The sequence below is a fragment of the Sciurus carolinensis genome, chromosome 2 (assembly GCF_902686445.1).
Source record: "Sciurus carolinensis chromosome 2, mSciCar1.2, whole genome shotgun sequence".
In the NCBI taxonomy this organism is placed as follows: Eukaryota; Metazoa; Chordata; class Mammalia; order Rodentia; family Sciuridae; genus Sciurus; species Sciurus carolinensis.
Genome location: NC_062214.1, coordinates 121529319 through 121601407, shown reverse-complemented (window position 1 = coordinate 121601407; position 72089 = coordinate 121529319). Strand labels below are relative to the sequence as shown.

At 35.8% G+C, this 72089-nt stretch overlaps 1 protein-coding gene and 2 pseudogenes across 1 annotated transcript; all 3 read left to right on the top strand.

Moving 5' to 3' along the window:
* The first annotated feature begins 6387 nt into the window (after positions 1–6387).
* LOC124976468 (olfactory receptor 4K17-like) lies at positions 6388–7334 on the top strand (annotated as a pseudogene).
* Positions 7335–24136: 16802 nt separating this feature from the next.
* LOC124977496 (olfactory receptor 4K3-like) lies at positions 24137–25084 on the top strand. Its single transcript, XM_047541072.1, has one exon. It carries the CDS (start codon positions 24137–24139, stop codon positions 25082–25084), a length of 948 nt encoding a protein of 315 aa, XP_047397028.1.
* A 19681-nt stretch (positions 25085–44765) lies between these two features.
* On the top strand, positions 44766–45697 carry LOC124977537 (olfactory receptor 4K3-like; annotated as a pseudogene).
* The last annotated feature ends 26392 nt before the right edge of the window (positions 45698–72089 follow it).

Sequence of the window (72089 nt, the reverse complement as noted above, 5' to 3'; positions counted from 1 at the left end):
ATAATAGCAGTAATGATAATTACATGAGTAAATATATTCATATTCATTCTATATGAGGACTAACAGAGAGAATTATAATAAAAGATGGATCCCACACCTACAGTACAGGAAGCTCTTTGTCAACCAGCTATTTTCACTAGACTATCAGCTCCTGAAGGGCTGGAGACCTGTTTCTGCATTTGTATACTCTTTGTTAGCCTACTGACCGGCATAGAGTGGGCACTCAACAAACATTTGCTTTAAGTATTATCAGATTAATTGGAATTAATTAAAAGGAATTTGAACTAACAAAAGTTTGAAGCATCTGAGAAATGGTGGTTTATAGTTGCAGTGTGAAGATTAAACTCCAAATCCGTACGTGTTTTCTGCAGAAGATCCATTCTTTGCTGCCTTATATCCTTCTAAATGTCCTCTCTTCCTATCACAACCCCTGCTCCTACTACTATGTATTCCTTTCTGCTTACTACCGCCTACCAGCATAACTGCCTTTGTGGAAACTTGTACTAACATTGACATTTATCACACCTGAGGATAGTCCTAAGGTTCCACTTCAGCATGCTTTCATCTTTGTATACACCCTCATTTAGCTTAAAATTATTATTTAATAATGACGAATGAAAAAGTAGTGGTTCTACAGATAGCTTGGACAAGAGAAAGATGAAAAGATGTCATCAGCTCAAAAATTCCTCTTCAGCCTCCGTATTACGACCAACTTCATCTGCCATATTCAAACTATCATTAATGCTAAAGACTGGACAATTACTTTGCAGCCCTGAAGTATTATTCCCTCAACAAACCAAATTCCCATAAGAGTCACCTATGAGAGTTCCCAGAGTTTTCCAGCACTTACTGGCCACTACATAATTCTAACAGATTATATTAGGAGGTGGGAAGGTTAGAGTATATATGATTTAGTGAGCTGTACTTTATTATGAAACTGAATTCAGAAGGTTCATACCCATGGAAATATTTCTCCACCAGAATTCATTGTGTTTATTGTATCTGAATTGGTAAGATGGCATAGTTAGCATTAAAGTTAATGCATTTGCCTATTGGAGCTCACACAAAATAGCAATTGTTCAATAAATGTGTTGTGACTGAACATGTAAAGGCAGTCTTGGGTTTCAGAAAATACTGCAGAGATTCTGAAAAGTTCTCCAAAAGAAGAATTAAACATAGATTTATAAACAGCATTTGTGGGGAAGGGGTGTGTGTGTGTGTGTGTGTGTGTGTGTGTGTTAGTTACTGGGGATTGAAATCAGTAGCAGTAAAAGTTAATGAGATAAGAGTTACATGAAGCAGAGTAAAGGGGTTGCCACATAACAATCTTAATGTATAAATGAATTTATTATCATTGAGGAAAAATCGTTGAGCCTCTATTATATGTCAGGCATTGTGCTAGGTGCTAATATGGCAATTATAATAAGTTTTAAGATTACAAACATGGAAGGAAGAAAGATATATATAAAATAACTGCATCACAGATTGTAATGGCAGTGCTCTGGGGACATAGAAGACAGAATCGTCAATTCTGATAGTGTTAGGAAAGGTGCCACTGAGAATGTCTCAATTTTAGAATTTGGGGATTAGTTGCATGAGTAAGAAAAACGAAGAGTTAGTTCATTTATTCATATGTGCGCATTTCTTCATACTAGGGACTCACATTTCCTGAACCCACCCTTCTAGCGGCTTTATGGGGAGAGCTGGCTGCTCCTAATAAGTCCTCAAAATAGCCAACCCTCAAGGATTCTTGCTAATTTTAAGAGATGCTGAGCATTGTCATGTCCCATACAGCAGTTCTATTTGGAATTTTATTTTGTTATTATCATTGTTGATTAGGTTCCATCCAGTCCAGGAAAGAAACTGCTTCAATTAAAGGTGATGATCTTAGAACTTCTGCTGAGAAGCTGGGAAGAATAAAGAGCTTAGAAAACCACAGGTATGTGCTAAATTAGAAGTGCAGACCCATCCTGCACACCTCTCACAGTCTGTAGGAAGCACGGAAGTTAGATCACTAGAATTCAGCTTTACTTCCATGACCCCACCAAGAATCCCTCCCCTTCTCTGAGCCTTGGCTCCCTTCAGTTGTGTGAGCTGCTCAGTGGCATTGCCAATTCCTCTCCCCAGTGGGAAGAGCAAGGATTCCATACCCAATTCCTCTTCATAATAAATCAGCCTGGAGAGAAAAATGACAAAAATGAAGACTTGGAAGGGCTGAGTAGGTCAAAGTCAGGAAAAGTTTGGACTTCGTTCATTCACCCAGAGGAGTGAGGAGAGCAGAGGGAGGTAAAGAGACAGATAAAGAGAAGCAGTGTTTGCAGTGGGGGTTCTGGTGAGAAGAGAGTTGATGAGATCTGAAATCTGCTATTGAACTTCACAAATAAAATATTTGTTCCTGACTTAATCCACTATACAACACATTCTCTTGGGAGTTAAGGAGACCCAGGGTCACCTGAATTGGCCAGAAAAGATAGCACAGTGTGAGTTCAAGCTTCCAAATGCGATCAGGAAACATTTGATCAGGGAAGCAGACTCCTCCTTAACAAGGTAAAGTATGTATTCTGTGCCTGTGTGCTCTGGAAATCTTTAGTTTCTGTCCCATTGCAGGATTAACAGAAGCCTGAGATCCACTGGGCTACACGGGTGTTTGTGACCAGCAGAAATCTTTGTGAGCAGAGTCCTGCATCAGTGATGTAGTCAGACACCAGGAAAACAGCAGTGTCCTGAGGTAAGACACACTGTTCAGGCGAAGCACTTGCATCCAAATCAGGAGTTGAAGTAAATGTACTGTTGACAATTTAAATTTAGAGAGTACCAGATCACCAATTCAAGTCCTTGAACCTGAAATAAATATTTTCCCCAGAGAAGGTTTATACGAGCCATCTGCTGTGGTACATCAGGCAGGAATAAATGCATTTGTTGGTCTGACATGAGAACTATGTGAAAGACAAGAGGCAACATCCAAACTCTGTTAGATTTTTCTCTGAATTTCAAGTTAATTGCTAATACAATATGCATGTACAAATTTTCCAAGTTCATGGCTGAAAAAATGAATCTTGTGAAATAATGGCAAAATTAAGAAGTTTCTATTATGTACAAAGTGCTTTGCACATGGCCAGTGTTCTCCTGTTGCCTAATGTTAATTGGATGAATAATGAAATTAAAATCAGTGTTGAAAGATTGTTTGTTGATTCTGCTAATGATACACTTTGTCATAGTGGTGATCAAGGCATTATTCTTTAGAGTTCAATTTCACTTATTGTGAACAAAGAGAAAAGAAGTACCACAGAACATCAACCCCATGTCAAAGAGAGTTCATGTGTTAATTACATCATGTCAGAATTTTCTTCAGAACAGCAGAGAGTTCAACTCAAATAACAATGCAGTATGGAAAATCAACTCAGCGTATGAATACAATAATGATGCTATTTATTCAATTACTCAATGTTTTCTTTTTTATTTTTTTTAATTTTTATTTTTTAATTCAGATTCATTATACACAAATGGCATACAACTTTCATTTCTCTGGTTGTACATAGAGTCACACCGTTTGTGTAATGTTTGTATCAGTGTTTTCTTTTTACTAAGTAATTATCTATTAATTCTAATAATTGTATCATCAAAACTTATAGTGTTTAAATGCCTGCAATAGTATGCAAACTATTCTAGTGGTAAGCCTTCATAACTCCAGGTTTATGAACATTTAAATTTGATGTCAGGAAACCCAGAGTTTGAATTCCTGCACTTTACCCTAGTGAACTTTAGCAAGTAAGCAATAAGAATAGTGGCAACTGTGTGCCAGCTGTGTGTTGGATGCTGTGCTAAGGACTTCTATACCATTTAGATTGAAATATTCCACCTCTGAATCATATTCCTTATTGTTAATTTTGTGATGTAGCATAGTACTTAGAAGTTTGTCTAATATGAAAAGTACTGATGGGCATATTATAGTGAGAAAAAAACCCTGAGAATGTTTTTCCCTTCATTATCTAACACTAAATCTTCCAGAAAACTCAACCTTCAGTGACAAGTTAGTCACTGAATCCCTGTGTTTCCTTTATTCTTTCTGCTTCTCCACAAATAACCCATGAATAGAGATTTCAGTTACAGATCATGTGAACTTGAATAAAAAGAGAAACATCTCATAAGAGTATTTTTCAAAGCTGATAGAGATTTTTCTCTATTTCCAAAGAAGTTACACCTCTGGATCTAAATCCTTAAGCCCGTCTGGCATATTGTACTTGTTCATAAGTGCAAGGAAGCACTGTACCAGTGAGTGCTAAATCCTAGAGCTAAAAATTTATGATGGATTCAGTTTGGATCTAACACATAGCTCTGCATGTGTTTCTATGAGTAACAGTTAATTTAATGTCTATTCCACAAGTGACACTTTCTTTTTGAAATTTTTCAAAATATTAGTAGTCCAAGTTTAAAACTAATTGAAATGTATGTCTCCCTTGCACAGGGATGGATGGTAGAAAAGAAAGAACACTGTCCTACTCTGTAAGACCTTTGTCATTTTTTTCATCAATCATACTTTTGAAGTTGTGTCTGAAAGTATTTGCCTCACCAAAATTTTGGCATGTTTTCTCTTTTTTAAGTTTCTTTAGAAATTTTAGGTTTACTTGTGACATTTAGGTTTATGATCCATTTTGGAGTCAATTTTCACAGAAGTTATGAGATTGAGGTTGAGCTCTCTTTTGTTTGTTCTGTTTTTTTCCTTTACTTTTTTGTGTATCCAGTTTTTCCATGATGATTTACTTCAAAGACCTTTGTTGAATTTTAGGTAGAATCTCATGTTTTGCTTATTTTATACAAATATGTTAATCTATTTAAATCTTCATCACCCTAAGATCACTTTTTTTTTTTTTTTTTTTTTTTTTTGGTACCAGGGATTGAACTCAGTGGCACTCAACCACTAAGCCACTTCCCCAGTCATATTTTGTATTTTATTTAGAAACAGGGTCTCACTGAGTTGCTTAGTGCCTCATAGTTGCTGAGGCTGACTTTGAACTCTTGATCCTCCTGAGTTAGCCTCCGGAGTCACTGGGATTACAGGCATGTGCCACCACACTCAACTAAAATCACTCTTAATTGTGTTTTTACTCTATCCATCATGTCATCTGTCCTCTCCTTGCATCCCAAAACTTCTTAAGCTGAGTTTCTCACTTACTGTCTCAGTTTCCTGATTCCATGTTGATTTGGTTTCCCCAGTTTTCAATCAATGAACTTATTTGGTGAAGGATAGAATATGAGTTGATGGTCAAGTCTAAGGGATCACACAGCATTCATAGCTCATTCAGAGCACAACTATCTTTAAGTATTATCTTGTCCACTAATCTTTCATTTATAAAACATTACACCTAATTGTAATTTAGTGTATACATTTGCAAATAAAAAAATGTCTGACTTCAGAGGTAGAGTAGAATCTCTTTTTCCTTTTAATTTGAATTAAACTTATTTTTAACTAATAACATAAAATCAACAAATTTAGGGGTATCATGTCATGTTTTGAATCATGAACTTTTATCATTTCTTTTTTTTATTTTTATTTTTTTTGGTTGTCAATGGACCTTTATTTTACTTATTCATTTATGTGCAGTACTGAAAATCAAACCTAGTATCTCACACATGATAGGAAAGCACTCTACCACTGAGCCACAAATCTAGTCCCTTATCATTTTTATAGTGAATATATTAAAGTTCTTTCTTAAAGTTTTTAAAAATATGCAGTACAGTATCATATGTAGGCACCCTGCTATGTAAGACACCTATTTCAGTATAACCTAGTACCCAGGGATCAACCTTGACCAATCTCCCTCATCCTCCTACTCTTCCCAGACTCTTGTAACTACCATCCTCCTCACAAATTCTAGGAAATTAATTTTTATATTCTACAAATGAGTGGGATCATGTACTGCTTGTTTGTCTGTGCCTGGCTTATTTCACTTAATGATCCTTATGTCCATTCATCTTGTTGCATATGACATCTTTTTAGCTGATTGTTATTTCATTGCGTATATGTAACACCTTTGCTTTGTGCATTCATTAATCAGTGGAAATGTAGGTTGTTTCTATCTCTTAGCTATTGTGGATAGTGCTGTAATAAACATGGGAGCACAGGTGTGTCTTTGACATACTGATTTCATTTCCTTCCATTTCCTTTGGATATATACCCAGTAGTGGAATAGCTGGATCCTATGGTGGAGCTGTTTTTAGTTTCTTGAAGAATCTCTGTATTGCTTATCATACTGGCTGTACTAATTTATATTCCAGCAACAATGGGCAGGTGTTCACATTTTTCTCCCCATTCTTGCCAGAACTTTGCAAACTCTGTGGTGTACGTGATCTTGTTTTCTCTATGCAGGTCATCTGTGAGCAAGCAATATGATCAAGTCTGTGGAACTATCAAATCAAACTCAAGTATCAGAATTCATTTTGGTGGGACTGACCAGCTTCAAGGATATAGAATTTCTTCTCTTTGCACTCTTCTCAATTATCTATTTGTTAACAGTTTTAGGTAACCTTCTCATTATAGTTACAGTATTTTTTACCCCACACCTGCACACCCCCATGTACTTTCTCCTTGGAAATCTCTCCTTTGTGGATATGACCCTTGCTTCCTTTGCCACCCCTAAAATGATCATGAACATGGTAAAAAACAAGAAGACCATTTCTTTTGTTGGTTGCTTCACTCAGATATTTCTTCTTCATTTACTGGGTGGAAATGAAATGGTACTATTGGTTTCCATGGCCTTTGACAGATATGTGGCCATTTGTAAACCCCTACACTACATGACCATCATGAACAAGAAAGTGTGTACCTTGCTTGCAGTTATTCCATGGTTAATAGGTCTCCTTCATGCAGGACTTCAGTTACCCTTTGTTGTGAATTTGTCTTTCTGTGGTCCCAATGTGGTGGACAGCATTTTCTGTGATCTCCCTCTGGTTAGCAAACTTGCATGCACGAACACGTATTTTGTACAGATAGTCGTGCCAACAGTGGCATGCTCTCCATGAGTTGTTTCCTTATTTTGCTTATCTCCTACAGCGTGATCCTCATGACCATCAGGAGGCGCTCTTCCACTGGGCAGTCCAAAGCCCGGTACACTTTGACAGCTCACATCACAGAGGTGATGATCTTCTTTGGTCCATGCATCTTCATCTATGTGTGGCCCTTCAACAACCACTCCGTGGATAAGTTCCTTGCTGTATTCTATACCATTGTCACTCCTATCTTAAATCCACTTATTTACACCCTACGAAACAAAGAAATGAAGACAGCTATGAGGAAACTCTGGAGAGCTCTTGTGCATTCTAAAGAAGATATTTAGGTTAAGAGTATGATTACAGAGAAATGGGGTATTGTTCAGATCTCTAAAATTTCTTTTAAAATAGACATATCCAAGTCATATACAGAAAGGCAAATAAAACAGCAAGATTGTACAAGCAAGATATCCTATAGTATCTCGAATGTAAATTTAATAGATAAATTGTATTGGTGTTTAAAATAATGTTGGGAGAGTTGTAACAATTGTCAAGTACACTCATCCTTCAGAGCAGTTCATAGATATGCATTTTAACTAGGTAGTCATAAAACTTTGAATGAAAAGTAAATAAAGTCAATCTCCAGAAAGTTTGTCATAATTTTCTGTATATTTTGAGTGATTTAGCACTCAATGTGGGCCTAACATTGTTTTGTTTTGTTTTGTTTTTTATCAATTATATTAGTGTCTGAGTCACAAATTGTATGTGGTGCCTTCTAAAAAACCAGAAATGGGAATTGCACCATCTACCTCCACCATACAAGTCACCTATTTTTCCAACCACTGAAAAGAGAGTTTGCCTAGTTGTCTTTCAGGGTCATTGATATAATGAAATCTTACTACCATCTTCCTGACTTTAGTGTTTCAATTCCATAAAACTACATTCTGACTCCAAATATCAGGTTATATATTGCAAAGAAGACAAACCCTGTATTTTAGAAGCAATATTTTTTGTATATGTCCCTGTGGCCCAGACATCAGCTCAGCCATCATATTGAGAAAGTCCCTGACTTGTATCTAGAACTGTTATAACTCCTCTCTCTGGCTTCTGGGTTGCTTCAAAAGCCTCTGTGTCTCATATACCACTACCAATGGGCAATGGGAGTGCCTGGTCCCAAATATCACTGTTATTACTTCCTGAGAATGCAGATCTGTAGTAGCCCTCACCTGCTTGTGCTTCTCACCTCCATTCCATGGCTTCTCAAGAATACCAACTATCAGAGTTGTACCACCATCAACTCAAGTGGTCCAGGAAGCCAGATGCTGTGCCAGCAGCACTTCTTTCTGTCATAACATCCTTAATAGGAGACAAGGAATCTGGAAAGATGTTAACAGCCATCTCCATAAAGACCCTGATAACCACCACTGAAGAGTTCCACGTTGTCAATCACTGAAGGTCTCTCTAAACTTCCTCAACACCAACTTCAGCTGACAGAGGGAAGTAGAGTCTATACCACAGTGCACCCGTGGTATCCTCAACAGTTCCTTCCTACCTGACGGTGTCCTAGCACCCCACATAGGAAAGGTCTTTCCCCACTGAAAGCAGCATGTGAAGTCTGGGAGAAGTGAGTGCTTCAGCAAATACAGAGATTGCACTTAAGACAACAATGTGTGGAAAACCAAGAAGGCACACCTCCACAAAAGAACTCACAGAAGTCAGTAATTTCACAGTAGCTAACTCCAAGGAAATGGAAGACCTATGACCTATCAGGCACACAAGCCACAAAAATTGCTTTAAGGGAGCTCACGAAATTTCAGCATGTCTTTGTGTATATAATATAATTTTACCAAAAAAATCAGAAAAACAATAATTGTTAAAAACAAATTTACAGAGTGGTTGAAATCATTTTTAAAAACCCAGAAAGTTCTTAAGGTATTGATAACATTTAAAAAGATTTAAATTATGACATCAAAAACTAAAAAATATAGGAAGGGGTAGAGTGAAATTGTATTGTTTAATGCAGATCAAGGTAAAGTATCCACTTAAAATACATAATTATAAACAGAATGTAGGATCATAACAATAAGAGTCTGTAGAACAAATTGACATAACACATAACAAATATGTACACAACAATCCATCAGCAGAATACATGTTCTTCTCAAGCAAACAAAGAACATTCTTCATGATAAATCACATATTAGGCCACAAGACAAGTCCTATCAAATTTAAGATAAAAATCATATTGGTTATTCAATCTAACCACAGTGGTGTGTGTGAGCACAAAAGAAGAGACCAGGACAAGTGCAAACTCTACAAATCAGCTCAGTTCCTTTATTCAGGAATGAAGTATCACACAGGAACAGAGGGTACAGTGATGAAATGGCATTGGACTCAGTTTCCTGGTAGAAACAAAGAAAGGGACTAGGTTTATATAGGTTATTTTGAGGGGTGGTCTAATGAACATATCAGTTTTCTTGGGCACTCAGAAACTTGAGGGTATTTTTTGGTCAAAGGTCTGTGGGCAGTGCCTGGAGAGGATTTACCCTGGAGAAGATTAATGCCTCCTAAAAACTGTTTCTTTTAAGGGTGATAAAACACCTCCCTGTCTGCAGCTGGCACCTGGAAGACACTTGTCTTGGGAGAAGAAGGCCATCAGTGCATGGTCTTCATTTTTATTTGTTTTTCTCAGGCCTCATTTTCTTGGAAATTTCCCATTCTCCATACCTATTAGCGTGAAGCTAGAAATAAATAAGAGAGAAATTTTATGTAACTGAAAAATGCTTGGAAAATAACTAATGTGAGCCTAACAACTAATGGGTCAAGGAAGAAACAAAAAAGAAATTTTGAAAATACTTTAAAAATAACAAAATGGACATACAATATTATAACTAAAGGGACGCAGCAAATAGAATTTAAGAAGTAATTTTTTTTAACAATAAAGATCAACATAAAAAAATAAGAATGATCTTAGACACCCTACTGCAACACCTAAAAGGAATTAGAAAACAACAAGAACAACCACAACAAAAAACCTCAGTTTGTGGAAGGAATGAAAGATCAAAGAGGAAATTCAAATCCAGACTAGATAAACAATGGAAACATCAGCAAACTCAGGTAATTTTTGAAAGGAAAAACAAAACAGGAATCTTGAGTTACCCTTAGAAAAAGTTGGAAAAGTCAAATAAATAAAAGCAGAAAGAGGAGACATTACAAATTATAGCATAGAAATATAAAAGATAATAAAAGAAGGTCACTATGCAGAACTGTTACCCAACGAAGTGTATGATCTAGAGAAATGGATACTTCCTACAAATCACTGTAAGGTTGGATGCGGGCGGCCAAAAAGGAGTCAGACCAAAAGCGGCTGAAGGAAGATTTATTGGATTGGCTCTTGGGCAAGATTCACCAGTCCTCCAGGGCGAAGGCCAGGGTAGAGGGTCAGGGAATCTGTACGTGGCTCTGACTGGCCTAGGTCTTTATGGTCCTGAATTGACTGGGGGTCCCGCTGAGTGACAAGTGGGTGCCAGGGGCCATTAGGGTTCATCTGCCAGCATCTGATTGGTTGTGCTTTGGCTCGAGCAGGCTGCCTGTTGTTCTGCCGTGCATGCGTGGGTTGCCAGCTTACCGCTACTTCTCGTTCATGCACCTGAATCCAACCTAACATCCAGACTTTTTGGTGATACAGGGCGCAGGAGTCCATCTGGCTACTTCCTGCTTATTAGGGGGTGTGGTGGGGAAGGTAAGGTTCAGGTGCCAGTTCGGTGGGGAGGCAGCTATAAGTGTGCAAGAGCATTTGGTTGTATGTTATCCTGGTGACCTCATTTTTGAGGCTCTGGAAAAACCTGAGGAGATAGGGAGCAATCATTAATAGTTCTATCACTAATATGGGAGTGAGGATGGAGGTCAGCCAGGTGAGAAGAGTGGAGTTCAGCCATCCTGGCCAACAGTCATTTGACTGTTATTTCTTCAGTCTTTCACTCCGATGCCTGAGAGTTTTGATGTTTTTCTCGACTAATCCAGTTTCATTGACGTAGTAGCAGCATTCTTCTTTTAAGAACAGACATGTTCCCCCTTTGTCCGCTGTCAGAAGATGCTTCTACTGCTTCTTAGAGTTGGTATTATAGCCTTTGGGTGGCAGTGACTGCACAACTGAGTCCTCCTGCCCCCCAACCCGAAGGCAGTGAGTGAGGAGGCTAGGGAAAGTCCAACCACCACTGGTAGGAAAATGACCCATTTTACTGTAGGGATGGGATTTTGAGCAAGCCAGATTAATTCACTTTACTATATAGTGTCAACTGAAGAACTAAGGTGGAGGGTGCACAGAAAGCAAAGGGCATATTGGAACCTAACTTTTTGTCAGAGTGACATTACAACAGAAAAAGAATCCTGGAGGACCAAACATTGGAGAAGAGACCCATATGGTTTGGTTGCAAGGTACCAAGGTAGAGGAAGTATATCAGTAAGCAAAATTCTCTGAGGAGTTGTGATAAGGAAGAACTCCCTCCAAAGGTGAAGAGGGGTTCTTTGAGGTGTTGAGGAAGTGTTAAGGGGGGTACTCATGGGAACGGCTGTTACAGGTAGTCCGGTCCAAAACTGCACAGAGAAAGCAATCTGAGGTGATGTTATTGACTCTGGAGAGATTGAGAAGTTGAAGACCTTGACGTATCAGAGTAAACCATGATAAAGGATTAACATGAGGCTGAGTAGCTGTGTATCCCGGAAGGGTGCTCTTTTAAGGCAGGAGACATGGCACCAAGGGGAGTGGCCCAGAAGTTTGGCCACTATTGGGGTGGTGAGTATAATTGTGTGGGATCCAGTCCAGTGAGGTGGTAGTGATTAAGGATGAAATTCTTGAAGCAAAACTGCATTGCCTGGTTGAAGAGGAATGATGGCTGATTTGATTTGCAGTTCGACTGGAGATGAGGCTGTGGAAGGCGCTAGAAGGTAGCAGTCTGCATGTTCCCTTAGGAGTTTGTGCAAGAGTGTGAGGTAAGGTAGATAAGATGCCAGAGGAGGAGGGGCGATTGGGAAGTTTAGGTTGATTAGGAAAGGGTACCCGTAGAGTAGCTCAAAGGGGTTGAGGCCTGAGGCCAAAGGGGGCTATAAGGGCTGCCCAGATTCTGGTAAGGGCCAATGGAAAGAGATTGGGCCAAGAAAGTCTAAGTTCAACAGCAAGTTTAGTGAGATGATCCTTGAGAATGCCGTTAGCCCTTTCAACCTTATCCGAGGATTGGGGTTGGTAGGGAATGTGGAGTAGATGTTGAGATTTTTGGAGACTAGTTGAACAACCTGAGAGGTGAAGGCTAGACTGTTGTCTGGATGGATGGATGCAGGAAGTCTGAATCTGGGAATAATCTGCTCAATGATGATGGAGGCAATGATGTCTGCAGTTTCCTTGGGGGTAGGGAAGGCTTCTATCCAGTCTGAAAAAGTATCAACCAAGGTAAGTAATAACAGAGCTTCTTGTGTCTGGGCATGTGGGTGAAATTGATCTGCCAGTCTTCACCTGGCTGATGGCCTCTCAATCTGATGTGTTGGGAGCTTGGGTTTGATGTCCCCTTGTGAGGACACTGTGGAGCAGACCGGGCAAGCAGAGTGGATCTGCTCAAGAATGTATCTCATTCCTGGAAAGTAAAAGACGGATTAGAGTAACCACAGAAGAGACTTAGGGCCAATATGAAGAGAGTTATGAATGTCCATCAATAAGCTGTAAGCTTGCTGCTTGGGAAGGGCAATCTGGTCTCTCCAGTTATCATCCCCAAAATGGCTTCCCTGGGTTATTAGGTCCTCCTGTTCCTGCGGAGAATATTTAGGCATAATTATAGTGGCTAGGAATAGGATGGGGGCTGTTGAGGACTTTGTTGTTAGCCCCAGTGCTATAGTGTCCACCTTGTTATTACCCATGGTTATAGGGTCTGAAGAATTTTGATGTCCTTGGCAGTGTATGATGGCAATTTGGAATGGCAGCTGAAATGCCTCTAACAGCTTAGAAATTAGGGAGATACTGAACCACTGGTGACCCCTTTGTGGTTAGTAATCCATGCTCCTTCCAAAGAACCGAATGTGAGTAAGCAATCAAGAAGACATATTTGGAATCTGTATAGATGTTAACCTGTTTACCTTTGGATAGAATTAGGGCACTAATGAGAGCAAAAAGTTTGGCTTTTTGGGACATGGTCCCTTCTGGGAGGCAGTTGAATTCCAGGACTGAGGCCGTGGTGACTACCACATAAGTGGCTCTATGGCATCCATTGGGACCCAGCATAGAACTGCCATCTACAAAAATGGTTAGGTCAAGTGAGGGAATGGGTAATAGAAGAGGTTGTCACTGGGTGAGTGTAGGGCCTCCAGTACCCTGTGGACAGGAATGACTGACGATTGAGGGAGGTGGGGACAGTGGGAGAAGTGTAGCAGGGTTGAGAGAAGAAGAACAGAGAATAATGGTGGGTTTTCTATAAAGAGGGGTTGAAATTCTTGAATCTGTGATGGGCTCAGGAGTAGAAGGGATTTATGACTTAAGAGGTCCTGTAGTCAATGGGTGGAGAACACAGCTATTGGTTGGAGTAGTGTGAGTTTAGGGCTTCCTTAGTTCAGCTTCTGCCACCAGTGCCCAGAGGGATGGTAGCCACCCACGAACTGTAGAATTAGGCTGCTTGGAGAGATGTGCCACCGGTCTATAGGAAGGTCTGGTTGGTTGTGCAAGGAGGCCAGTGGCAACACCCTGCTTTTCATCCGTAAAAAGGTGGAAAAGATGGTTAGGGTTAGGGAGAGAGAGAGTGGGGAAGGACGTGGGAGTATCCCTGAGCTTGTAAAAACAGTTAACTATCATGTTGGGGGAGGTAAGGGGCCCATGAGGGGTCTCCTTTGCTGCCTGAAGCACAAAGTTAGGGACTCAATGCCTGAAGAAGTCAGCCAAACCCAGGAAGGAGAGAATGCAATCTGCCATTTCGGGCAGCTGTAAGTTACAGAGGGCTTGGATTCTGTCTGTTGTGAGACTCTTAGAGATAGGAGTGAGGAATATGCCTAAATATGTGACTGAGGGGGTGGTAAGCTGGGCCTTGGCTGGAGAGACTCGATAGCTTTGAGACCCCAGGAAAGTCAAGGAGCTGGGCAGTGTGAGTTTGGGAGGCCTTGAGGGATGGGCTACATAGGAGGAGGTCATCCACATATTGGAGTGTGCTATCTCCCAAGTCATGAGTAGCCAAATCCTGAGCTAGGGCTTGTCCAAAGAGGTGGGGGCTGTCCCAGAAGCCTTGGGGTAAAACTGTCCATGTCAGCTATTGAGACCTAAAGGATGTAGGATTCTCCCAGGTGATGACAAGGAAGTAATTGGAGTCAGGGTGAAGAGGAACTTTAAAGAATGCATCATTAAGACCCAGAACTGTGAAGTGAGTGGTAGATGGAGGAATGTGGGAAAGAAGGTTGTAAGGGTTAGGAACCACTGGGTAAATGGGAATAACTGCCTAATTAATTAGACGGATATCCTGGACCAAGCGATAGGCCCCTGAGGGTTTACATACTGGCAACATGGAGGTATTACAGGGGGAACCAGTAGGGATGAGGAGTCCCTGAGTAAGTAACCAGCCTATGATGGGTTTAAGTCCTTCCATGTGGGCACAGGAAATAGGAAATTTGGGACATGAAGGAAATTTAGTTTGAGGTTTTAGTTGGATAAGGACTGACTTGTGGTGGGAGGTTATGACTGGCTTTGAGGTGTCCCAGACTTGAAGGTTGGCCAGGTCTGGGGGCAATGGTAGGGTCGGGGGTGTGGGGGTACTAGAGAGTGTAAGAACCAGAGGTAGAGGAGGTGAGTACTAAGAATGTGCCCAGGAAGAAGTTGCAGGGTGGCTCCTAGGAGTTGAAGAACATCTCTGCCTAGAAGGGGAACTGGACAGGAGGGAATGACCAGGAAAGAGTGTGTAATAGGATGTCCCTCCAGTGCATGGGCTAACCTAGCTGCTTTGTTTGGGAAGGAGGGTTTCCCATCATTTGCATAACTGAAACCTGGGAAGGAAATAAAGGCTCAGAGTGGGCAGGTAAGACGTAATAGGAAGCTCCCATGTCCACAAGGGAAGTGATGGACTTACCTGCTACCTGGAGCATTACTCTGGGCTCAACGAGGGTGATGGGGATCCTCGAGTTTGGGTTCCTTCAGTCCCCTGCAAATCCCAACAGCTCAAGGGAAGGGACCACGTGGCTGGTCACACCCCTGTATGGAGGCACTAGGGAGGGGCCAGCCATAGGGCAGTCACTCTTCCAGTGTCCTACTTGTTTGCAGGTGGGACACAACCTGGTGTGGGGTGTGGGTTTGGACATCAGCAGGCCCAGTGTCCCTCATGTCTACCCTTGAAGTAAGCCCCTGGTGGACAGGATTGCTGGTTCCCCTTTGAAGTTCTTGCTGGAACTGCAGGCTGCAGGGCAGCTACCAAGGCTTAATACTGGAGTGTCACCTTTTTCTGTAAATGAGCCTGCCTGGCCAATTTGACTGATTCCTCTTGGACATTATAGACTTTGAAGGCCATTTTCCATCAGATCTTGGAGAGAGGTTTGAGGGTCCTCCTCAGCTCATTTGAACTTTTTTCTTATGTCAGGGACCAATTGAGAAATGAAGTGGATTGCTAGTACTGTAGCCCCAGAAGGAGATTCAGGGCCCAATTTAGTATATTTGGTAAGGGCCTCTGTAAGGCAGTTAAGAAGTAAAGGTGGATTCTCATTCAGATCCTGGGTAATTTCCCTCTGTTTATCAAAGTTTACCACCTTATTGGAGACTGCATTCATGCCTGCTATGAGATATTGGACCATGCGAGTGCAATAATGGTGGCCCTGCTGGCCTTCTTGATAGTCCCAGTTTGGTTCAGTTATTGGGACTGCTGCTGCCCCAGTGGGTAGGGTTGTGTCCATTAGGTGGATCTGATCAGCATGATCCTGTGCTGCCTGTTGGATGCAGGCTCATTCGTCTGGGGTGAGAGTGGAAGAAAGAGTGACATGGACATCATGCCAGGCGAGATTATAAATCTGGGAAAGATATCTAAAGGCCTTAATATAGGTAGAGGAGTCAGCGGAGAAAGACCCTAGATGCTTCTCAATCTGGGAAGGATCCTGGAGTGAGAATGGAACATGGCCTCACAATGCCCTCTGCACCAGCCACCTCCCAGAGGGGACAAAGCAGTTTTGGGTTGGGCGGTGGGAGGGTCTGATGGGATCCTGTGTGAGCGATAATAGGGGAAGAGATTGTTGAGTGGGTGGAGGGAAGTTCTGGGGGAGGAGAAAAAGAGGAGGGGGAGGGCTTGGAGGAGGAGGAGGAGCTGTAGCCATAGGAGGAAGGGGCGGAGTTATAGCTGTGGGAGCAGGAGAGGAAGAGGAGGAGGAAGTCTGACCTGAGTAAGGAGGGGGAAGAAGAGAGGTGGAGCCTAAAGCAGTTCTGGTAGATCTGAAAACATGGAAGAAGAAGCAGGAGAACAATGGGGGAGAGGTTTGGGACCATCTCTGGAGAGGAAAACTTGGTCAGTAGAACAGGTAGAACAAAGGGAGGGGTGAGCTTGTAAATCCCAAAAAATCCTGAATAAAAGGTAATTCTGACCATTTCTCTGTCCTGCGACAATAATTGCCCAAGTCAGTGAGGTTTTAAAAATCAAAGGTTCCCTCCGGAGGCCATTTTGAGCCATTATCCAAAACATACTGAGGCCAGGCCACAGTCCAGTAAAAGATCACCTGCTTATGACTGGCGTGAGTTTTGGGCAAGTCCTAATTTAGTGAAATTAAGGTACAGACAGCCCAAAGAAGTCTTGGGGTCTAGGGAGGACCCAGCATTTCCCATGACCTTTTAGTATTACCCAGGAGTGAACAGGAGCAAGAAGAGGCGTCCCAAGTCCTGGTTGTGATCACCAGAGAAAAGGAAGGTGGGCAGACCAAAGGTTAGAACATCTTCTTAGCCCTCGAGCCTGGAACAGAATGAGGGGCTAGTCAGAGCCTGGAACCTCTTCCCAGTCTGCCAGTGCTCAAATGGACTGGGCAGGGTTCTGTGTCGCAGGGAACTTAGGACAGAGCCCCGTAGGAAAGGCCAAGGGACATAAGGAAGGGAACTTACCCTGTCGGCCCAATGAAGAGAAAAGGATGGTGCAGGAGTTTCCTGGTTCATCTGAGGGAGAAGGCTGATATCCCCCTGATGAGGAAGATCAAAAGACCCTTCCCAGGTTTTGGAAATGTAAGGTCGGATGCGGGTGGCCATGAAGGAGTCAGACCAGAAGCGGCTGAACAAAACTTTATTGGGATTGGCTCTCCAGCAAGATTCACTAGACCTCCAGGGTGAAGGCCAGGGTAGAGAGTGGGGGAATTCACGTGTGTCTCCAACTGGCCTGGGTCTTTATAGTCCTGAACTGGCTGGGGGTCCCACTGAGTGACAAGTGGGTGCAAGGGGCCATTAGGGTTTATCTGCCAGCATTTGATTGGTTGTGCTTTTGCAGAGTGGCCTGCCTGATGTTCCACAGCACGTGCGCAGGTGCCTGCTGTCCTGCTCTCTCTCATCTATCTGCCTGAATCCAACCTAACAATCACCAGGAAGAAATAGAAAATCTGACCAGACCAGTAGTAATTAAGGAGATTGAATCAGTTGTAGAACATCTGCCATTGGAGAAATTCTGGACCTGATGGTCACATAGCTGAATTCTTTTATTAGAAAAAATATTGTCATTTCTCAAACATTTCTTAAAAAAATAATTGTCAAGAAGGAATATTTCAAACTCATTTTCAGAGGGCACCATTATCCTTTTAGCAAAGTCAGAATAAAACACAGAAAGAAAAGAAAATTACAGGTTACTATTTCTGATGAACATAGGTATAGCTATATCCAGGAAAATACCAACTGAATTTACCAGCACATTATATCTACCACTCACCATAATAAAGCAAGTTATTCCGAGAAGAAAAGATACTTCAACCTATGCAAATCTATACATGGGATAAGGCATAATGACAGAATTAAAGTGAAAATTAACATACGATCATATCAATACATGCAATAAAAGCATTTAACAAATTCAGTGTGCTTTCTGGACCAAAGTTCAACAAATTAGGACATATATGACAAGGTCATCACTTGGTGAAGCTTAGAACTTTTTGCTTATCAAGAACAAGAAGAGTATGCCCAGTCTTACCACCACTATTCAAATACAGTACTGGAAGCTCCAGTCAGTTAGTAAAAGAAAGAAATAAAAGGTTCCCAAGTTTGAAAGAAAGAAGTCAAATCATCTCATTTTCAGATTACATAAAATTATGTATAAAAAACCCTACAGAGTTCACAAGAAAATCTTAGATCTTATAACTGAATTCTAGAGTGTTGCAGAATACAAAATTAATATATAAAATTAGTAGTGTTTTCACATAGTAAACACATAAAAATGTAAAGGAAAGCAATCCCAATTATAGTAACTACAACATGTAAAATATGTAGGTATAAATTTAACCGAAGAGTTGAAGAATTTTTGTTGACAATAAGTGAAGACACAAAAAGGTACACTCATACAATGCTGGAGGGACACAGTGACACAACCACATCAATGTTTATAGCAGCTCAATTCACAATGGCTAAACTATGAAACCAACCGAGATGCTCTTCAACAAAAGAGGATAAAGAAACTGTAGTATATATACACAATGGAATATTACTCAGTCTTGAAGAAGAAAGAATTATGGTATTGGCAGATGGATGGAGCTGGAGAATATCATGCTAAGTGAGATAAGGCAATCCCCAAAAACTGAAGGCCAAATGTTTTCTCTGATAAGCAGATGCTGTTCCATAATTGTGGGGGGGTAGGGAAGAATAAAGGATTGGGCAGAAGGGAGTAAGGAGAGAGGAGAGATGTGGGAGTGGGAAAGGTGGTGGAATGAGATGAACATTATTACCCTCTATACATGTATGATTACACAACCCGTATGATTCTGCACCATCTACAGCCAGAGGAATGATTTGTGCTCCATTTGTGCATAGTGTGTCAAAATGCATTCTACTCTCATGTACAACTAATTAGAAGAAATTTAAACATTACCAGATCAATAAAAAAATATAAAGATACCCAGCATTCATGGATTGCAAAACATCTTGCTAAAACGTCCATATTCTTCAAAGATATCTGTCGATTCAACACAATGTCAATCAAAATCCAAAGGCTTTTTCTTTTACAGAATTAGAAAAGAAATATATTAAAATTTCTATTTAACCAAAAAGACCCTGAAGAACCAAAACAAATTTGAGCAAACCAAACAAAGCTGAAGGCATCACACTACTTGACTTCAAATCTCCTACAAATAAGTATGAATCAAAACACATGGAAGTGGCATACAAAGAGACACACCACTCAATGGGATGGGATAGTGAGCACAAAAGAATTTCAGGCACTTCTGGTCAATTTATTTTCAAGAAAGGTACTAATAACACACAATATGGAAAGGACAGTCTCTTCCATAAAAACCAAAATTATTAATGAAAGAATAGAAATACACATAATGTTAACACAAAAGAAATGTTAACATCCATGGCTATTTTAATAACATGAAAAGTATATTTCAGGACAACAAATATTACCAGAGACAAAAGAAGGTCATCTCACACTGAGATAGCAGTCAATAAATCAGGATGACCTAACAATTTCAATTATGTAGGCCCCTAATCACAGAGCTGAAATATGGGAATAAAATTGATAAAACTCCAAGAAGGAGGCACAGACTGAAAGTTATAAACAAAAATGTCCAAAGCCCACTCTCAACAATTGATTAAAGTTGATAAAAATTCATCAGAGTTTAACCAGTTTTGCATAATTCATGTTTACCCAATGATCAAAATATAAGGCTATTTCTTCTTTTGAAGTGCACAGACATTTGCCAATTTAGGGAATATTCTGTGCCATAGAAAAAGTCTCAATTAATTTAAAAAATATTCAAGTTACCCAGACTTGTACACAGATGTATAACACAGTTCTATTTTTAATGTCCCCAAAGTGGAAAGAACATACCTATCCTTCAGCAGATGAATGGATAGCAACGTGCTAGTCTTTTAGTACAACTGAATAGTATTCAGCAACATAAAAGAATGTTCCACTGATGCAAACACCAATATGACAAATATCAAAATAAGTCTGATGAGGGAAAGAAGTTAGATTTAATAAGATAAGATTTAATAATGGGAACTTTGAGGGCTGAGACACAGGCCACTTTCTACATGGTGATGTTCTTTTCATGGTGGTTTATCCATGCTTATTAAATTTTACAGTTTCAATATGAGCCATTTATTATATGTCAGTGCACTACAAAAGTTGTATTTAAACCTAGGAAATTAAAACAGATGTATTTTTAACTCACTTCAATGTCCTTTTTAAAAAACTTGAAGATATCTTAATAACTTCATATCCATTTTACAAAAGATAATATCTCATGTAATCATAGAAGAAGCTGAATTATACCAGAACATTTGACCAAGATTACCTGCTTATTCAGACCACCTTGACTTAAGTCAGGGCACTCTGTCATATCACAGTTTTTTTATTTGTGGTCATATGTCACACTGCTCTGGCAATTGGAAATAAAATCTTAATTAGATGGGCTTATGTAGATAGTATTACAGATTGAGATTGCAGAAGACATCTCCTTAATACTTAGTGTTCAAATGAATAACTTTACTAATTTTTAACACTGGGCTGATTTACATGAGGTTTATCTGTCTCCCTGTTCTGACATAAAGAGTATGCAACAGTTGGTATTACTCTTAGACACAAAACCCCAAGAGAAGTCCAGGTAATTATTTCCATGATTCATGTTCCCTTCAGATCATTGGATAAAAAATTTCAACTGAGTGGTTTCAGGTGGTAAATATAGGTCATGCCAAGGGAGAGCATTTCCACAAACATTGTGTCCACCCAGCAATGGATGTCGTCACAAGCACACTTCAGAAGGAGAGAGAATCTGCTCTAACAGGAAACATAGTATTTAGTAAGTTTTCTCAGCTTTCTGATTCTCTTAAGATAAATCCTAAAATATTTGTATGTGCCTCTTTTAAGGACATCCACTATGCCTGGAGTTAAGTGTGCCTTTAGCCTCTGATCTTCTCAGAAGTCATTTCATGGACTTTCCCCTCCTATCCTTTCCTTACTAGATTCTATGGTCTTACCAACAGTGCACACAACACTAAGATGTTCTACCTCAGGCAAGTCTGTGTATGCAGCTCACATTCTCTGCTTGCCTATCAACATGGACATCTTCCAACTATCCTCATTTGAATGGTCTCTGCTTTTAAAGAGGATATGTATTTTTATATCCCAAAGTATATAGTATGTCAGATAACTTTTGTCATAGAGATATAAGTAAAAATGATGACAAATATAAAGAAAAGTGATGTAAAATTTGGTTCCTCCAAACCTGAGAACAAAGGAAGGCATCAAGAGCTACTAGAAAATCTCATCAAAAACACATTAAATTGTTTAAGTTCTACTATATGCTAGGAAAATAACAAATATTGAAAATATCAAACAGTTTAGTAGTTTTACCGTTAAAAAAATCTGTACGGAAGGATATTACATTAGAAGGAATTAATACTTTTATTGGTGTCTTTTTATAGTCCTAAAAAAGTAATTCTGTTTATCTTCTTTGCCTCTTTTTGACTTCATTAATTCCAGACCTAACATTAGCTCTTTTGTGAAAATTATTTGAAAATGAGAATTCTAAAGATGCTTTATTAGAATATCCTATTATCTTAGTTCCTGTAAGATGGTAATAATGCCTCCTGGCAAGACAGGTAAAGGAAGAACCAGTTGCTATGTTCCTGGAGAGTAAGCAGCCTGTGTGGTCAATCTGTTGCTTATGCTTCTCCTGTTATTGAATAGGTAAGTGGGTATTAGTTTAGACAAAATGTCAGTAGGAGACCTTTAAAGAAAAGCAATTTATATATTTTGCTTACAGAAAGTGTTCAGCTCACCAGTACAATTGTGGTCCATAGCTTTGGAAATGGGAATGTGTCAAAATCCACCACAAAGAATGGAGAAAGGAAGTAATTCTTTATGAACATACACTGAGTTCTTGAAATGGTTAAGGGTTTTCTGTATATTTTCCTTTACATAAATACAAAATTTTTATTAAATAATCATGCTCATTTTAGAGTAAGGAAATGGAAACAAAAATAGATTTAGTACTAGGTTATAAGGTCAACAAGTATTGAAGTGAGACTTTAATCAGATCTACATTAAAACTGTGATAATTCTTCAAATTCTCCTAAATGCTAGTTAATGTCAATATAGTAATATGACTAGTCCTCCAGTGTTTTGAATAATAGCAAATACAAATTTTTAACAAAAAATAGAAATTACTTGATTTTTTAACAAAAATACTGTATGATTTCTTAAAGAAGGTACATAGTTATCTTTCAGCAAATTATTCTCTCAAACATATTTGAAATCATGCTTTTTCCATTAACTATCATCTATGTAACTAATTCTAGCAGTACAGAACTAGTTTCTTAAAAGTTAACTTCAAAATTTTTGTGTCAACAGAAAATTGAGTTATGAGAATCAGATCAGATTGTTCAAATTTTCAGGGTACATAGACCTATTACATGCAGTATCAATATATTGTCCTTAGAAATTGAGTAAATTTCTATTATAGAAGATATGTTTATTTTCAAGTAAAAATACTATTGTTATACATCCTCTTTTCCATAGCAAATGTATATGTTATCTAATTTATTCAGGAGAATTTTGTTTTCATTTTATCTTTGTTTATCTTTTGTCTATTTATCTTATCTTTGTCTGTTTATCTTTATCTTTTATCTTTGTCTCTGAGATTTCAGTAAAATCGAAGAGGAAAATATTGCCAAAATAAGTTAATGGGTTTTATTATTCATACTCTCCTTGGCCCCACCATGGAGATTTCAAGGTATAAAAGAAATTGAGGCACATACACTAAAACAATGCCAAAGGGAATTACTGAAGAAGAAAGGAAAATGGGCAATTATTTTCTACCAATTTGAGGATGTCTTGTCCATTTATTTAGAGATCAATATAAGTAATATCATTATATTTAAAGATGAATAATCAAGGTTCACTGAAAGTTTAAAAAGCACTCAGTACTCACAGTCAATTCTCATCTTGCAAATAATAGATAGATGATAGATAGATAGATAGATAGATAGATAGATAGATAGATGATAGATGATAGATAGATGATAGATGTGACATTGGTAGCATTCATGATCAGGGACTAAAATTTCAAAGCCTAGGGATTTTGCTGTGTTCATTGATATAATTAAAGACCAATATTTTTGTAACCTGAAATCATATGGAACATTCAGAGTTCCATCAAGTTCAAATCTGATTTTGAGTGGCCTTCCACTTTGATAAAAAAAATTTCTACATAAATCTACATTGATTCTTTTCTAATCCATTCAATTTAATAAATAGGTTATAGTATGTTGCAGTTTTTAATTCATGATAAATTATACCTCTGCTTTTGCATACAGATCATTATGCCAATGTGTTGATTATTTGGCCTTCAAGGTATTTATTATAAGAGCTTTTCTCTTAAAGGTTGTCACAACTTTTTTAAAATGCATCAGCTAAAAATTTAGTTTCATGATATCATATAGAAGAGGTTACATAGAGACTTGAAGAAATCATTATGCCCAATGAAAAGAAATGGTAAGAATGCCTCGTTTTAACTGTGCTGGATTTCAATGCTACTTTACTGTCATCTTCCAAAGTAAATGACTTCACTTTTGTTATTTAGTGTAATGATTGTTAGTTTCATGCTCAATTTTTTTTTTTTTAATGTGCAGAAGCTACTTTCCAGGTGAAGCTACAATCACTATCTAGCCTTTTGACTTTGCTGTCTGCTTTCTTTATTACCTTCTTCTGAGAGTACGCTCCCAGTAGGTCATTTGCATATAAACCCCATCCCATGTCCCGTGTCCTGGAAGGATTAGTCAGCTAACTTTGCTTTTGGAAATAATGCTATTTTGGTCAAGATTTCTCTTTCTGATTATATTTTTCAATATCAGATTTAGATGTTAAATTTCAATGTGAATGTAAAATCCCAAATAAAAAAGTGCCCTTTCTCAATTTCACTAATTAATAATATTTTGTTCTCTCTAGGTATTTTAGAGGATGAGATGAATAGAATGGATGGAGGAAATCAGTCTATAGTGTCAGAATTTGTGCTTCTTGGACTTGGCCACTCATGGAATGTTCAGGTCTTACTCTTCATGATATTTTTGGTGCTTTACCTGATCATCATCTCTGGGAATATCATCATTATAATATTAATAATCACTGACCCTCATCTCCATTCCCCCATGTATTTCTTATTAGCTAATCTGTCCTTTGTTGACATGTGGCTTTCCTCAGTCACCACTCCTAAGATGATCACAGACTTTCTTAGGGAGAACAAGACCATTTCCTTTGCAGGTTGCATGTGCCAGATTCTCTTTGTGCATGTTGCTGGAGGGGATGAAATGGTGCTTCTGGTGGCTATGGCCTACGACCGCTATGTGGCCATCTGCAAACCACTCCATTACTCCATCATTATGAGTCTGCAAAGGTGCATTGGATTAGTGCTGACATCCTGTACCACTGGCTTTGTGCACGCCATGAGCCAAATGACTGTGGTTATGCAGCTGCCTTTCTGTGGTTCCAAGGAAATAGACAGCTTCTTCTGTGATATACCACTGGTGATCAAGCTAGCCTGTGTAGAATCTGACAATTTGGACATTTTAATGAATATCGATACAGGAGCTGTGGCTGTAACCTGCTTTATTCTGTTGCTAATATCTTACACATATATTCTTTTCACTGTCCTCCAAAGTTCTAAAACTGGTGCATCCAAAGCCCTTTCTACGTGCACTGCCCATATCACAGTGGTGGTGCTCTTTTTTGGACCCTGCATCTTCATCTATGTGTGGCCAATCAGCATCACTTGGTTAGACAAATTTCTAGCTGTGTTTTACTCTGTTATTACACCTCTCCTAAATCCAACCATTTATACACTGAGAAATAAAGAGATGAAAAAGGCTTTGAAAAGATTCAAGAGCTATTACATGGGTTCCAAAGGAAATACTTAATTGCCCAGAAAGCTCACACAAAATACTTCAAATTGATGCCACAATCATCAGGTGAAATGGGTTTAAATTCAGGGAATTAGTGAATATCTGCCAATTGCTCCAGCCTCCAGTTATTGGTGTAGGTTTATTATAATTCAGGTCATTTAACAATCAACCTGCAAAACACTGAATTACTTCCCCCAAATCCAAATTTCAATGATTCCTCTTTATGGGAAAATTATTCAGTTAGTCTTTCTATGTCTTTATAAATATGAAGAGCCTAAAATTTGTTCAACAAATATATTCATCCATACTGATGGATAACATTTTAATGAACTTTGCTTGAATACTGTCCTAACCATATTTTAAAAATCTACTTTGTAAAGTAACCCCTTCTTTCAAATTTTTATTTTGCCCTTTGTCAAAAGGCAATCATTATTATTTTTGCCTTATCCTAGCTTTCCACCAAAACGCTAATGCGGGGCAGGGAGGAGTAAAACTGCAGTAAGGACTACCTAAATAAACAAAGTGTGTAGGACATAACAGTGGAGTTCACTCTGTGTTGAGTTTCACTAACTCAATTAAAATACAGTGACAAAATAAAATAAAAAATAAATTATATTTCTATTATTTATCTCAGTCTCAAAGACTAATTTTTTTCTTTTAATTATTATTTATCTTTTGTGTAAAAATCCTGAAATATAATCTCCCTACAGGAAATAAGTTTGACATAGCAGGTTAATTGTTGATACTACAATATCTTAGTAGAGTGGATAGTACATAGTTAATATACAGTAAACATATTTTAAAACATCTATGCATTTCAATTGTTCCATTCAAATATTTAAAACACCCATTTGTCAAGATATATGTAAATACTTTTTAGAACTTAAAAAATAGTCCAGATGGGTACAGTGGCACACTCCTATAATTCTAGTGGCATTGGGGGCTGAGGCAGGAGACTCACAAGTTCAAAGCCAGCCTCAGCAAAAGCGAGGTGCTAAGCAACTCAGTGAGGCCCTGTCTCTAAATAAAATACAAAATAGGGCTGGGGATGTGACTCAGTGGTCGAGTGCCCTGAATTCAATCCCTAGTACCAAAAACAACAACAAAAAATATTGTCCCAAAAGTTCAAATATATGTAATATTCTTTTCTATAATTTTCTAAATTATACGGTAAATGAATTGAAACTCACTTATAAGACCAATGCAAATTTCTAAACAACAGATAAATTATATGCAGTTTTTATTTTCTTACTATAAGAACAAAATAAAATAAAGTGGTAGAACAAATACCATGCATTTATCATCCTTAACTACTTATTCCATGTCACCAAGTTATATATTGATTATTCCCTATGATGTTTTATTATTATCTTCAAGTTGTAAATAACTATAGAATAAGCAGATATATGTTACACTTCCTTAAGAGGGCACGGATTTATATTTTCTTTATGTAAAGGTTTCAGAAAGCAATTGACTCAAAAACTATTCATTTATTAAACAACAATGCACAATGCAAAGAAATAACTATTTTTATGTTGAATGTTAAAGAGTAACACACTGAGAATAAAATATTAGAACATCTCTACTAATACTAATTTCACAAAATAAAAAAATAGTTGTCAGAAATGACAAAATTTGCAATCTTTTTTGATGGATCATGCAGCATAAGTTGTGAAAAATTCAGATGATGCAGTGTGAATTGTAAACCTGAGCCCAAGGCAGCATATGTATAGCATTAAAGGACAATTAGGCAACTCTTTCACTGCTTCCATTTCATCTGTAACTCCAATTTTTCCTCATGGGTACACCAATTCATCCACTTAGTTCTAATCACTTCATGTTTTCAATGACTTTTTTTCTACCCATAATGCTGAGTATCTTTATGTCTCCATATGTCCTGGTATCCTGAATACATTCTATGAATACATTCAATGAATTTTCTGAAAATTTAGAAAGAAAAGTATAAAAATATAAAACACAGCTCGTTTTACCCTATAATCTGTATTGTCAGAACAATATTCAAATAGTACCTACAATATATTGAAATATGTTAGTCGCTTTCTGTTACACTCTCTAAACTTAGTCTATATAAATAAATCAGAAAGACAGGTTCTCCCTATGTTATGGTTTGAATATGAGGTGTCCTTCCAAAAACTCCAGTGTTAATGCAGGAATGTTTGGAGGAAAATGATTAGATTGAGAACTGTAACCTAATTCATCCATTCAAGTTTGAATGGACTAAGTGGGTGGTAAAGGTAAGCACTTGGGGCCTGGCTAAGGAAGGTGGGTGGATGGGGGTGTGCCCTGGAAAGGTACATCTTCCATGAGGCCCTTCCCTTACACCCTCTGGCTTCCCAGTCACCATGTCCAGAACAGCTTTTCTTTGCCACTCCCTTCCCCCATCACGTGCTGCCTAAACTTGAACCCAGAGCAATGGAGTCACCCACTGTGGATGTAATCTCTGAAATCATGAATAAAAATAAACTTTCCCTCCTCTAAGTTGTTCTTTTCAGGTATTTTGGTCACAGTAATGCAAAACTGACTAACATACCTTAATTCTCATTGCTTTTTAAATAAGAATCATCTCAACAGACACTAACCTAGAAGATATATTTACATTCACTAGGGAAAACTCAAATATTCAACAGTCAGTCTTAATTCCATGAACTATTGTTGTTTTCTCTGGAAACATTTCTTCCTTATGAGCCAAGACCTCCAAGTCAGTAGCACTTCAGTTTGTATTTAGAGTTGCTGTTTTAGTATTTTAACTTTGCAAATTAATCAGATGTCTTTTAACAAACATGCATGAAGAGTAATCCCATTTATGTTAAATCTATTTTACAGATGTCCAACTTAGGTTACACATGAAAACCAAGGTATCAGAGAAGTCTAGTTAACACTTTAAGTCAGTTATTTCTGCCAAAGAAAATTCATTTAAAGCAATAGACTTTGCACTTTAAATATTTTATGGAAACCAACACTTTGATTGCCTGGTCACCTAGAAAAACGTGCAAGCTAGTAATTACAAAGACATCTTTACTGTTATCAATGTAAATTGACCATTTTTGTTAAAGTTTTATTTAAATCACCTGAATAGAAAAGGCATGTGGATCTGTGAGTTAAATTTATGGGTACTCATTTATTTATAAGTCAATTGATAAATGTACATGTTACATGAACCCAGTCACATATGTAGACACAACTTACAATACACAGGTGTATACACATAAGCATAGAACAGGAAACAAAGATCTTATAGCTTTTTAGCAGGTACTAGATCTCCACAGGTAGGAGACAACAGCTACAGATGTTTGTTAAAGTCTCTGTAAGATTCAACCCTTTAGAAATTAAAATTCAGCCTATCACAGATTTTTACATTATGAGTCAGACATAGGACAGTCCTGTAGAGTTGGAAATATTAAGGATAGTCTGGCTGTCATAGTGGAAACTAAAATCAAAGTTTCAGGTGACACTTATTCTACATAGGGGTCATACTCTCATCATCACCACTTTTTTTCCCCTCCTTATGATTCCATAAAAGGAGATTTTTTTTCCAACATGTTTGAGATTTAATCCTTCAACAATTGATCTTTGAATAAAAGACAGCAGCCATGCCCCCAGTGTTGCAGCAGGACCCCAGCAGTTTACCATCAATTTCTTCTTTCTATGGTCTAGTCTCGTGAATTCAAAGAATAAAATCCACCCACCAGGATAAGTGAGTGTAAAAGTAGGACTTATTGAAGAATAGGAACAAAAACAGAACTCTTGTAGTACAAGAGGGGGCCCAAGGGAAGGTTTTTCTCCTTCCAAGTGTGCTAGTCTAGGGGTTTATATAGCACCTGGGTCACTGCTACTGATCCAAACTTATGCTAATTAGGGTTTGGAAAAGTATTAACTGCTACTGGTCAAATCTTGAATCCCATCTTCAATTCAGGTCTGCCCTGCATCCATTTTCTGACCCTGGGGAGGTCGTGAAGTGGGAGGTTGAATGGTCTATGATTGAATGTTCAGGGCTACAGCACGGTGTTGGAACCAGCTTCTACATCAGGCATAGGTAGCAGAACTAGGCCTGTCCAGGGAAGTGTGACAGGTTGGCACACCCTGACTCACAGTGCCTCATGCCCACTACACCTGCATGGCAAGCTCCATGGGGCCATGACTGTGCTTCCCTCCTGACTTCCAACCCAACTGGGCCACACTATGATGCTCTGCCACTCCACCACTCCACTGACCTTCTCTACAGGGATCAATAGGCCAGCTGCATGGCTTGACAGCCAGGGAGCTGAGTCACCAGGCTACTTACATTTTGTCACCTATTACCTTTTTTTTTTTTTCCTCTCAAATGAACAAATACGCTTTCCATGTTGTAATGCCTGTGTTGTACAAACATGGGGTAGGCATTCATGTGGTCACCAATACCGCAAAGCTCATTCGCACCCAGAGTCCACATTTCAGATGGACTACCACAGTGCAGGAGCAAACCAAGGTCCATGCTACTGTGATCTATCTGCTTCTGTAGTCTACTTCTGGCCCTATATAAAATCAGTTTGATTTATTCTTGTTATCTTCTAGAGTTTCATAGTTCTTTGTTTTATATTTAGTCCTATTATCCACTTGAGTTAAGTAGTATAATCTATGTGTAATCTATCTGTAGATTCATCTTTTCTTTTTGTACATGACATCTAGTTGTTCCAACAGGATTTGTTAGAAAGACTAACTTTTCTCCTGCATTCTGTCTTTTCCCCTTTGTCAAGGATGAGATGTCTATGTTTGTGTGCCTGTTTATGGGATCTATTCTATTCCATTGACCTATTTAATTATTCTCTTACCAATACCACATGCTCTTAATTACTATCACATTCTAGTAAGTCTTAAAAACAGGTAGTATGAGTTCTTTGTTATACTTCATCTTTTTTATCACCCTCATACTCAAAAGGTATAAATCTCAAAAGATTTTTAGATTAGTAGTTTATATTTTTTCCATAACCATGAAGGATATCAGTCTATACTTTTCTTGATTTTGATACCTTGGACTGACTTTCATATCGTGGTAAAATAGCTCTCATAGAACAAGCCAGTAAGTATTCTGTATTTCACTATTTTCTAGAAGATTGTGTGAAGAAGTCATTATTATTTCTTCTTTAAATAGTTGATAGCACTCTCTAGTGAGGTTATTTAAGATCTTGAGTTTTCCTTATATGAAGTTTAAAATTAGAAAATCAATATTTTATGTCTTTCATGATTTTTTTGTCTTTCTATGCATTTTCTATTGAATATACATTTTATAAATTCTTGACAGTTCACAATATTAATTTATAATGCTTTTTATTTTTGTGAAGTTGTTAGCAATGATTCCAGTTGATCTGTTATTTTAAACAGTAGGGCCTTTTCCTAGGTTTTCTGGGTTTTTTGTTTGTTTGTTTGTTTTTTCCTCCATGTAAAGCTACCTCCATCAGGCAGAGCCATTGAGCTGTCAAGTCAATTTAACTCTCAGGTTCATCTAGGGTAAATTTTAACCAATAGCATCAAAGCAAAACAGAGATGGAATACACCATTGTTCATACACTATCTTATTCTGGAAAGGAATGTTTATCAGTATTGGACTGGAGTTTGACTACTAAAGATGACTGACCTTATGAGATGGCCTGCCAATACCATAAAGAAGTTTCAAAATAGACTGGTGGAGAAATAAGAATAGGTTCTGGTTTAAAGAGTCTTACAGTCCTTACTGAGATTCAGTAGACATGTTTTTTGTTTATAATTTATAAATTTTAATTGAAAAACAATAATTACATATTTCTGGGATATAATGTGGTGTTTTATATAGATATACATTTTTAAATGATGACGTAAATAGTCAATGTACTATCACCTCACATATTTATCCTTTGTTTAAAGTGACAAAATGTAAAATCTATTCTTTGTGCAATTTGGATATACGTAACACATTGTTATTTAACTATGATTATCTTGCTATGTAAGATTCTAAAAATTTTTTCTTCTCTAGTTGAAACTTTGTATTCTTTGGTCAACATATACCCATTTCCTCTATCTCCAACTTCTGAAAACCATAGTTTTTTATACTTCTCTAAGCATCTTGTTTAGATTCTACACATAAGAAATATTTAGCAGCATTTTTATTTTTTGTTTATTGCTTATTTCACTTAAGATAATCTTTCCCAGATTAATCCATGTTGTTGCAAATAACAGCATTTCCCTCATTTAAAGAATGAATAGTATTACAATTTGCATATATACTATTTTTTCTGTATTTATTCTTTTACAGACACTTGGGTTCATTCCATATTTTGACTATTTTGAATAATGCTGCAATGCATATAAGAATGCAAATATGGGGCCTGCCCCATGCGTTCCAGCAACAGTCTGCCATAGGTGGATTCAGCACCTTGCCCCTGTGCAGCCACACCACACCCCCATGCAGACGCACTGTGCTCTAGCTCCCCATCTACAAAGCATTGGGTGTCCTCTGCTACCAACTTGGGTTTTCCCCACTGCTGCAGCCACCATATTTAGTTGGGGCAGCTTCCACTATGGGACACCTGCCAAAGCCTAGAAGCTCATTATCAAACTATTTATAGGCTAGTTGCTACTGCTGACACCAACTTGGGATGTAGCTACTTACACCCAGGGATAACAGTCATGACCTGAAAGATCATCACCAAGGACCCTGCAGGCTTGGTTTCATCTGATGTATCCCTACTAGGTGTGCTGATAACTACCATCTTGCTGCAGAAGCAGGAAAGACCCTTGCAAAGGGTCAATAGTTGGGAAAAGGGTGTGACGGCATCTTGATCCTGACTCTTTGCCAACCAACCAGGCACCCACCAAGATCCCAGAGAAAGCTCAGGAGTACTTTTAGGAACTTGACATCAGCCTTGTCCATGACTGGTCTCACCAATTTGGGAACAAACAGGACTCTTGGACTCCTCAATCCCCAGTTTCCCAACCATCCCCTAGCTACCAATCAGCTCAGTTCCTGCAGCTATGACACTGGCGCACAGTTTTAAAAGTCTGGTCCTGATTTGCCCAATACAGAATAACTTTCTGAGAGAGGCACTCAGCCCTCAGGACCTCCAGGGAGAGAGGTTCCTGATTGAGAAGTTGAATGGGCAGGGGCAGAAGAGACGCAATTTAGAGACTAAAATGTAGACCAGAAATTATGGGGTCCACAATTGAGGGAAGGGCTAAGGCCAGGCTCTTGTGTCACATGTGTGAACCTCAAAAGAGAGTCCTGGGGTGCAGCTTCCAGAGGGACTGGCAATTGCTAAAACCTCCAGGAGTCTGGCCTCCAAGTCTAATCCTCCAACCTTAGTAACTGTCATCATCCTGAGGGTGGAGTTACCAGTAAACTCCAGACAATTCTGCCTACCATAAGAGAAGGGAGGCAGAGAAGATATTGAACTCCAACAAAAACGATTGTTCAATTTTCATTCAAGACTCATTGTTTTCATTTCTTTTCCTCATTTTTTTCTTTTCTCTTTTTATTTTTTCTTTTGTTTTGTTTTTTTGTTTTCCACTCTCACATTTCCTTCTTCTTTGAAACCAAGTACTTTGCAGGCATCAGGCTACTGAAGATGAAGACTGGGAGATTTTAATAGTATATTACAGTTCTATTGTAGATTCTTCTTTTTTCTTTGTTTTAATTTTTTTCTTTTCATTTTATTTATTTATTTTTTACTCACTCTATTTTCCTCTTATTTATCTGTTTCCTTTTCTTCTGCTAACAACCAATTTATTTTGATTCCATATTCACTCTTCCTATGATCTTGCACTTCTATATTTTCACTTCCTACCTCATTAACATTACATCCTACACCCCTCCCACATCCTCTTCATCAACCATTAGAAATTGTAGACTTTATTTCAAACCTATTGTTTATGCTGTAGATAATAATTGAACACATCATCTCTGTTTATTATGACAATAGTGTTAACATCTTAATAGGGGCTATTTGGTTTAAGGCTGCATGTTGTTTACATTGGGTGCTATTAATATTGATCTCCCCATAAAAGACAAGGTATTGGAAAGCTGTAGGGACATTATGAATCTATAGGGTGGAAACTAATACCTCAGATCTGGACTTCTGAGCAACATGAAAAAACAAGGGAAAAAAGTGCAACAAATAAACCAAGATGCTGTATTAATAGAGTCCATTGACAGTATGGTAGTACAAATGTCAGAAAAGGAATTCAGAATGTACATAATTAAGATGATCTGTGAAGTAAAAGATGATATAAGAGAGCAAATGCAGGTAATGAAATATCACTTCAATAAAGAGTTAAAAGAGTAAATGCAGGAAGTAAAAGATTATTTCAATAAAGAGATAAGGATTCTGAAAGAAACCAAACAGAATTCCTTGAAATGAAGGAAACAATAAACCAAACTAAAAACTCAAAGGATCATCAAAAGACTATATCATTTGGAAGATAGGATCTCAGACAATGAAGACACAATATTTAATCTTGAAAATAAAGTTAAGCACCAGAGAAGATGGTAAGAAATCATGAACAGAACTTCCAAGAATTATGGGATAACATGAACAGACCAAATTTAATAATTATTGGGATTGAGGAAGGCACAGAAATATATACCAAAGGAATGAACAATCTATTCAATGAAATAGTATCAGAAAATTTCCCAAACCTGAAGAATAAAATGGAAAATCAAATACATGAGGCTTAAAAGATACCAAATGTGCAAAACTACAACAGATTCACACCAAGAACATTATTATGAAAATGCCTAGCATACAAAATAAAGATAGAATTTTAAAGGTTGTGAGAGAAAAGTATCAGGTTACATATGGGGGAAACAAATATAAATATTAGTATATTTCTGAGCCCAGACCCTAAAAGTTAGGAGGCCCTAGAACAACATATTTTAAGCTCTGAAAGAACATGGATGCTACCCAAGAATCTTCTACCCAGCAGGACTAACCTTCAGATTTGATGATGAAATAAAATTCTTCCATGATAAATAAAAGTTAAAAGAATTTACAAATAGAAAGTCTTCTTTATGAATATAATTTACAAACAGAAAACATTCTCAGCAAAATATTCCATGAGGAGGAAATGAAAAACAACAATGAAAATCAGCAAAGGGAGGAACTACACTAAAGGAAAAACCAATCAAAGGAGAAACCAAGTCAAGTTAAAAACCAAAAATAAGCTAAAATGACTGAGAATACAAAACATATCTCAATAATAACCCTGAATATTAATGGCCTAAACTCATTAATCGAAAGACATAGACTGGCAGATTGGATTTTTAAAAAAGGCCCAACATACAATTTGCTGCCTTAAAGAGACTCATTTCTTAGGAAAAGACATCCACAGACAGAAGGTGAAATGATGGGAAAAATATATCATTGCTCATGGACTCAGTAAAAAAGCATGGGTTTCCATCCTCATATCAGATAAAGTGAATTTCAAGTCAAAATTAGTCAGAAGGGATAAGGAAGTACATTCCATACTGCTTAAGGGAACTATAAATCAACAAGAGATAACAATCATAAATATTTATGCCCCAAACAATGGACCTTTTATGTACTTCAAACCCTTCTCAATTTCAGGAATCAAATAGGCCACAACACAGTAATACTGGGTGACATTAATACACCTCTCTCAACACTGGATAGATCTTCCAAACAAAAACTTAACAAAGAAACTATAGAACTCAATAATACAATCAATAATTTAGACTTAATAGTCATATATATATATATATTTCCATCAATGAGGGAATACAGTTTTTTCTCAGAAGTACATGAATCCTTTGGTAAAATATACCATATGTTATATGGTATATCTTAGCAAATACAAAAGAATAGAGATACTAACTTGCATTCTATCAAATTGTAATCAAATGAAATTAGAAATCAATGATAAAATAAGAAATAGAAACTACTCCAACACCTGGAGACTAAAAAATATGCTATTAAATGATGCATGGATAGCAGAAGACATCAGGCAGGAGACAAAAAAAATTCTTTGAGGTAAATGAGAACACTGATACAGCACATCAATATCTCTGGGACACTATAAAAGTACTACTAAAAGGAAAATTTATTGCATGGTGCTTATTCAATAAAACAATAAAAAGTCAACAAATAAATGACCTAACACTGCATCTGAAAGCACTAGAAAAAGAAGAACATATCAATAACAAAAGTAGAAGGGAGGAAATAATTAAAATTAGAGCTGAAATCAATAAAAATGAAACAAACAATTCAAAAGATTGACAAAATAAAAAGTTGGTTCTTTGAAAAAATAAGCAAAATTGATACCCTTAACCACACTAACAAAGAGAAGGAGAGGGAAAACTCAAATTTCTAAAATTTGTGAGAAAAAGGAAATATCACAACAGACATTATTGAAGTAGAAAACATAATTAGAAGCTATTTTGAAAATCTATACTCCAACAAAATAGAAAATCGTGAAGACATTGACAGATTTCTAGAGACATATGATCCACCCCAACTGAATTAGGAGGACATGCACAATTTAAACAGATCAATTTCAAGCAATGAAGTAGAAGAAATTACAAAAGCCTACCGACCAAGAAAAGCCCACAACCAAATGGATTCTCAGCTGAGTTCTACAAGACCTTAAAAGAAGAACTAATACCAATACTTCTAAAAGTATTCCATGAAATAGAAGAGGAGGGAAGCCTTTTAAACTCATTCTATGAAGCTAGTATCACCCTGATACCAAAACCAGACAAAGACACATCAAAGAAAACTTCAGATATCCCTCATGAACATAGATGCAAAAATCCTTAACAAAACACTGGCAAATTGCATACAAAAAATATTAAAGAAATAGTCCTCCATGATCAAGTGAGGTTCAACCCAGGAATACAAGGTTGATTCAACATGCAGAAATTAATAAATGTAATTCATCACATTAATAGACTTAAAGTTAAGAATCATATGATCATTTCAATAGATGCAGAAAAACCATTTGATAAAATACAGCGCCCCTTCATACTTAAAACACTAGAAAAACTAGGGATAGTAGGAACATACCTGAACATTCAAAAGGCTATCTATGCTAAGCCTAAGGCCAACATCATTCTAAATGGAAAAAAAAATTGAAAGCATTCCCTCTAAAAACTGGAACAAGAGAGGGATGCCCTATTTCACCATGTCTATTCAACATAGTCTTTGAAATTCTAGTCAGAGCAATTAGACAGACCAAAGAAATTAAAAGGATATGAATAGAAAAAGAACTCAAACTATTGCTACTTGCTGATGACATGATTCTGTATTTAGAAGATTCAAAAAAAAATCACCAGAAAGTTTCTAAAACTAATAAATGAATTCAGCAAAGTAGCAGGATATAAAATCAGTGCATAAATCTAATGCATTTCTACTCATAATTGATGAATCCTCTGAAAGAGAAATTAGGAAAACCACTCCATTAACAATAGACTCAAAAAAACAAAATAAAATGTTTGGGAATCAACCTAACAAAAGAGGTGAAAGACCTCTACAATAAAAACTACAGAACACTAAAGAAAAAAATTAACAAAAACTTTAGAAGATGGAAAGATTTCCTATGTTCTTGGATAAGCAGAATTAATATTGTCAAAATGGCCATTCTACCAAAGGCACTACACAGATTCAATGAAATTCCTATTAAAATCCCAATGACACACCTCATAGAAATAGAGAAAGTAATCATGAAATTCATCTAGAAGAATAAGAGACCCAGAATGGTCAATGCAATCCTGAGCAGGAAGAGTGAAGCAGGAGGTATCACAATACCAGAACTTGAACTATACTACAGAGCAATAGTAACAAAAATGGCATGATATTGGCACCAAAATAGACAGGTAGACCAATGGCACAGAATAAAGGACACAGAAAACCCACAAAAATACAGTACTAGACAAAGGTGCCCAAAACATACAATGAAGAAAAGATAGTCTGTTCAACAAATGGTTCTGGGAGAAACTGGAAATCTATATGCAGCAAAATGAAATTCAACCCCTATCTCTCACCCTACCCAAAACTCAACTCAATATTGATCAAGGACCTTGAAATTAAACCAGAGACCCTGCACCAACTAGAAGAAAAATTAGGCCCAAAGTAGGAAGGACCAGATTTCCTTAACAAGACACCCAAAGTGCAAGAAATAAAAACAAGAATCAATTAATGGGATGGATTCACACTAAAAATATTTTTCTCAGCAAAGGAAACAATAATGTGAAGAGAGCGCCTACAGAATGGGAGAAAATCTTTACCACACGCACTTCAGATAGAACACTAATCTCCAGAATTAAGAAAGACCTCAAAAAACTTAACACCAATAATACAAGTAACAAAATCAATAAATAGGCTAAGGAACTGGACAGACTCGTCACAGAAGATATACAATTGATCAACAAATATATGAAAAAATGTTGAACATCTCTATCAATTAGAGAAAAGCAAACCAAAATTACCCTAAGATTTTATCTCACTCAAATTTGAATGGCTATTATCAAGAATATAAGCAATAACCAGTGTTGGGGAGGATGTGGGGAAAAAAGCACACTAATATATTGCTGGTGGGATTGCAAACTGATGCACTGGAAAGTCACTCTGGAAAGTAGTATGGAATTTCCTCAGAAAACTTGGAATGGACCCACCATTTGACCCAGCTATCCCACTCCTAGGTTTATACCCAAAGGACTTAAAATCAGCCTACTACATTGACACAGCCACATCAATGTTTATAGCAGATCAATTCATAATAACTAGATTGTGGAGCCACCCAAAATGCCCTTCAGTAGATAAATGGATAAAGAAACTGTGGTATATATATACAATAGAATATTACCCAGTCATAAAGAATAATAAAATTATGGCATTTGCAGGTAAATGGATGGAGTTGGAGAATTTCATGATAAGTGAAGTAAGCCAACCCCCCAAACGAAGTGACAAATGTCTTCTCTGATACATAGTGGGGGTGGGGCATAGGTAAAGGAAAAATGCAGGAACTTTGGATTGTGTGGAGGGATGAGGGAAGTGGTGGGAGCAGGCATGGAGTTTTGGAGTGAGAATAACATCATTATCCTATGTACATGAATGATTACATGAATGGTGTGACTACACTGTGTGCAACCAGAGAAATGGAAAGTTGTATTCCATTTGTATACAATGATTCAAAATGCTTTCTACTGTCATGTATAACTAAATACAACTCACAATAAAGCAAGAATGCAAATATGACTTCCATATTTTGATGTTATTTATTTTGAATATAGACCCAGACATTGATGGATGCTATGTTAATTCTATTTGTATTCTCTTTGAAGAAACCCCACTTTAATCTCCATAACAAGGCACAAGTGTTCCTTTTCCTCCATTCTCACCAACACTTGAAATCTATAGTCCTTTGGTAATAGCCATTCTTTTAGATATAAGTTGATAACCAACTCTGTTTAATTTGTATTACCCTGATGATCAGTGATAGAAAGCATTTTTTTATAAATGTTTGGCCTTTTGTATTTTTTTTAGATAAATGTCAAATTTATTCCTTCACCAATTTTTTTTAAATAATGCTCAGGATCAAACCTAGAATCTTGCAAATATTAGAAAAGTTATTTACCAATCCCTTTCAATATTTTTGATAGATTTACCTGTTTATCTGCTACTGAGTTCTTTGAATTCTTTAAGCATTTCAAATATTAATCCCTTTTCAGATGTGTAGTTTCCAAATATCCTAGAGACTACGCTAAAAATCCATTAGAACTAATAAACACATCCAATAAAATTGTAGGGTACAATATAAGTACATAAAATCAATACTGTTTCTGTATACCAACCAGGAACTATACAAAAATAAAGAAGACTATCTCATTTGTATTAGCATTAAAAATACTTAGCAATAAATTTAATCAAGGAGATAGAGGCTTTGTATACTGTGAACTATAAAACATTGTTGGAAAAAGTTGAAGAGGACACAAATAAATGGAAAAATATACCATGCTCATGAAGAATTAATATTGCTAAAATATCAATACAAGCTAATTGATAGATGCAACCAGATCCTATCAAAATACCAGACATTCTTCAGAGAACTAGAAGAAAATTCTTAAAATAATATAGAAACAAACAAAAATAATAATCAAAGCAGTATTGAGGGAATAGTAAATCAAAATAAAAACATGGTAGGAGATATGACACTACCTGGCTTCAACTACTATGAAGCTATATACTTACAACAGTATAGCAGTGGCATACAAACAGATATATAGACCAATGGAGAAAGATAGAGGAGCCCAGAAATTCAACCATGCATCTACAGCTAACTGATCTCTGACAAAAGTGCTAAGAACATGCAGTGGGAAAAGTCTCTTCCATAATCATTGGTATAAAAAATTTATGTCCACATACAGAAAAATAAAACTAGACCCCTATGTTTCAACAGCTGCAAAAATCAAGTCAAAGTCAATTAAAGACTTAAATATAAGACCCCAAATTATAAAACTACTACAATAAAAGAGGAGAAATATTTCAGGATATTGAAAAGGGCAAGGGCATTTTTTTAAAAAATTAAAAAAGGATACAAAAGAAAATAGAAAAATGGAACTATCTCAATCTAAATATCATCTGAATAACAAAGGAAACAATCAACAAAGAGAACAAAGAGATAACCTAAAGAATGGTTATATATATATATATACACATACACACAAACTATACATATGACAGAGGTTAATATCCAGAATGTATAAGGACCAAAAGAAACCTCAATAATAAATAACAATAATGATAATGGTAATCATCATCATCATCTTTTTAATTTAATATAGTAAAATTAAATAGACATGTCTCAAAGAAGACAGAGATGATCAACAGGATTATTAAAAAATGCTCAACCTCACTAGTAATTAGAGAAGTATAAATCAAGACCATAATGAAGTATGATTATCATTAAAAAGACTAAATTGGCTAGCAAGGATTTGGAGAAAAGGGATTCAGTGTACACTATTAGTGGGAATATAAATTAGTACATCAATCATGAAAATAGTATGGTGCTTCCTCCAAAAACCAGAGAGAACTAGGTAATGATCCAACAATTGCACTGATGAGTATATATTCCGATGAATTAATGGAGTAGGTTGAAGATATCTCTGTACCCCCATGTTCATTGCAGCACTATTCAAAATAGCCAAGAAATGGAAACAACCTAAGTATAATTAAGCTGCTGAAAAAATAAAGTATAGCACGCAATCACAGTGGAAGATTTTACAACCACAACAGATAGAATCCTATCATCTGCAACAATCGGAATGGAAGACGAGGTCATTAGGAAAATTAAAATATGCAACCACAGAATAACAAATACCATTTTATCTCCTTCTGTGGAATCTAAGAAGTTGATGTCATAGAAGTTGAGAATAGAAGAATGGGTACAACAGTCTGGAGGATTAGGAGGTAGGGAAGGATGGGGAAAAGTTGGTCAATGAGTACCTAGCTATGATTAAATATGAGAAATAAATCATCATGTTCTATTTTATAGTAGGGTGACTATAACAGTGATAATATATTACATATTTCAAATAAAAAGCTGGAATAAAGAATGTTGAATGTTTTCACCATAAAGAAATGATGAATTTGAGGTGATGTACATATTTACCCTGATTTTGACATTAGAGTGTATGCATATATCAAAAGATCATATGGAGTTGGGTGTGGTGATATATGCCTATAATCCCAGCAGGAAGTTGAGGCAGGAGGATGGCTAGTTCAAACCTGGACTGAACGGCTTAGTAAAACCCTGTCTGAAAAGAAAAAAAAATTAAAAGGGCTGGGGATTTATTTCAATGGTAGAGCATCCCTGGGTTCAATCCCCAGTGCCAAAATTAAAATCATCATATTCAGTAAATATAAAGCACATTTTATGTTTCAATAAAAATTTTTAATCAAAGATTTCAATATTTGACCCTTTCAATATTTGACAAAAGAAATAGACCAAAAAGGGGGAGTTTAAATCAAAGACAGATACACTAGACAAGAACTCTGAAACAGTTTGATATAATTTACATTTACGAAACACATTGACTTAACATATCAGACTAATCTTTCTTTTTAAAATTACACACAGAACATTAATCAAATCAGAATACGTTCGGGACCATAAAACAAGTCTCAATAAATTTAAAAGTTGTCAAGTTCACACAGAGATTTGAACATGAATGTGCATAGCAGATTTATTTGTAATAGCCTAAAACTTTATTTGTAATAGCTTAAAACGTTCCCCAGATGAATCAATAACCAAATTGTGGTTATATACATACAATGAAAAACTACTTACTGATAAAAAGGAAGACACACATCATAAAAAATATCAAAATAAATAGCTTAGTGGTGAAAAAAAATCTGATTAAAAAAACAGAGAACATCCTACTTGATTTCATTTGTATAAAATTCCAGAATATGAAAATGAACAAATAATAATAAAAGAAAAATGAATAGTTTTCTAGGGAAGGAGCTTGGAAAGAGGGCCTGGAAAGAAGGGTTATTGAGGGGGAACGGAATTTTGTAGAATGTGACACAAGTTCACTCTCTTGATTGTGTTGATCTTTTCATGTTTATGTACAAATGCCAATATTTATTAAATTTTTATTCAAATACATTCATTTTTTCAAGTTTTTGAAGTTATTGTGAATGGGATTATTTTTCTTTCTTTCTCAGTAGATTCATTTATTGGAGTATAGAAAACCCATTTTTTTATGTTGATATTGTTTTCTGCTACTTCTCTGAAATCACTTATCAGTTCTAGAATTCTGGTGCAGTCTCTTGGGTCTTCTATATATACAAGAATGTATAGAATTTATTTGGAAAATTTTTCTCCTCTTCAAATCTTCAGTTATTTCAGAAGAATTGATACTATTTCTTCTTTAAATGTTTGGTAGATCTCAGCAATGAAACCATCTGGTTGTATGAGAGGAGTAAGAAGTTGCCATGCACTTTCACACGGTATAATAAGTATAGATAGCAAATATATACTGTATATTTTTACTCTTTTTCTTTCCCTAATACTGGTGATTGAACCCAGGGCTTCATACATGCTAGGCAAGTACTTTATAATTGATTTACATCTCAGCCCTACTATGTATTTTTAAAAGGTAGAAAAATGTATTTTGAAAGTTTTTACCATGAAAAATGACAAATATTTGAGGAGATAGATATGTTTAGCCTAACTTAAACATTAAATGATTTATATATGTATCCTAAAATCATATTATCTCATTAATATGAACAATATTTATATTTTTTCTTTAACTTTTTAATTTTAACATTGTTATGTATTAAGGAGGTTCAGTTTTATGTTTCGATATATGCATAAGTTTGGTTTGATCAGATGCAACCAACCTCCTTGATCCCTCACACACACATCTTTCTAAACCTCTGTTAATTACTATTCTATATTCAGGTCAATTTGTTTTGGTTTCAAAATATGAAACAGAACATGCAGTACTTGTCTGACAGTGTTAATTAAATTAATTAATTAATTAAAATTAAAATTATTAAATTAATTTAACTTAAAAAACGAACACTAATTTTTAACCTTGAGTTGATTTATGTGAGGCTATTTGTCTTCTTGCTCTAATTTCCACAGTAGCCAATAGTTGATATCACTCTTAACAAAGAATTCCCTATGGATATCTGAAGAAAATTATTTCCATGGTTCTTCTATTATAAGCATGTAATAAGTCATTTCACCGAGGGACCACTTCCAGTGGTGACTATATTATGTCAGGCTGAGGGAAAGCACATCCACAGATTTGGTCTCCCCCTCATTTGGATGTTATCTCAGACACCATCAGAACAAATGACTAAAAGAGAATGTGATCCACGGTAAAAAATTGTGTTCAGTAAGTCATGTCTCTCTGATGCTCTTTTTAAAGGTAATTCTCAAAATATTTCTTTGTATCTGTTTCAAGAATGCCCTCTTTGCTTTTGACTTGAGAAAAGCTTACTAATATTATGAAAATATTAACAAATTTCAAAACTGATGGAAAGGAAGTGTGATTTTTTTAATTGGTAAATTGTTTCTTAGGAATGTACATCATCATCTGTTTATCAGTATCCTTTTTCAAGCAGACTCAAAGCACTGCTTATCCTACTGACAGTACAGAATTACTGCTTTAAACATTAATCTAGAAGTTGTTTATGTTAATAAGAAGTTAAGATTCAAAACATAGGTCAGATTGTTCAAGTTTTTCAGTGCTCATAAATCAGGATTTTTTTTTTTAGAAATTGGCTAAATTTTTTCTATTATATAAGGTATGTTCATTTGTAAGTTGTGAAACTATTGTCACATGTCTCCTTTCTCACAGTAAGTGTATCTGTTAACTACTTACAATAATGTGTGTAGGAAAATTTTCTTTTTCCATCCTTAATCCTTAAGCTAAGCCACTGAATTCCCAGTGAAAGGGAAAGGAAAACCAGTTCTCATGGTGAAATAGTGGTTCTCATTGTTCACCTTCTCTCCAATTTCAAAGAATAGAAGATAAAAACTGCAAAACTGAAACAATGCCAAGAGAGAAATAATGAAGGAGGAAGGAAATAAACAATTATCTTTCCACTATGAGGCATTGGAAGTGTGGTCAATTTACTTATGAATAATTTTAAGCAACATGATTATTTTATTTGGAGATGAACTATTTATCACAGGAGGATAAATCACATGTTCACTTATCACTAATAAGCTTACACATGTATGTAATTTATGGTCTGAGAAAGCATAGTTAGAACACATTGGTATCTCTGATGGTCAGAGATTGCGACATTTCAAAGCCTAAGCAATTCCTAAAATCCAGTCATAAATTGAAGGCAAATATTTACTAATGATAAGCCTGAATGATTTAGTAATGATAAGCCAGAGTTCATGAAGTCAGCATCTGAGTCACAGTTGCCTTCAACTTTCTACAGAACTCTACACTATTTTCTTTAATTTATTATACTAAATGAATTCCACTATATTTTGGATTTTAATTAATGGTAAACTATGGGTCTACTTTTACAACCAAATAATTCATGTAAAGGGATTTATTACATACCCTTCTATTCAGCTTCTCTCATAAAGGTTGTGTCAACACATATTTTTTTTTTTATTTTGTATTTCAAGCCAACATGTATTTTGGAATGACAACTTAAAAGTTTAGTTTATGAGTTGAATTGAAGACTGAGGATTAAAGCAATCATTACAGTGATACAGAGAAACTATAATGTCATATCATGTCATTTGCACTAGATATCAATATCACTTAACCATCATCTTCTAAATCTGTGACCTAATTTTTGTTCTTTGTGTGATGGTTGCTGCCCTCTCCAGGTTCCTTTAACTAGCAGAGTGGACAGAAGCCAGTGCCCAGGTGGCATTACACTCTTTTCCCAGACTTTCCCCTCACTGTCCTATTTTCTTGACTCTCTCAACCAGGCATTAGAAAACAGTACCATCTCAGTCTCTGTTTCTTGGAAAACCCATTCCTAGACATCATTTAGATTATCTTTTATGGATAATATCATGCATATGTGACCAAGATTTCTCCTTAACTGCAGGCATAGTCCCTAAATTTCATTGGGAACGCTAAATTCTAAAAATCAATGTCCCTTTCTCATCCCACTAACTGATTACCTGTCCTTTCCAGGTCATTTCACAGGAGACATTGAATAAAATGGATGGAGGAAATCAGTCCACAGTGTCAGAATTTGTGCTTCTGGGACTTGGCCACTCATGGAGTATGCAGGTCTTACTCTTCATGATATTTTTGATACTTTACATGATCATTGTATCTGGAAATGTTGTCATTGTGACCTTAATCATCACTGACCCTCACCTCCATTCCCCCATGTACTTCTTTCTGGCCAACTTGTCCTTCATTGATTTGTGGCTTTCCTCAGTCACCACTCCTAAGATGATTGCTGACTTTTTGAAGGACAGTAGGACCATTTCTTTTGCAGGCTGCATGTGCCAGATCCTCTTTGTGCATTTTGTTGGAGAGGGTGAGATGGTAATACTGGTGGTCATGGCCTATGACCGCTATGTGGCCATCTGAAAGCCACTCCACTACTCCACCATTATGAGCCTGTCAAAGTGCTTTGGACTGGTGTTGACGTCCTGGACCTCAGGCTTTGTGCATGCCATGAGTCAAATGTCTGTGATTGTGCAGCTGCCTTTCTGTGGCCCCAGGGAAATAGACAGCTTCTTCTGTGACATACCACTGGTGATCAATCTGGCCTGCATGGACTCTTCTGACTTGGGAATATTAGTGAATGCTGATAGTGGTGTTATGGTTGTAACCCGCTTTATCCTCTTGCTGATATCCTACACATATATTCTTCTCACTGTTCGCCAGAGCTCTAGAACTGGTGCATCTAAAGCCCTGTCCACCTGCAGTGCCCACGTCACAGTGGTGGTGATTTTTTTGTGCCCTGTATGTTCATTTATGTGTGGTCACTCAACATCACCTGGTTGGACAAATTTCTTGCTGTGTTTTATTCTGTTTTTACACCTCTCCTCAATCCAGCCATTTATACACTGAGAAATAAAGAGATGAATAGTGCTATGAAGAGATTTAGAAGTTACTACATGGATTCCAAATGAAATGAAATGATTAGTGCCTGGAAATTTCATGAACACTTCAAATTGATAATATACAGGCCTTGTAAAATAGGTTGAAATTAGAGGCCCTTAGTGTTCCTGTGTCCAGATATAGAAACAGGGTTAATAAAATATAACAAAATTTAATATTTAGTAGCTAGCCTATAGAACACTAAGAAATTACTACTAAAATACAAATCTAACAATCTGAGAAATATATTTACTCAGTTTTACTATAAATTGTTAAAAAATAATCTAAAATATATTTCATAAAAACATGCATTCATTTCAGTTGTTTGTATCTAAAAGAACTTCTCTTGAATTTTCTCCTAACCTTATTTGAAAATTTTTCTTCTTAATATTGACCTCCTCTTTTAACTTTCATTTATGTTTTGTCAGAATACAAATTATTATTTTTTCTTGACATAAAATCTTTAGCAAATATTAATAGAGTAAAAGAATACAGGATGAATAAAAGTGATAAATAACATAAGGAGAAACAATGGACGTTACTCCTATGTAAAATTCATTAACTCCATACAAGTTAAAATAAAAAATTGAAAACTAATGCTATTTCCACATGTTATGTCATTCTCAAATACTGAAATTTAGTGATTAAATTATTATTAATAATTTTTGTTAAATCCAGAAAGGAAATCAACATAAAGGCAAGAACTAAGTAACCTTACCTGTTTATTTTCTGAAAATCCAGTACTTGCTTCAGTGGAATTCAGTAATGCATACTGAATTAATGAGTAAATGGTGTTCACTTGTTACATTCAACTGCTCATGATATTGTTTTGTGTGTATTTAGATGCACTACATTGGAATTGTAAAAGTATTCCCCAAACCTTAAAATCTTATATAAATATTTATTTTATTTCTTTCAAAGAAATGGTGGTTTTATTGCATATGTATATGTACACACACACACACACACACAAATATATATATATGAATAAAATACAAAAGAGTAGGATAAAATTATGCAGGTATAACTCTTGCCTGCCAACTCTATGCCACCATATGTATTATCTTACATAATTTCATTATTATCTCCAAAATGGATAATGAGAAAATAAGACTTAGAAATATGTTTTATTTTTTATGAAAAGCACAACTTTATCTTTGCTTAAAAGATTCACATGCCATTTTGATTTACATGATGATAAGCTTATTAAATGATACAAAATAATGCAATAAATTCATTTATCAAAAAGGTAATGAATGAGGAATTCCCATGTAGATAAATTAAAGAACATCTATACTAATCTAGTGAAAATTTTAAAGTGATGGAAATCGCATAAATTGCAATCTATGATCATACAGTGTCAATTGTACAGCTAATATGTTACCCCACATAGATATTATTAAAGAACTACTGGTCAACGCTTGTCTGGCTTATAATTTAGTTGTATTCTTCACAAGGACATACCAATTCTTCACTGTAAGCATTTTGTTTTAAGTAATATTTTCCTGCCCAAACTTTTTGGTATTTTTAAACTCGTGTGAGAATATTATGAATATTATGGTTTAAATATTCGGTGTTCCCCGAAAGGTCATTTGTGAGACAATGCAAGAAAATTTAGAGAAGAAATGATTGGGTTATTAGAATCTTAACTCAATCTATGAAGTAATCCCCCATTTAGATTAACTGAGTTGTAACTGAAAGCTTGTAGGGTGTGGCTGGAGGAGGTGGATCCCTGGGCACATGTCTTTGAGATATATATTTTCTATCTAGTAAGTGGAGTCTCTATCTCTCTGCTGCCTCATCATTATGTGAGCTGCTTCCCTACATCATACTCTTCCACCATGATGTTCAACCTCACCTCAAGTCCCTAGAAATGGAACCTGCTATCTGTGAATTGAGACCTCTGAAATCATGAACCCCCAAATGAACTTCTCCTCCTCTACAATTATTCTGGTCAGGTCTTTTAGTCATAGCAGGAAAAAAAAAAATGACTAAAACAGAAATTGGTGCCAGAATTGGGGTCAATGCTGTGATTAACCTGACCATGTGGTTTGTAAGCATTTGGAGTTTTTTTAAATTGGTGGGAGGCATTATGATATATTTAATAGTGCAAGCTAGAAATGCTTCAGTTTGATGTAAATGGAGCTTAATGGACAATTCTGGTGGTAACTCAGAAGAACAGAATGCTAATAGGACTGTGGACAGTGAAGACAGGGATCAAGAGTCATTCATGTTATGTTCTGGTTAAGAAGTTGTCCTGAGACTTTCTGTGAGCCTGATTTTAAAAGCAAAGGATTTCTTAATCTGATGGAAGAAATACATAGGTAGCATAGTATCCAGGAGGTGGCATGGATATTGCTAGTGACTTCTAGCCAAATTTATTGTGATAAAACAGGAGCATAAAGTAGTGCAGAAAAAAATTGAAAAACTTGACTTTGGAAGGTAGGAGTAAAATTGGGACTAAGGAAGTCACAGTTGGTAAAGACGTTACTACCACTTGAGAAATGCAAACATTTTGCCCAGAGACAGTAAGAAAAATGACTTGAGGACATCTCAGGAAGTGGCAAGATCATATTGATCTTAGACTCAAGGATATAAAAGTCAAAATTCTCTTGAAAAGAAAGCAGTTGGGTATCTTTCTTGCAAAAGAGGGCCTGGGAAGTTTTATCAACATGCTTAGCTACACAGGTACTCAGAGACTGCTACAACCAAGGTTCCTGGAGGTTTGGCTATTGCTCAAGATGGCAGCAGACCTTGGTGTCAACCACATGGTGCTGGCTCTGCATGAATGCAGGATGCTGGAGTTAGAGGGTCATGGAAGCTTCCATCAAGATTTCAAATGAAAGCCTGGGAGGCCAGACAAAAGCGCAGCAGAGTTGGAATTTCGGCAGGCATCCCCTGCGAGGGCAATGTATGGCATGGAGATGTGAAGAAGAAGTCAAAGCTATAGCGGAGACCCCCAAGATTAAGAAATATCAGTACCATAGAATGTTCACTGAGAAAGGCTACAGGAATTGAGATGAGACAAGTCAACAGAAAAGTCACTTGGGCTACAACCAACATGGTCACAGGGGCAAGTCCTTTGGACAGAACATCACCATGCCATGTGCCCCATATGCTGCATATGGAGCTACAGGACTTGTATCCTCTGCTGGATTTCAGGCTTGCTTTGGTCATATCCCTTCTTTCTATGCTCCAATTTTCATGAATGGAAATGTTTATTCTGTATCTTCATATATTAAATATTTGTAAATTGCATTTGATTTTCACAGACCCTCACACTACCAGATTGCCTTGAAACTCAGAGGAGACTTTGGATTTGATGCAATCTTGGAACTGTTGAGACTATGGGAACTCTGGACTAAATGCATTTTGAATTGTGAGTTGGTCATAAACGTTTGGGGGCCAGGAGCAGAATGTTATAGTTTGGATTTGAGGTGTTCCCCAAAAGGTCATTTTGATACAATGCAAGAGGTTTTAGAGAAGAAATGATTGGGTTATGAGAATCTTAACCCAATCTATGAGTTAACCTGCCATGAAATTAACTGAGCAGTAACTGAAAGCTAGTAGGTTGTGGCTGGATGAGGTGGTCCCTGGGGTAGTGAGTGGAATTTCTCTCTCTCTGCTGTCTGATCATCATGTGAGCTGCTTCTCTATACCATGCTCTTCCACCATATTCAGCTTCACCTCAAGCCCTGAGGAATGGAGCCTGCTATCTATGGATTGAGACCTCTGTAACTGTGAGTCCCCAAATAAACTTTTCCTCCTCTACTATTATTCTGGTCAGTCTTTTAGTCACAGCAGTAAAAATCTGATTAAAACAGATATCCTTATGATTTCCTAACTATTCCATAAGAAGGTCAAAATAACAATAAAAAAACAGTTTGTATTGTCCTATAATCTAACTTGTCACAAAAATACCCAAGTGCTATATGCTCTCTATTCAAAAATTTTAGTCACTTACTGACATGGAATCCAAGCTTACTATTTATACATTAATAATAGAGGTAGATTTCCCTTAATTCTCACTGTTTTCTATCAGAATTCTTGTAATAAATACTAACCTAGAGAACTTATACACAGCCTACACAGAATCAAATATCCACTAACTAATGTTAATTTCCAATGCAATGTAATTATTTTTCTTTTATCTGATAGACTCATTCTCTCCTCAGTAACCAAAATTTCCAACTCTGAATGCTCAAAGTTGTGAGGATGAAGATAATTTTTTAACCTCTGCAATTAAGTGTAATAGTGAGAGAAACTGCTCCCATTCCAGCAACAAAACTACTCCCATTCCCATAACAAAGCTTCTCTTCACATACAACTGGGAATGAAGAGTAAGTATGAGCTAACAGATGCACAATAAAAAAGAAGTAAATTACAATGTCAAACCTATAAGATGTTTTTGAGTGCCCCATGACAAATTAAAAAGCACAAAGTTATAATACACACTTAAAAAAGAAAAATAATCAAATTGTACTACTTCAGAAACAAATTTCAAATCACAGATATAACAAAAAATATGAAGTAAAGAACAAAGGTACTACAATTAAGTCAGAACACAATGGATTATATGACAATATTATCTTTCACTATTGATAATTATTTTTTATTTTGTTCTAATTAGTTATATATGACAGTATAAAGCATTTTGACATATCATACATGTATGGAGTATAACTTCTCATTTGTCTGGTTGTACAAGATGTAGGTAGAATCACATGGGTAATGTAATCATATATGTATATAGGGTAATATAATCTGATTCATTCTACAATTCTTCCTATCCCTATATCCCCTCCCCCACTTCACTCCCCTCTGCCTAATCCAAAGTACCTCTATTCTTCCCCAAAATACCCCCTTATTGCGAATTATCATCCACATATCAGAGAAAACATTTGACCTTTGTTTTTTTGGGATTGGCTTACTTCACTTAGCATGACATTCTGTAGCTCCATCCATTTGCCTGCAAATGTCATAATTTCATTCTTCTTTAAAACTTGGAAATATTTCATTTTGTATATATACCACATTTTTTATCCATTCATCTGTTGAAGGGTATCTAGGTTGGTTCCATAGTTTAGCTATTGTGAATTGAGCTGCTATACACATTGATGTGGTTGTGTCACTGTAGAATGACAATTTTAAGTCCTTTGGGTATAAAATGAGAAGTGGGGTTGTTTTCTGAGGAATCTCCAAAGTGATTTCCATAGTGGTTGCACCACCTGAAGTCCAACCAGTGGTGTATGAGTGTATCTTTTTCCCCACACCCTCACCAACATTTATTGTTGATTGTATTCTTGATAATTGCCATTCTGACTAAAGTGAAGTAAAACCTTAGAGTAGTTTTGATTTGCATTTCTCTAATTGCTGGAGATGTTAAAGATTTCTTCACATATTTGTTCATCAATTGTATTTCTTCCTCTGTGAAGTCTCTGTTCAGTTCCTTAGCCCATTTATTGATTGGGTTATTTGTTTTTTGGGTGCTAAGTTTTTTGAGTTCTTTATATATCCTGGATATTAATGCTCCATTTGAGGTGCAGGTGGCAACGATTTTCTCCCATTAAGCAGGTTCTCTCTTCACATTATTGATTATTTCCTTCACTGAGAAGAAACTTTTTAGTTTGAAACTACTCCTCTTATTGATTCTCAATTTTACATCTTGTACTTTAGGAATCTTGTTCAAGCAGTCAGTTCCTAACCTGACATGGTGAAGATTTGGGCCTACTTTTGTTTCTATTAGGTGCAGGGTCTCTGTTCTAGTGCTGAAGACTTTGATCCACTTTGAGATGAGTTTTGTGCAGGGTGAGAGAATAAGGGTTTAATTTTATTTTGCTACATAGGATTTCCGTTTTTCCCAGCACCATTCGTTGAAGAGGCCACCTTTTCTCCAATGTATATTTTTGGCACCTTTGTCTAGCATGAGATACCTGTATTTATGTGGGTTCGTCTCTGCATCTTCAATTCTGTACCACTCATCCACCTGTCTGTTTTGGTGCCAATACCATGTTTTGTTACTACTGCTCTGTAGTATAGTTTAAAGTCTGGTAGTGTGATGCCTCCTGCCTCACTCTTCTTGCTAAGGAATACTTTGGAGATTCTGGGTCACTTATTTTTCCTAGTGAATTTCATAATTTATCTTTCTAGTTCTATGAAGAATGTCATTGGGATTTTAATAGGAATTGCATTAAATCTGTACAAAGCTTTTGGTATTATGGCCATGTTGACAATATTAATTCTGCCTATCCAGGAGCATAGGAAAGTTTTCCATCTTCTAAGGTCTTCTTCAATTTCTTTCTGTAGTGTTCTGTAGTTTTCATTGCAGAGGTCTTTCACCTCTTCTGTTGATTCCCAAATATCTTTTTAAGGCTATTGTGAATGAGGTAGTTTTCTCAATTTCTCGTTCAGTAGATTTGTCATTGATGTATAGAAATTCATTTGATTTATGGGTGTGAATATTATATCCTGATACTTTGCTGAAATCATTTGTGAGTTCTAGAAGTTTTCTGGTGAAATATTTTGGATCTTCTGAATGTAGAATCATGTCATTGGCAAATAGTGATAGTTTGAATTTCTTTTCCTATTCATATCCATTTAATTTCTTTCATCTCTTTAATTGCTCTGGCTAGAGTTTCCAGGACTATGTTGAATAGAGTTCATTTCTATCCTGTACCAGTTTTTAGAGAAAGTGCTTTCAATTTATCTCCATTTAGAATGATGTTAACCTTGTGTTTATCATATATAGCTTTTACAATGTTGAGGTATGTTCTTACTATTCCTATTTTTTCCAGTGTTTTGAAAGGGTGCTGTATTTTGTCAAATGCCTTTTCTGCATCTATTGACATGATCATATTTCTTGTTTTTAAGTCTATGTGATGAAATACATTTATTGATTTCTATATGTTGAACCAATCTTGCATCTCTGAGACAAACCCTACTTGATTGTGGTGCACTATACTTTTAACGTTTTTGTTTGCAATTTGCAGGAATTTTATTGAGAATTTTTCCATCTATGTTTATTAGGGATATTGGTCTGAAGTGTCCTTTCCTTAATGTGTCCTTCTCTGGTTTTGGTATCAATTGATACTAGCCTCATAGAATTAGTTTGGAAGTGTTTCCTCCTTTTCTATTTCATGGAATCATTTGAGGAGTACTGACATTAATTCTTCCCCAGACCAACATCCAACCACCCCCTTGTTCTATCAGATTTGACAATCAACAGGGCCCTCTGGCTTCCCAGTCCACATTCTCCAAAACTCTCCCCAGCCACTAACCCAGCCCAGCACTCACAGCCACATGGCCTGCCTAGAGCTCTGATCACCTTGTCCCTGATCCGACCAATATAGAAAAGCTCTCCACAATAGGATCACAGTTACCAGAACTCTCCCCTCAGAACCACCAGGGAGAGAGGTGCCTGACCTGGGATTTGAAAGGTCATAAGTGAGAGATTGAGTTTGGAGACTAAATCAGAGTCCAGGAATTGTGGGATTCTCAGGAGATATAAGGGGCTACGAATAGGCTCTTACATCACATGAGTGGAACCCAAAAGAAGTTACTGGGATGCAGTCTTCCAACCTGGACCAGAAATGGTTATGCTCCACCTCCAGGAGTTCCACCTCCAGGATTATCCCTACCTCCTTAGTAATCCTCACATTCATGAGGGTAGAACCACCAGCAAACTCCAAACAACCCTGTGGAGCACCATCCATGGTCTGCAAATAAAACCAGGCCTGGTTGAGCTATCAGACATGGAAATCTGACTCTCAGGAACTGACATTCATGAGAAACTGTTCAAGATTGCCTGGAGTATGTGGTTTCCATGCAGGGGTTCATGTTGGAATTTGCAGGCCCTGCTGGGATGACCTGCTAGACCATAATGACTTGCTTAACTCCACCCCATCCTGTTTCTCATGGAAGAAGTTCCTCCCAGCCCTTCTTTGATCTCTACTGCTATAAATAAAGGGAGTTGGGCTCCTCCATGTTGTTAGAGCCAGACCCTTTAGCATGGCTCAACCCATCTCCCCCCATTCAAAAGATAATTGTCTCCTGTGTTTTTTCCTATTAAATAAATTTCTTAGGTAATTAATTTACACCTGGCCCATCCTTCCAACAAGAACCCTTTCCTTCACCCACACAGGACATGCAGAAAGACAACCCCACCTATTGGCTGAGAAGGGGAGCTGAGAAGCTTTTGAACTCCAATGGAAACAATTGTTCAACTTTCCTTCAAGATTTTTTTTTTCATCCCTGCTCTCACAACTCCACCATTTTTATTTTTTTTTAATTTGTTCTAATTAGTCTTACATGACAGTATAATGCATTTATACATTTTGATAAATCATACATAAATGGAGTTTAATTTCTCATTTTTCTGATTATACATATTGTAGGATCACATCGGTCATGCACTCATATATGTGCATGAGGTAATAAGTTCTGTTTCACTCTACTATCCTTCCTACCCTCATACCCCTTACCCTCCCTTCACTCCCTTCTACCTAATATAAAGTAACTCTATTCTTCCCTAGACCCCCCTCCATTGTTAATTAACATCCACATATCAGAGAAAACATTTGGCCTTTGGTTTTTTGGGTTTGGCTTATTTTGCTTAGAATCATCCCACCATTTTTGAAAGCAAATATTTTGCATGCAACACGTTACTGAGAACTGGGATGTCTGAGTAGTATATTTCTGTATTGTTGTGTATTCTTTCAGTTTTACTCATTTGTCTCTACTTATATTTTTTCTTTTTTCTTTTTATTTTACATATATAATCTCCTCTTATGTATCTGTTTCCCTAAATTCTCTTTCCTTCTTCTCTCCTGCTAACAGCCAACTTCTATTGATTACTCTTTCACTCTTCTTATGATCTTAAACATCTGTCTTCTCCTCTACTTCCTCATAAACATCACATCCTACCCCACTCCTGTTCTCTTTTTTTCCACCATTAGAAAATGTAAGCTCTTTAGTAAACCAACTGATTATATTGCAGACAATAATTGAACCCAAAATTTCCATTTATTGTGACAAAGCTATAAGTGTCTTAATAAGAGCTATTTGTTTTAAGGCTATGTATTGTTTTTATTGAATGCTGTTGATATTGATCTCCCCCTTAATGGCAATGTGCTGGAAACCTGCAGGGACATCTAAGTGTACAGGGTAAAAACTGTAATACCTTGGATCTGCACTGCTAGATGGGAAGTTACATGAACAACATGAAAAGACAAGCACCCCAAACAAACCAAGATGCTCCAATAGTAGAATCCATTGATATCACAGTAGAAGAAATGTCAGAGAAGAAGTTCAGAACATACATAGTTAAATTGATTCGTGACATAAAGAATGATGTAAGCAGTGAAATCAGGAGTAAATTTCAGGAGATGAAAGGTCACTTCAAAAAAGTGATAGAGATTATGAAAAGAAAGCAAGCAGAAATCCCTAAAATAAAGGAATCAGTAAAGCAAATTAAAAAATTCAATGGAAAGTATCACCAACAAACTAGACCACTTGGAAGATAGAACCTTAGGCAAGAATTACAAAATACATAATCTTGAAAATAAACTTAACCAAGCAGAGAAGATGGTGAAAAAACATGAAAAGAACTTCCAAAAATTATGGAATAACAGGAAAAGACCAAGTTTAAGATATATCAGGATAGAGGAATGCACAGAGCTACAAACCAAAGGAATGCACAATCTTTTCCAAGAAATAATATCAGAAAATTTCCAAAACCTGGAAAATGAAATGGATAATCAAATACAAGAGGCTCACAGGACACCAAATGTCCAAAATTATAACAGACCCACACCAAGGCATATTATGAAAATGCATACAGAATGAGGATAGAATTGTAAAGGCCATGAAAGAAAAATATCAGATTACATACAGGGGGAGACCAGTTTGGATCTCAGCTGATTTGTCAACCCAGACCCTCAAAACTAGGAGGTCTTGGAACAACATATACCAAGCTCTAAAAGAAAATGGATGCCAACCAAGAATTTATATCCAGCAAAATTAAGCTTCAGATTTGAAGATGAAATAATATCCTTCCATGATAATTACTTTAAATATATCTAAATTCTTCACTCAAAATTTAGAATGACTATAAGGATATAAATGTAAGATACAACTATATATTGCCTTAAAACATGAGCTTTAGCTATAAGGATACACATAGGCTGAAATGAAAGGAAAAGATAATCTATTATCTTAAGTATACCTTAAGTATAGCCAGAACTATTAGGCAAGAAAAATAAATTTAAAATATGCAATGGAAAATAAGATATAAAATTGATTTTATATGTAGTGATCAAAGTAGAATCAATAGAAACTGTTAAAAGCAATGAGTGAGTTCAGTAAGGTAGTTATACAAATGCACAGTCAAAAATATTTGCAATTCTATACATTCTTACTTTATTCAAAATAAAACATTTTTCTTTCAATAGAGCAAAAAATAAAATACATAAGAACAAAATTAATGAAAGGAATGAAATTTTTAGTGAATGTATAAAATATTGATGAAAGAAATTGAGGAAGGCACATATATATGAAAAAATATGGATTATATTGACATTTTAACTGTATTAATTCTTCCAACTCATGAACATGGAATATCTTGTCAATATAATTTGGAGTATTCTACACAGTCATTGTGGTCAGTCACTATCAATATTCAAGTGTTATTTTTATAAAAACAGAGAAGACAATTACAAAGTTGGTATGGAACTATAAAAAGTTCTGAATAGTTAAAAAAAATTTTAAAAAGCCAAACAAACATGATCTTCTGATTTCAAATTATATTTCAAAGCTGTAGTAAGTAGAACAGTATGATTCTGTAAACATAAGTTTTTAAACCAATGAACTGAATAAAGATTCCAGAAATAAACCACATATGGCAAATTAATATTAAACTAAATAATTAATAATACACAATGAGGAACAATAATCGCTCCAATAAACAGTGCTTGGAAAAATGTACGTCCACTTCCAAAAGCCTTGAATCGTCTCTCTTTCGTATAGTGTAATTAAAATGGAAAAGAATTAAAACTTAGATGTAACAGAAAGTAAGCCAGCAGCAGACTGAAAAATATTGCATAATTCCACTTGTGTCAGGTATATAAAATAGAATCAAAGAGTGGCATGGTGGTTGCCAGAGAGACTGGAAGAAAGAGGAAATGGTCAGATGTTAGTCATCAGGTTCATATAGCTTCACTTACTCAACATAAATATGTTCTAAAGATCTGATTTAAAACATTGTGACTTTAATGGATGATTTTGTATCATTGAATTAAAATTTGACAAGAGTATAAATCTTCTGTTAAATGTTCTCACCACACACACACACACACACACACACACAAATCAACAAATGAAAGGAAAAAGCCATCCATGCCGCAGTTTTGAAGTCAGCATTACCTCCACAACAGTCAAGTTTAGTAGCCACCTGGTTGAGCAGGGCACTTAATTCAGTTAATTACAATAAAAACATTGGAACTTAAACTTACTCTTCTCTTTATTTGTTATCATAGCCTTACTTTGATATAACTCACACACAGGAAAAAAACAAAAAATTCCACCCTTACAAAGTATACAATTCAGTAGTTTTTTATACATTTACCCAATTATACAACCATCTTCATTAGCTAATTTTAGAACATTTTCATCATCCCTGATAAAGAAACCTTGTAATCATTATCGGTTATGCTCCATCTCATTATTCCGCTACCCTCTGGTAATTGGTAATCTGCTTTCAGTTTCTATGCTTTTGTTCATTCTGCAAATTTCACATGACTGTCATCACGCAATATCTGGCTTATTGTGCCTGGCTGCTTTTGCTTAGTTGAAGCATAGAATAGAATGGTGGTTATCAGAGGTGAAGTGTGGGCATAGGGGTTAGGGAGATGTAGGTCAAAGGACACAAACTTTCAGGCACATAAAAAGACTAAGTTCAAGAGATCTGTACAATACAGTGACTCCTCTAAAGAGCAAGGTACTATGTTCTTGAAAATTGCTGAAAGTTGGTAAGTAGGTAAGATAAGGCTGAAGTTGATCAATTTGATCTAGTCATTAGATATTGTGTAAATATATCAAATCATCATGTACAAAATAAATGAAATATTTATTTTTCAGATAAATACATTTAAAAAGTTTAGATACCTGAAAAATTTTAAACATATGAACTGACAAGAAAAAAATCATAGCACCCAAAACAAAACAAGCAAGCAATGACAATGTAAGTTGTATGTGACAGTACAAAATAGCCTATGGATAGCTAATATTTAAGAATCATTGTATAACAACTATAAAAATTTAAAATGTAACATGTTAAAAGAAATGAAAACAGTCAGCATATAACAGAAACTACAAAATGAAATCATATTTAGAAAGGAAACAATGCTTATAGAATAAAAATTGGCAATTAAAATTAAAACTCAGTGGAAAAGATAACACATGCCTCTGAAGAATTAGTGAAACAAAAGAACTTTATTGAAATGCCACACAGCGTTAAGGAAGATATTATAAGAGTAATTAAAACTTGGAGAAGTATTGATTAAATGAATATTACCCAGTTGTAAATGATAGTGCAATAGGAAAGATGAGAGCTTATATTCAAGAATATATGGCTAACCATAAATATAATTTTGAATAAAAATAATCACAAATTATCATATTTTATAAGTCCAATGACACAATAATGATAATAAAAATAAATAGAAATTTGACATGTTATATTCAAATGAGTGATTGTTAACAGAGCAGCCAGAGAAAAAGGTTAAGATTACTTATAAAGAAAAAATCTGCAGTTGAAATTTTAAACAATAGCAACATAAACCAAAAACTTCTATTATCTTCAAAATGAGAGAAAGTAATGGCCATCTTACACGATTTTTTTTTCTTTTTTCTTATTTTGGTATTACTTTTATTTTGGTATTACATTCAATCTTTCACATATATAGAAGCAGAAACATTTACCACTAAAAGACTATATCAAATGAATGTCTACTTGTTGCTTTGAGTAAAACATAATTTAATAAAAAAGACTTACATGAATAAATCAAGTGAAATAAAAGGTAGTATTTCTTCTCAAATCATTTTGTAAAATTACCTTAATCTCAACTAAATTTCTAAAGGCTTTTATAAAATTTGGCAAGTGGATAGTGAAGGCTTTTTGGAAAATGGTAATTATATAGAATGACCAAGATGATGGTGAAAAGCTGAAACAAAGCTGGAGGATGTGCCCTGACTGTTCTCAAGAACTGCTAAGACAGCAGGAATTAGGATCATGTGACAGTGATGTAAAATAGCAATTCCGTCATGGAATAAAGAGAAGGTCCTGAGGCAGACCTGGCCACCCTTCCCAGGAGCCCTCCTTCGCAGGAGTCAAGGCTGCATTTTACTCTGAAGAATACTCCCACCTCTGATTTCCTTCTCTTTGGCCTCCTCAAGAATTTCCACTAATGAGTCATTACATACCTTCTCTCACTTTGTTTCTGTTTTTCAAAGGTCCCAAACCAATAAAGGTTATTATAAATAAAGTTCTTGGTAAACATCATGACATGTGTCTTTTGATGGACATATACATAGTGGACCCAGAGGTAAAAGAGAAAGAGAAGCACATGCCATTGTGGATACAGACACAGATCTCAGGTCAAGTCCATCACTGCAGTTTTGTGATAACTAAGGACAAAATCAAAATATCATCCATAAAGTCAGCTGTGTGAGGTTTTACATTTTCTTTTTTCTTTTTTTTTTTTTTTTTTTTGCATTCTGGATATATTTTATTTTAGTTATTTTTTTAATTCAATTTTATTGTAAACAAATGGGATACATCTCTGTACATGAAGTAGAGGCATACCATTTGTGTAATCATACATTTACCTAGGGTAATAGTTTTTGATTCATTCTGTTATTTTCTTCTCCCCCCCACCCCTCCCACTCCTCTTAACCCTCTATAGAGTCCTTCCTTCTTCCATTCTTGCCCCCTTCCCACTCCCTATATGTGTCATCATCGCTTATCAGTGAGATCATTCGTCCTTTGGTTTTTTGATTTGGCTTATCTCACTTAGCATGATATTCTCCAACTGCACCCATTTGCCTGCAAATGCCATAATTTTATTTTTCTTTATGGATGAGTAATATTCCATGGTATATATATATACCACACTTTCTTTATTCATTCATCAGTTGAGGGGCATCTAGGTTGGTTCCACAATCTGGCTATTGTGAATTGAGCAGCTATGAACATTGATGTGGCTGTATTTCTGTAGTATGCTGATTTTAAATCCTTTGGGTATAGGCCGAGGAGTGGGATAGCTGGGTCAAATGGTGGTTTCATTCCAAGTTTTCTAAGGAATCTCCACACTGCTTTCCAGAGTGGCTGCACTAATTTGCAACCCCACCAGCAATGTATGAGTGTAGCTTTTTCCCCACATCCTCTCCAATACCTATTGTTGTTATATTTTCTTCTTCTTCTTGGTTGCTCAGTGTTACTTTTGCACTTCTGAGTGAAGTGGGTTTTGGTGAATATTCAATTATAATACAAAATTTTTCTCACACCACGTTCTGTCCCACCTGGCCATTATGCCTCTGTGTTAGACCATCATTTTCCCAATATTTCAGTCCTTTATTTTGTGAGTGCTTTATAATTAGGTCAGATCATTAACTGCTGCCTGGGAATCTGCATAATGTGCACGTTGGAGCATTACTTCCACACAGAGTTGATCCAGTGATGCAGTGCTTACAGCTCTACCCATTGGGAAGAGTTACTTCTCCAGTCTTTCAAAGCTGTATACAGTTGTGATTTTTATGTAGTCATTTTTCATTTTGGACCTTCAACTACATACAAATCCAACCTCCCCAGAGGGGAGACAGAAAGTAGAGTAATATTTTTCTAGGGACTTGGGAGTGGGACAAGATGTGGTCTTATTTATATCAGCCTAGAGATTTTAGTATTCATCCATGCATCAATACTTGATACCAAATAAAATCACAGTATATGTGTGTACCACATTAGAGAGCTAGCTAAAAAAGATTGTGGATATTCTTTGTGGGTTGCTTAAAGCATTCTCAAATTAAATTTGAATGCTCTGTTCAAAACTCTGCTAAGGTATTAAACTCTTTATAGGTGAATTTTATGATATGGAAATTCAATCTCAAAAAAGTTGTTAAAAATAATACAAGTCTATGAGTATTCTCATCATTCCTGTAAGTACATGACAGCTATTTCTTGTAATTGCTTCAGTTTGTAATTCCTTTCCCCTCTTATCTGGTCACCTTGTCCCAGAGGTTTTGCTGGGACATTAGTTATCTTCATGGAGAGGAATTCAGACCGGGATGAAAGCTTTGAACAGCTTGAAGTTCTAACTATACTAATGGCACAAGGTGGCCTGGTGAAAGCCTTCAGGAGCATCTATCCTGGTTTCTAACCCCACAGTTCAGACTTCTGGGTTTCTGCCAATGCTCTGAACTGAGCATAGCACATTTACCTTGACTAAGTGTTAATATATTTCTGGAACTACATAATCATTTTAGATAGTCGGGGTACTACTAGTAAATAACTATCTCCTCACTACAGGAAACAAGTTCCTCTTTGTAAACTATCAAAGATTTCCTTTGACCTTTACACTGAACCTTTAACTACATCTTTGTTTTCTTCTACTCATTATTCCTCTACAGGGAGTCAATACAGCTTAGCAACAGCAAATAGCCCCATTGCAGCAATAGCTCTCATCTTATCTTTAAACATCTGAAGCTTTGCCCTGAAGTGGTATTCTTTCCCAAAAGAATGTTTTCTCAGATTACCACCAATGAAATCTTTTAACTTTCAGATATCTATCTTGTTCCAGGACTGTGATCCCATCTACTACATTGACTTGGGTCCTAGTTTCTCACCAGGACTCAATTTTATTTTGCATTGAAACAAATTTGTACAGAATATCATGATAATGAATAAAACATTGTTTAAGTCCATAAATGGTAGTGCAAGTTAAAGAACACTCACATCCAGAACACATGTTTACGCCATTGAGACAAAAATTTTGCCTTCTTCATGGTAAAGGGTGACTAAGAATAGAGTCTAGCATACACATAGCTTGTCATTTCTCTCCCTGACTAGTAAACTTTATCTGCAGTGAATGGTTTCTGCTGTGTGTTCAAATGCGACACCTATATTTTCATGCCTGTTTCCATTTTGAGAGTTTTGTTAACAGCATTATTCATAGGTTTCCCCTCTGTCTCCAATATGCCAATTCTATTGATTCTAAACCTAATGCTCTAACCAAATCATTAACAACTACTCATAAATAAATACAGATCATGCTTGCATCTAGGGAAATAAAATGAGCAAAATTAATGGAACTGCTTCTATTTTTTCCTGGTAAGAGTATGGTTCTTCACTATGTGTACATGACTACAACTAAAAAACTAATTGTAGTAATACTTGAACAAGATTTTTTACATACCTTTACTTATCACAGATCTTTGATAGTTACACCCAATGTATCATGTAGTTCCACATTTTTAACTTTTAGTCCTTTGCTATTAAGCAACATTCTCTGAGCCAATGATTTACATTGGTGGAGAAAAGTCAATGCCAAAATATTTTTGTTGAAGTAATTGAGCTATGAGTTTATACTTTTTTCCCCAAAGTCTATTTTTGAATCTATATTTTTATGTATTGAATGGTGAGATAATACCCAATTCCTGATGTGTGGATTAGGATCACACAATAATTTGATACATACAAAGGAAATTGGTCAGAATGCCAAAGAAATATCTACATACCAATGTTCATTCCAGCAGTATTCAAATAGCTAAGATATGGAAATAATCTGTTTCAATAAATGAATGAATGTATAAATAATACATAATATGTACAGATGCTTCTTGAGTTATGATGGAGTCATATCCTGATAAACCCACGGTCAGTTGAAAATTTTGTAAGTAGAGAATTGTTCCATACACCTAACTGCTGAACATCACAGCTTAAAAATGCACTATGCAACAGAGTATTGTAGTTTACCCTCAAGATCACTTGCTGACTAAGAGCTATCAGTCACTACCCAGTATTACTAGATAATATTGTACTAAGTATTGCTAACCCAGGAAAAGATTAAAATTCAAAAATTTGAAGTATGGCTCCTATTGAATGCATATCATATTGCTTTTGAACTATTGTGAAGTCAAATTATCAAAAGTTGCATCATCATAAGCCAGGGATACATAGGATAAACTAGAATAAATACATCATTATGGTTTAGATGTGAGATGGCCCACAAAAACCCATTTGTGAGACAATACACAAATGCTCAGAGTTGAAATGATTAGATTATGAAAGCTTTAACTTAATTAGTGCAGTTAATCCACTAATGGATTAACTGGGTTGTAAGTAACCATATGTTTGGTGTGGAGAGGAGGTAAGTCACTGGGGTCATAACTTTGGGGTTTATATTTTGACCCTAGTAAGTGGAGCTCTTCTCTGTTTTCTGATTGGCAAGTCACACGTCTTGAGCTTCTTCCACCATGACCTTTTGCAATAATGTTCTGCCTCACCCTAGTCCCAGAACAAGATAATCAGCTGACCATAGACAAAAGGTCTGAAAAAGTGAGCCAAAATAAACTTTACCTCCTTTATGTTTTTCTTGTCAGCAATTTTTGTCAGTGACAGAAAGAAAAACAAAAGACTAAACACATATGTGTACAAATACCACATTGGAATATTTTTATATTTATATACATGCTTACATATATTTATATATACACATATATTGTGTGTACACATATAAATATATATATGCAAAGTGTGTATACCTATGTATATATAAATAAATATATACTCACACACAATGAATTATTATTATTCAGCCTTTAAAAAGAAGGAAGTTTCATATTTGTGGTAAACTGGATGAACCCAAAGGACATAATGCTAAGTCAAATAAGCCAGATTCAGAAAATCAAACATTGCATAATTTAACTGATACATAGGATCTAAAATTGTTGAATGCATAGAAGCAAATATTATTGGTTACCAGGAGCTTAAGGATGGGAGAAATAGCATGATGTTTGTCAAAGGATACAAAGTTTAGTTATGTAAGAGGAATAAATTCTAGTAATTTAATTCACAGCATGGTGACTATAATGAATAATAATGTAATGTAGGCTTGAAATTTGCTAAGAATAGATTTTAAGTGTTTTCACCAAAAAGAAATGTGTATATGAAATGATGGATATTTTATTTAACTTGACTGTGATAATCATTTCATAAAGTATACATATAACAAATTGTCATATACACATTAAGCATAAACATTTTTTCTTAATCTTACCTCAGAAAGCTGAAAAAGAACTAAAATAATAAATAAATTAAAATTATCCTTTCCCCCTCAAAATAAAACTTACATTATGTTATATGAAGTATACTGAGGGAGGAATAGGTAAGATTAGAGTTACTTTACATTAGGTAGAGGGAAGTGAAGGGAAGGGAAGGGGTCTGGGGGTAGGAAGGATAATAGAGTGAAACAGCCATTATCACCTCATGCACATATATGACTGCATGATTGATGTGATCCTACAATTTGTATAATCAGAAAAATGAGAAATTACACTTCATTTATGTAAGATTTGTCAAAATGTATAAATGCACTCTACTGTGATGTATAACTAACTAGAACAAAGAAATTTAAAAACTTTTTAAAAAGAATTCAAATAACTTAGCACAGAAAAAAAGAGTGTGGAATATATTGACAGAGTTGAGGAGAATTAAATTTAAGATGTTCTCCTCCAACTGTTAAACAGTGGTTAGAGATTCTAATCAGGGAAAAAGACTAGTGTTAAGGACAAATAGCTCTACAGCTCTCCCTGAAGTGATTGATTTCATTTGGAACATAGTAGGGACAGTTCCAGTCCTTAAGACATAGTTGATACCAGAGTCATCTTGATGGAGAGTAGTCAAAAGGGTGCTTTAAATTTCATAATGTTGGTAGTTAAAAGTAAAACAGCAGCATAGAGGAAAGTTAACAGAAAGAACAACCCATAGGAACCATCCTGAGAATGCAACCAACCCAGGCATTTGGAAAACCTGTATTTATGTGCTGTGCTGCATCCACTGAGGAGTAATCAGAGCAGATCATGGGACAAATTGAAAACATCTCTCAAGATACACGTAGATCCAATGAAGGGCGAGACCTCATGGCCACAGGTGTATATGAGCACTAAAGAAACACTGACTGAAAAACAACCTTCTCTAATCTAGTGGTATTACCTAAGAAACCTGTTTAAAGAAAAAGAAAAAGAGAAAAAAAGAAAAAGAACAATACACTTATCTCTAGAAGTCTGGAAGACTGTGTGTGCGCTTCATTTCAAATATGTTACTGTTCCTTTTAAATAATGCTTTTAATTTTACACATTTCATAATGTAATTATGTCATAACTCACAAAATTAAAATTTGTGACTAATCTCAGCAAGATTATTTCTGTAGCTGCAATAAATAAGATCTTATTTGAAGGCTGACATGGAATTTTTCTGGCTCCTAGACTATGAGTTGAAATGGATTGTAATGGTTAATTTGAATCATCAACTTGATTGGATTAAGAAATGCTGAAGATTAAGAGGCCTCTGGGTGTGTCAATGAGGGTGTCGAGGAATGATTGACATGTGGGATATGCAACTGAAGTGGAGACCCTCTCTAAGTATGGACAGCACCATCCAATAGGTTGGAGGCTTAGATGGAATAAAAGATAGAAGAATAAGGAAGTAGCAGCAGATGCAAACTTGATTCTTCTTGAATGAGTACTAGATTGATGCTGTGATGACCTGAGGATATAAGACTCTCTCTCTTTCACTCTTCCAAAGTGGACTCTACCAGGGATTCTCCAGGGAGTTTCCAGAAGCCTTTGGCAGACTGGGGTAGCATCATTTATCCCTCTTGTTCTGAGGCTTCATCATCTTGGACTATGCAGCTATTGGTTCCTCCAGCTCTCCAGCTTTCTGATAACCACTGTGGTCTATCCAACTTCTAATTGTATAAGCCAATTTAATAAATCCCCTTTTTCAAATCACGCCTCCTCATGATTCTGTTCCTTTAGAGAACCCTGAATAATACATGGATATTTAAAGATCTGAGCTTGCTATTCTCTTTCTGAAAGCACCAGAATAATCCATTGTACACCACACTGCCTGCATACAATCATCATTGCTCCTCAAATGGTCAAGTGCAATACTAACTTACTGCACATGGCTCTTTGATACTATAAACATGGTTAACTATGATGCCATTGTTTCCTAATAGTGAGATTATTAACATCCCATTTTATATTGGCCAGGGAGCTCAGCATTGTATTCACCTCTAAGAGGAAGTTAAATCAATATTCAAACCCATATTTGATGAAGTGTTTTATAGATTCAATTTTGTTGCAAATTTCTGAATGTCTGAGTTGATAGCAGTATTAATGCAAAAACTATCATTTAGCAATGACTAGGCATTGAAAACTGAAAATTATCTTTAGAAAACCACTAAAAGATCATTAACAAAGAAATTGAGGGAAAAGAAGTACCAACATTGGGGACCAGAGGAATTCATGGAATATTTTAGCATTTTTAAAACTTAGAATCTTGGAAGAGAGACATAAGGACTGAAACGCAGATAATGTCCTAGTAGTTTTGAAAAGTTTAAGTTCTTTGAGGCAGTAAGTCCTTATTTTTATGATATATCAAGAATAAAATGCATACTTTATGTAAAACTTACCACAAGAACTCTCAGATACTGTCCATTGTTCTCAGGATAAAATTTAAAATGTGATGTTTGCCAAGAACAAACTGTTCTACACAAGGTGATCTCTGTTTTTTTTTTTTTTTTTTTTGTGTGTGTGTGTGTGTGTGTGTGTTTGTTTGTTTTGTTTGTACTAGGGGTGCTTAACCACTAGCCATATCCCCAACTATTTTTATTTTTTATTTTGAGACAGAGTCTTGCTAAGTAGCTTAGAGCCTTGCTAAGCTTCTGAGGCTGGCTTTGAGATCCTCCTGCCTCAGCCTCTGGAGCTGCTGGGATTACAGGCAAAGCACAACTGTAACCAACTACAATGTGATCTTTAAAAGATTATTTTCAGTTTTTGGTTCGTTTCTGAGCTTTGTCTTCTACCATTTTCCTCCTGATTATTTCAATTTTCCCATGCCATACATTTTTTTTTTTAAATCCAAATTATATAGCAATAGAAATTCATGGTAAATGCCCATAAAGCAGTAATTTTTTTATATTCATTTATCACAAGCAATGATTAATTTTAAATGACCCCAGAGACAAAGTCAACAGTTAACTTAACTTAACTCCATCAAAACTAAAAGTTTGCCTTTGGAAAATAACAAGACCAAGAAAGTAGAAGAAAACTCACATGTAGGGAAAAATTATTTGGAAAACATATTTCATAAAATTCTTGTAACAGATTGCATGGGGGGTACCTTATAAAACAACTGCATCTTAACTTTCACACTTTCAATGTTGATTTGGAAAATGTGAATTTGAGGATATAAACTTGAGATGAGATTATACTGGAGAAACAAGGAAAGCCCTGTGTTAGTTAATTTTATTGTTGTTAGCACATCATATTTTCTTTTCCATTCCACTGTTGATGGACAGCTAGACTGGTTTCATAAATTGGCTATTGCCCTGCTATAAACATTGATATGCAAGTATCACAATGGTATGCTGATTTTAATTCTCTTGGATAAATTACAAGGAAATAGCTGGGTCCTGTGTCATATGGTGGTTCTATTTCTAGTCTTTTGAGGAAGAGCCACACTGTAGTTACACTAATTTGCACTCCCACCAAAGAGGTGTAAGTGCCACTTTTCCCCCACATCTGTGCCAGCACATTTTTTATTTGTATTCTTGATGATGAACATTTTAGCTGGAGTAAGATGACATCTCAGTGTAGTTTTGGTTTGCATTTCCCTGATTGCTGGAATTATTGAACTTTTTTTCATGTATTTGTGGGCCACTTCTATTTCTTCTTTTGAGAATGCCTGTTTAGATCATTTGCTATTTATTGATTGTTTTTTCTTTTTTTTAGTTATTTATATTTCTGGCTATTAACCCCTGTCAAAAGCAACTGGAAAAGATTTTCTCACATTCTGTCAGCTCTTTCTTCATGCTCTTAACAGTTTTGTTGGCTCCACAGAAGCTTTTTAACTTGATGCCATACCATTTAGTTATTCTTGGTTTTTTTTCTCAGGCTGTGTGTTAACGAAGTTAGTAACTGTACCAATATGTTGAAGTATTGCCCTGTGTTTGCTTCTGGCTGTTACAAACATTCTGGAGTTTATCTTCAGTCAGCTATTGTGATGCCTGCAACATTACTTTTTGTTATGGTTAGATATGAGTTGTCCCTCAAAAGCTCATGTGTGAACAATGTAACAAAGTTTAGAGGTGAAATGATTGTGTTATGAGAGCCTTAACTTAAATTAGCCCATTAATCCTCTGATATGGATAAACTGGGTGTTAACTGTAGGTAGGTAGGGTGTTGTTGCAGAAGAACGGTCACCGGGGGCCTATCAATGTGGTTTGTAGTTTTTCCCTGGTGAGCAGGGCTCTCTATATCTTCTTGTTTCCTTATCCTAAGCTGCTTTCATCCACCATATCCTTCCATCATGATGTTCTGCTTTGTCTTGGGCTTAGAGCTATAGAGTCAGTTATCTATGGACTGAGACCTATGAAAGCATGAGCCAAATAAGCTCTACAACCTATAATTGTTCCTGTCAGGTGTTTTGGTTACAATGATGGAAAAAGTGACGCTTATTGACTAGGATTTGTTTTGCTATTCTGGGACTTTTTTTTTTTCCATATGAATTTTAGGAGAGATTTTTTTTCTAGTTCTATGAAGAATGCCATTGGTATTTTGATGGAGATTGAACATTTCTTTTTTAATGTGCATTGCTCTTGGTAATGAGGAGATTTCATGAATTTAATTTTGCCTATCATACAACAGGGAGATCTTTCCATATTCTAAGACCTTCTTCATTTCTTTCTTCAGTGTTCTATAATTTCATTGGAGAAGTCTTTCACCTCCTTGGTTAGATTTATTCCCAAATAATTTGTTAAATTTTTTTAGACTAGTGTGAATGGAATTATTTTCCTAATTTCTTTCTCAGCAATTTAAAGTTTGGAGTGTAGAAAAGTTATTGATTTATGTTGTTGATATTGTATCCTACTATTTGCTGAAATTTTATCCGATTTTTGGGTCTTCTAAATATAGGATTCTATCACCAACAAATTGAGATAATTTGACTTCTTTTACTATATATTCTTTGAATTTTCTTCTCTTGTCTCATTGCTCTGGCTAGAGTTTCAAGAACTATATTGAATGGAAGTGGATAGAGTGAACACCTTAGTATTGTTCCTGATTTTACGGGAAAGTTTTTAGTTTTCCTTATTTTTATGATTTTGCTTTGGATTGTCATATAACCCTTTATGAATGTTTTGTTCTTTCTTCTATCCCTAGTTTATTCAGTATTTTTAACATGAGTGGGTGCTGTATTTTATCAGAGACTTTTTTTTAATCTATTGAGATGATCATGTGATTTTGGTCCATCAGTCTATTTATGTGATGATTACATTTATTGATTTCTATATGTTGAACTAACCTTGCATTCCTAGGATAAAACAATCTTTTAAATATGTTTTTAAATGTGAATTGCTAGTATTTTATTCAGGATTTTGCATTTATGTGCAACAGGGATGTTGGTCTATAATTTTTTTTTGATATGTCTTTATAGGGTTTTGATATCACAGTGATACTGGCTTTATAGGATGAATATGGGATTATTCCCTTCCCATTTTATGTGATCATTTGAGAGGACTGGCATTAGTTCTTCCTTAAAGGTCTTGTAGAACTCAGCTGAGATTCCTTCTGATTCCAAGCTCTACTTTGTTGGAAGGCTTTTTATTACTGCTTCAATCACTGCTTTTTATTGGCTGCTTAGATTTTTCTGTATCCTCCTTGCTCAGTTTGGCTACAGCATGTGTATCTAGAAAATTGTCAAAGTCATTTATATTTTCCAATTTAGTGAAATATAAGTTTTCCAAAAAGTCCCTGTTTTAGTCAACTTTTTCACTGCTGTGACTAAAAATATCTGACCAGTGCAATTATAGAGGAAGAAAGGTTTATTTGAGGGCTCACAGTTTCAGAGGTCTTAGTCCATAGAAGGCCGGCTCCATTCCTTGGGGCTCCAGGTGAGGCAGAATATCATGGCAGAAGAGTGTGGCAGAGGGAAGCCCACCTCTCTTATTATGGGTTAGCCTCCACATATCAGCAAAAACATTCAACCTTTGGCTTTTGGGCCTTTCTTATTTCACTTAGCATGATAGTCTCCAGATCCAGCTATTACTTACAAATGTCATAAAGTTATTCTTCTTAGAAACTTTAATGTAGGAACTTTACTCATAACCTTTGCAGTATCCCAGAGATTTTGATATGTATCACTATCTTGTTTGATTTTAGAAAAAAATCTTTTATTTCTGATGTCATTTCTTCTACAATTACTTATTCAAAAGCATATTTTTCATTCTCTATGTGTTTATGTGTTTTCTACAATTTTCCTTCCTGTCAAATTCTTATTTCATTCCACTGTGAGCTGATAAGATGCAAGGAATTATATCGAAATTTTTTTATTTGCTTAGAGTTGTTTTGTGACCTAAAATACTATCTATTTTGGAGGTGTTTCAATGAGCTATTGAGAAGAAAGTGAATTCAACTGTTGTTGGATGAAATATTCTCAAAATGTCTTAGTCCATTTGATTGGTAGTATTATTCAGGTCAGAATTGCCCTTGTTGATTTTATGTTTGGATGAACTTCCTATTGGTGAGAGGAGTATAATAATTACCCAGTATTATTTTACTGGGACTTGCTGAGACTTAATGTCAAGAAGTTTTTTTTTTTTCATGTAATTAGGTACACCTATACTAGGGGCGTAAATATTGTTATATCTTCTTGGATTGTCCCCTTTACCAGTGTGTAGTGACTTTCTCTGTCTCGTACGATTAATTTTTTGCTTGAAATATGCTCTGTTGGATATGAGAATAGCTATTCCTATTTATTTTAAAATTCTACTTGTATGGAGTGTTCTTTTCTATCCTTTTGCTTTCTGTCATGAATATCTTTGCCTATGAGTCTATTGCAAACATCTGTAGTTATTCTTTTTTAATCTACTCTGCCAATCTAAGTCTTAATTGGATGGTTGAGACTATTATTTTCACAGTTATTGTGAGGAGATGTTTATTACTTCCTGCTATTTTGACTTTTTTCACATATTTCATTTGGTCTCAATTTTCAGTTGCTTAACTGCTCTTTTGGCAAACTTTATCCATTTGGAAACTCTGGGTTTGTTTGTCAGTTCTTCTAGATATAGTATTTTTCCAATTATTTTTTGTAGTACTGATTTAATTTATTTTACTTTATCCTTATCTTGCAAAGTTTTATTTCTCCCTTGATTCTGAGTGATAACTTTGATGAATATAGCAATCTTGGTTGGCATTGTTTCTTTCAGAGTTTGAATTATCTTTTTCAAATCCCTCCTAGATTTTACAATCTCAACTGGGAAGTCAGAAGTGAGCCTTATTAGTTTACATCTAGTGTGACCTGATATTTTTCTGTTGTGGTTCTAACATTTATCTTTTATCTATGTTAGGCATGTTGATTATGGCATGTCTTGAAGAAATTATTTTTGATCTTGTTCGTTTGAGGTTATATGTCTCCTATAGGTAAATTCCTAAGTTTTGTACTGTTTTACTATTATTTCTCTGAAAAGTTTCTTAATGTCATTATCCTGTATCTCCATTTCCTCTTGAAACCAAATAACTCTGAAGTCAATCTCTTAATGATGTATCAAAGATTTTGTAAATTCTGCTCATGTCTTTTGTTTCTTTTTCTTTACTGCTTACTGAGTGTTTAAGTTTATATATCATGTCTTTAATGCCTACAGTTCTGTTTTCTACATAATCCAATCTATTAATGATACTTCAACTAATTTTATTTAATTTTGTCTCTTTCATTTCTAGGAGTTCCAACTGATTTTTTTCAGAATCTCTATCTCTTTATAGAAATTGTCTTTACCTGCCATATTTACTCTCAATGTATTGCTTAGCTCTACTTTAACACAGTCATCGTTTGAAAAATCTATTTTTGTAGTCTTTGTTGAGAATTCATCCCTTTAACTATCTGCATATATTCACTATCTGGATTGTGTTGATCTTTTCATGTTAATATGCATATATATAAAATTGATCAAATTTTTCTTTAAATGTATACATTTCGTTAATAGCAATAGCACCACAATTAAGTCATTTTGAAATCTAAAAGAACAAAATAAAGGTATTTTAAACAAATATCAATGTTTTTTGCAAAAAAATTCTAAAGATAGCTCCATAATTTGA

Bases quoted from the DNA above. Each gene is read 5' to 3' on its own strand.
- LOC124977496 (XM_047541072.1), top strand. From the start codon at position 24,137: ATGAATAGAATGGATGGAGGAAATCAGTCTATAGTGTCAGAATTTGTG.